Raw genomic sequence first — 72,089 nt, forward strand, 5'->3', positions numbered from 1 at the left:
CGAATTCCCCTCCCCGTGGCCCAACTACCGCACTTCTAGTCAGCCTCGCATCACTCTTACGCGCGCGGGTTTCGTCTCGCCGACACCTTGGGCCTAGCTGTCAGTCCGTGGCGTGCGTGGGACCGTCACTGGCGGATGGCTCCACTACATCAGCTGGTCGTTCACGCGTTGATTCTTCCAGTCGCCGCCATGTGGGCCCCTCGAGCTGGCATTGTGCGTCTTCTCCGCGTAACAAACCAAGCGCATGGTCCCCCCGGCATCTCGCCAAAATCGCCCCAATCGGACTTCTTCGCATAATATAAAAGTGACGCCGAGGCACCCCTTCCCTTCAACCAGTCGTCGCAAGCTGCGCTACGAGTCTAGATCGGGGTGGTTCATCACCAGTGTCGCTCCGTTCGATATGGAGCAGAGACAAGCCGCTGCCCGGATTTTTCCCCAGTGTCACGGTCCCGGGCTTAGCATGTGGCCGAGACATGTCACTAGGACCGCCTGCGATGGATCATGGCCATCCCGTGCGGAGTCATCGACCATGGCATGGCGAACGGCTCGACGGAGCAAGAATACACCGCCGCGCCACGGATCGCGTGGGCGGGGTACGTAGCCGTCCTATATCCAGGTAAAAAGGCCCCTAACACCTCTGATTCATCCTCCGTGCGATGTAGTAGCATTCGGTTTTGAGCTCGGGAAGCTTGGGCTCGGATCCGCCTTTGTCAGACATGGCGCCGTCGGGGGAAGGCCCTGTGTCACTGTGTCGGCCGCCTGGGGAGGGAGATGATACATAAGTCGTGGAGTGGTAAATGGACGGCTGGGATTCGGTCGAGGATGTAGTTCGGCCGGCTCCGATATCCGTCGTTGGATCGGCAATGGATGGGTGAGGGGTCGCGGACCGGTGATCCATCCGTGAACGGTCGTGATTAAAACGTCGACACCGTTTTGGGTAGATCGCTTCCACACCGTTGATCTTCACGTCTAGGGTCGAGATCGAGTCCATGTTACTTTGAATCGCCACCCTCGGTTCTGGATCTATGGGTTCATATAAGTATACTACGGTGATCTAATCGGGGTCGTTCAATTCTGATCTGGCGGCTGAGATTGAAGCATACCCCTTCGGCCCGTACGTTTTACAAAAGAGACCCCCTGCTTTAACCAAATCAACCCGCCGTCCGTAGGGTTGTTCGCCTGAGTCTAGGAAAGTTATAGTTTGACCCCTGTACTTTACAGAATTTGATGCGCGGTCCAGAGAGATAGAAAAATCAGAAAAATAAATTTAAAAATGATTTTAATGTGAAAATAAATGCTAGAAACTTGTAAAATTAATAGTTAATTCATTTTAACTCCAAATTGAGTCATTCCAGTTGCAATAATTTTGTATTAATATTGTTTATCACCTAGTACCTTTGTTTAGCCACGAAACTTGAATTAAAATTGTTCATTTGGATTAAACTATTCTAAGCACTAAATAATTTCGGAAATTCATAACTTAATAATCGTAGTTCCGAATTTAGTGGTTCTTGTTTCTACGATCTCGTAGCAACGTGTAGATTACTACTATGCAATTGTTCTTATGTTTGGTGTAATGTTAATTTTGTCTATACCATATTTGTTTGTATTGCTACGACTAGCGTGAGGTCACGAGTCACCTGAAGATCATCATGGTACCTGGAATCTCAAGTCCCAGGCAAGTTGTGCCCTTGATCACTTCTTTTTACCCACTCATGTTCTAATTAATCATAATGATCTGCATAGGTTAATTTTGACGGGATCCAATAGGTTACCCTAGTTTGACTATCTTTATACCTTGTTCACCACTGAATTTCTGGGTAGTACCTGCTATTGCTTTATGTGTTTTGGGTATATAGATACATATTATTCATGATTATACTTTTATTATCAGTTGTTATTTACTGTTCATGATAAGATCATTATGTTAATTGGAACATGGAGAACCACCCGAGAAAACAGTGCTACCACAAGGGTTTAATGGGACGCCCTTGGCTGATTAATTAGGAAAGCTAGTGGATGACTACCTTACCCGAAAGGGGCAAGGGCAGTAGGGGAGTGGTCAGTGTAGGGAGGCCCTTGGGATTATTTTGCTGCGATGGCGGTCATGCGAGGGATTCCTGCATTGGAGCTTCCTATAAATTGTAGCAGGTTTTCTGAAGCTAGTGGAACTTTGTAAAGGCCTCATAGTGTTACCCTGCCTCGCCTCCTCGGTAGAGGTGTATGGGATTGGCCGTCTCTTGGCAGATGGGTAACATGACTTGTGGGTAAAGATGTGCAACCTCTGCAGAGTGTAAAACTGGTATACTAGCCGTGCTCACGGTCATGAGCAGCTCGGACACTCACATGATTAAATTATGGAACTTAAACTCAATTGTCATATGCATTGCATCGCAGGTGAGGTTGTTATTTTTGTTCTTATACTTAATTGGTTGGTATTCACTTATACTTAGTAACTGCTAATAAAATTTTGACCAACTTTAAAAGCAATGCTCAGCTCTAACCATCCTCTTTGGTAAGCCTTACACTTCACGTGAGCTCACACCTTTGGCGAGTTCATACACATTATTCCCCACAACTTGTTGAGCGATGAACGTATGTGAGCTCACTCTTGCTATCTCACACCCCCCACAGGTCAAGAACAGGTACCACAGGATGAGGCGCATGGAGGATGCTGTGATGAGTTCGTGAGTGGTCTAGGCCGTCGTCTCCCAGTCAACTTTGGGTTGCTGGACCGTTGTCTCCTTATAATGTAATTATTTATTTATTTTGTATAAAACTCATGTTATGTAGTAAAGATGTGACATTCGATCCTATGCCATGATTCATCATATGTGTGAGACTTGGTCCCAGCACACCTGGTGATCATGTTCGCGCCCGGGTCTTGGTGCCCCAAAATCTGGGTGTGACAGAAGTGGTATCAGAGGAATATTGACTGTAGGACGAAACCTAGATAGAACTGGACGACCCTTATTTACTTACCTTTACTACTCTGATTCTTTCTAAGCTTATCTTAATCTTTTCTAATCTATTTCCGCTTTACTCTGATTAGTCTTACCTTTTCCTTCTAAAGACAAATGTGGATTTCACACTTTGAAATCCTGTGCCTAAAGTGAACTTTAGGAATAGGAGACCTAATCTTAGGAACAAAATCAAAACTATTTTTTTATCTATATGCTTGAATGCTTGTTCTTATGATACTTGTCTGATTTGGATCTTTGATTGAGTGTGATGAGTTGTGGAGTAATCTGCATAAAGGATAATATTTATAAAATAACCAGACAAACTAGATTATCACTCTTTAAAGTATCTAGCCTAACAATATCCATCTTAAAAGATTCTATCATATACTCATAGATCTATCTTGTCTCAAAAGATCCTAACTTATCCTAATTAAAGTATACATAGCTTAATAGATCCATCTTATCTTAAAAGATACTCATCTTATCTTAAAAAGATCTTATGTCACCCTAATAGATCTAATTGACCTCAAAAAGATTCTACCTTATCCATATGGACTCATCTTGCCCTAATAAGCATATTTATCCCACACTCGTGTAACCACCATGATCTAATCCAAAGTAATTAGATATTGTTTAGTCTAATCTAGTTATATCCAATCTAATCTAGATCACCATCTAATCCAATATGATCAAATCAAAAGTAAGTTATTAACAGGTTAGTTAATCTGGTGATATGGGTTAGACACTGCTTCAACAAACATAACCTAAACTAAATTAATGTCTTATACCAACTCGTCCGTAAACAGCAATATAACCTGCATCACAGGCTGCCTAGTCCATTTGTTCCGAAAGCAAAATACAACTCTGTTCAAACCTACCTACCTCGTGTACCCCGGCTATCCTAACTATATGTCCTTAATTCAGATGGCAACTCGAATGAAGGCCAAAGAAGACCAACCATGTCAAAGGAGGATAAGCATCAACTCAAGTCTTCAAAGATCAAGTTGGATCGCCAGAAGAATCAAGATCTAGAGTTCAGGATGAAGTCTTTCCTTAATATACCCTTGCCACAACCTCTACTTGCCATAACCGTACCTCATCTGACCTAATAAATGGCTAGACATATAATATTCATATTTTCCAAATCATCTACTAACTGTTATGTAAAAAAACTTGAACGAAACTTTGATTCCCAAAACCAAATGAGAAACTAAAATTCTAGACCAAACCTATTGTATCCCTTTTCTTACAAATCTCGAGGACGAGATTTCTGTTAAGGGGGGTAGGATTTGTAATACCCAAATATTGAAAGAAATAAAATGTATTGGAATTGGAGAACATAAAAAATAATAATTACCTACTTGTGATGATTTTCTCATCTTTGCATGAAATATATTAAATAAAGAAAATGGTGCATCATGTTGGAGTTAATTGTCTGTTTAAAAATAATAATAACATTAATAAGGATACTATAATAATGAGAATTAGGGTTAAACCTAAATTGGAATTCTAGAATTGGACAAAGAAAGCACTAGTTAGCACAAAATAAATATAAAAAAATATATAAATTCACCATGCCATGTTTAAGTTGGACATTTAATGAGAAAACAAAATTTACCACGAAGTTTGTATTTGAATGAGAATTTAAATTATGAAGTTAAAAAAATAAAAAAAAGAAAATACAAAAGAAAAAGGCAAAACTTGCATTGGGGCTAGTTCGGTTGAGTTGGCCCAGCCGAATTCCCCTCCCCGTGGCCCAACTACCGCACTTCTAGTCAGCCTCGCATCACTCTTACGCGCGCGGGTTTCGTCCCGCCGACACCTTGGGCCCAGCCGTCAATCCGTGGCGTGCGTGGGACCGTCACTGGCGGATGGCTCCACTACATTAGTTGGTCGCTCACGTGTTGATTCTTCCGGTCGCCGCCATGTGGCCCCCTCGAGCTGGCATTGTGCGTCTTCTCCGCGTAACAAACCAAGCGCATGGTCCGCCCGGCATCTCGCCAAAATAGCCCCAATCGGACTTCTTTGCAGAATATAAAAGTGACGCTGAGGCACCCCTTCCCTTCAACCAGTCGTCGCAAGCTGCGCTACGAGTCTAGATCGGGGTGGTTCATCACCAGTGTCGCTCCGTTCGATATGGAGCAGAGAGAAGCCGCTGCCCGGATTTTTCCCCAGCGTCACGGTCCCGGGCTTAGCATGTGGCCGAGACATGTCACTAGGACCGCCTGCGATGGATCATGGCCATCCCGTGCGGAGTCATCGACCATGGCATGGCGAACGGCTCGACGGAGCAAGAATACACCGCCGCGCCACCGATCGCGTGGGCGGGGTACGCAGGCGTCCTATATCCAGGTAAAAAGGCCCCTAACACCTCTGCTTCGTCCTCCGTGCGATGTAGTAGCATTCGGTTTTGAGCTCGGGAAGCTTGGGCTCGGATCCGCCTTTGCCGGACATGGCGCCGTCGGGGGAAGGCCCTGTGTCGCTGTGCCGGCCGCCTGGGGAGGGAGATGATACGTAAGCCGTGGAGTGGTAAACGGACGGCTGGGATTCGGTCGAGGATGTAGTTCGGCCGGCTCCGATATCCGTCGTTGGATCGGCAATGGATGGGTGAGGGGTCGCGGACCGGTGATCCATCCGTGAACGGTCGTGATTAAAACGTCGACACCGTTTTGGGTAGATCACTTCCACATCGTTCATCTTCACGTCTAGGGTCGAGATCGGGTCCATGTTACTTTGAATCGCCACCCTCGGTTCCGGATCTATGGTTTCATATAAGTATACTACGGTGATCTAATCGGGGTCGTTCAATTCTGATCTGGCGGCTGAGATTGAAGCATACCCCTTCGGCCCGTACGTTTTACAAAAGAGACCCCCTGCTTTAACCAAATCAACCCGTCGTCCGTAGGTTGTTCGCCTGAGTCTAGGAAAGTTATAGTTTGACCCGTGTACTTTACAGAATTTGATGTGTGGTCCAGAGAGATAGAAAAATCAGAAAAATAAATTTAGAAAATGATTTTAATGTGAAAATAAATGCTAGAAACTTGTAAAATTAATAGTTAACTCATTTTAACTCCAAATTGAGTCATTCCAGTTGCAATAATTTTGTATTAATATTGTTTATCACCTAGTACCTTTGTTTAGCCACGAAACTTGAATTAAAATTGTTCATTTGGATTAAACTATTCTAAGCACTAAATAATTTCGGAAATTCATAACTTAACAACCGTAGTTCCGAATTTAGTGGTTCTTGTTTCTACGATCTCGTAGCAACGTGTAGATTACTACTATGCAATTGTTCTTATGTTTGGTGTAATGTTAATTTTGTCTATACTATATTTGTTTGTATTGCTACGACTAGCGTGAGGTCACGAGTCACCTGAAGATCATCCTGGTACCTGGAATCTCAAGTCCCAGACAAGTTGTGCCCTTGATCACTTCTTTTTACCCACTCATGTTTTAATTAATCATAATGATCTGCATAGGTTTATTTTGACGGGACCCAATAGGTTACCCTAGTTTGACTATCTTTATACCTTGTTCACCACTAAATTTATGGGTAGTACCTGCTATTGCTTTATGTGGTTTTGGGTATAGAGATACATATTATTCATGATTATACTTTTATTATCAGTTGTTATTTACTGTTCATGATAAGATTATTATGTTAATTGGAACATGGAGAACCACCCGGGAAAACAGTGCTACCACAAGGGTTTAATGGGACGCCCTTGGTTGATTAATTAGGAAAGCTAGTGGATGACTACCTTACCCAAAAGGGGCAAGGGCAGTAGGGGAGTGGTCAGTGTAGGGAGGCCCTTGGGATAATTTTGTTGCGATGGCGGTCATGCGAGAGATTCCTGGAGCTTCCTATAAACTGTAGCGGGTTTTCTGAAGCTAATGGAACTTTGTAAAGGTCTCGTAGTGTTACCCTGCCTCGCCTCCTCGGTAGAGGTGTATGGGATTGGCTGTCTCTTGACAGATGGGTAACATGACTTGTGGGTAAAGATGCGCAACCTCTGCAGAGTGTAAAACTTGTATACTAGCCGTGCTCACGGTCATGAGCAGCTCGGACACTCACATGATTAAATTATGGAACTTAAACTCAATTTGTCATATGCATTGCATCGCAGGTGAGGTTGTTATTTTTGTTCTTCTACTTAATTGGGTTGGTATTCACTTATACTTAGTAACCGCTAATAAAATTTTGACCAACTTTAAAAGCAATGCTCATCTCTAACCATCCTCTTTGGTAAGCCTTACACTTCACGTGAGCTCCCACCTTTGGCGAGTTCATGCACATTATTCCCCACAACTTGTTGAGCGATGAACGTATGTGAGCTCACTCTTGCTGTCTCACACCCCCACAGGTCAAGAACAGGTACCACAGGATGAGGCGCATGGAGGATGCTGTGATGAGTTCGTGAGTGGTCTAGGTCGTCGTCTCCCAGTCAATTTTGGGTTGCTGGACCGTTGTCTCCTTATAATGTAATTATTTATTTATTTTGTATAAAACTCCTGTTATGTAGTAAAGATGTGACATTCGATCCTGTGTCATGATTCATCATATGTGTGAGACTATAGGTGTACATTTGGGCCGCCCGGCCCGGCCCGGCCCAAGCCCGAAAAGGCCCGTATTGTTTGAATTTCGGGCCGGCCCGGCCCGTTTAAATTTCGGGCCGTGCCGGGCCGGCCCATGGGCCTAGCCCTCGGCCCACGGCCCGGCCCGTAATTGCTTAAACGTGCCGGGCTCATTTCGGGCGGCCCGAAATTATAAAAGCCCGAAATTCACATTAGGGCCCGAAATTCAATTTTTGGCCCGAAATGCTGTTTTTGGCCCGAAATTCACATCAGGGCCCGAAATTCAAAACAAATTTAGTAAGACAAATAAATTTGACTAAAAGCAAACTTAATAATTGTATTAAGTTACTGATGCTATGCAATGACTACCTCGTTTACAAATCATTTTGTTAGAAAGAAAAAGAGTATAATCAGCTCTAAATAAAGTTCGTAAGTTTAGTTTATTATCTAATGTTCATAACAAAAATAAAATTACATCACATACTCTAACTCAAAGCTACAAAAAACATCTAACTAACATTATCTATAGATTTGTGTTCTTTATCAAGTACATGAAAGTGTGGAATGAAGTGTGATTTTAATAAATATATGGGCCTTTTCGTGCCTCTATATGGGCCATTTCGTGCCTGCCTTAAACGGGCCGTGCTCGTGCCCGCCCATGGGCCCTGACCTCGGCCCAAACCCGGCCCGATATATCGGGCCGTGCCGGCCCGGCACTAAAATATTTCGTGCCGTGTCGTGCCTGGGCCGTGCTTTTTTTACCGTGCTTCGGGCCGGCCCATCAGGCCCGGCCCAAATGTACACCTATATGTGAGACTTGGTCCCAGCACACCTGGTGATCATGTTCGCGCCCGGGTCTTGGTGCCCCAAAATCCGGGTGTGACAAAGTAGGTCCTATGTTGAAAGAATACATACCTATAACAAGTTGAGGATTAGACCAGCATACATTAATTGTTGGTACCGCACCTTGGTGAACAATCATAAGGCATGTTGCAAATGCATTATTATGGTTTCTTGTACCTGCGAATCACTTCAAATGGGTATGTAGCAACATCTAAGCTTAACCTAGTTCGAGAGCTCAAGTCAAATAAAATATAGGTGATTTTAATTAACTCCAGGGTATAGATATCTAACACGTTAAGTTGGACTACTATTAATTTAACAAGATAAAAAGGCCAAGACTTTTTGGCCAGAGGAAAGGGGACCAAAAAAGTTTAGCATATTTTCAAAAATAATAATTGTAAGAATAAAAGAAAGTTCCCAAGAATTAGTATATCTTTACCCTCTCTTTGGTTGGGTCTTTGACAATATTTACAGTGATCTATTTTTGTCCTTGAATATGTCATTAATAAGTGGAAGTCCAAAATCAGCTATGTATCTCACAATGTAGATGGAATCATCCATGTCTTATGTGTGCAGTGTCACCTTATGAGTCTTTTCTGTGAGCTTGCACTGGATAGAAACAAAACTAATTCAGATGTACAAAGAAGAAAATATAATGAAATACAACGTCTTGATTTTCTGCACCAACTACCAAGAGCATACCACACCATCAGATGGTTCAGCAGATTACCAGTAGCAAGTGAAATATTACTTTGTTTGTTTCAGAAACTTGTATTTGACTAATTCAGATGATAGTACATTTTACACTAAGTGTGACGTCTCATGCTTGCAGAAATCTACCAGGAACATGGAGTATGTAGTTATTGCTATCTAGCCCCAAGGCTCTCCATGCTATAACGCAAGGAGGTACATAAAATAGTATGAAAAATATAAAAATATATAAATAATTATATGATGTAAATAACTTGTTCATGTAAAGTTTAAAGTTGACAACTAACAAAATGATAAATCATATGCCAGAACTCCAATATTCAGCCAGTTTTTGGCGTTCTAGCTTTACCATAAGGAAATTATACCTTGAGATTCTATTACACTTTTATTTCAGACAAACCTATTTAAAATGGGGTTGATAGAATACCATAGACTTTTTTTGACTAAGCATCAGTTCTAAAATCACATCCATTAAAATAAACATCCTTTAGACAGAGGAAATAACTAGCTTCATGTACATTGCAAATTTAACTCATTTAGATGCAGTTGCTAAACCCATAAAAGGGTCTCCTTTTCTACGTCAAAATATCACCAACAAATGGTTTTTATCATCAACCCAACAATTCAGGTAGTGAAAGTGACACCAAAAAGATTGTACCAGCTAGGAGTGCCAAGTAACATAGCAGCTCATTTCTAACATAGCAACTCATTTCTAAATCAGTAAACATCTATGGACTATTTCACTTCAACCAGGACATAGCAAAGCCACATCTATGTTTTAGTGACATAAGCTTTTCCCTCCAGCTCATTTCACTTTAAAATGGGGACTGAGACAATGAAAGTGTAAGAAATATCATCAAATACAATGACGTCACCACCCAATCTAGTGCTCGCCAGCCATGCTCTTCTATTTGCAGTTGTGCGACTGCTTCCTCCCATGACCAAATCCTACATGAACAACACAAGACTGAGCCTGCCTAGCTGAAAGCTTCCGCCCGCAGCCTGCCTTTGAAATCTAATTGTCGGTCTCGTGCTCCTCACCTCCCTGGTAGTAGAAGCAGCAATGGGTTGGTTCCTTGTCATTTCAGTCCTGACAAGCCATGGCGCTGCACCTAGCAGAGCAGGCCAGCATCAAGCGACACACAGGTGGCTGAAGAAGGTTGTGCATGGGTGGCCGGAGCGGCAGAGCCAGGGGCACACGAACGTCCGGAGGCCCGAAGCAAGCGAGCAGACTGCTGGACGCCTGGAGTTAGTGGCGGGGGCGTGGACCGAAGGCGAAGGTGACATCGAGTCGGTCGACGAGGTCTAGCGCCTGGATTGAGAGCGAGTGTGCGACACATCTAGGGTTGAGGGCGGAGCACGTCGCCAGTGTGGGCTGAAAAAAACCTTTTGGGATGCGCCCACGGCCCACCCCAGGGCAGCGCGATGGTGTGGCCAGCGACACCACTCGCAGGAGTGGGCGACATGGCCTTATGTTTGGCAGCCACCAGCCTGCTGGGCAGGCCCATTCTGTCAACTTCATAACCTCATAGCCCAACCCATATTCCTAAAGCAGGATAGAACGCAAGCCCAGAAGGTCATCCAGCACACAAACAACATGCTTGTTTGAGACTCATTGGCTCTAGAAAAACTGGTGGAATTGGTGAAGCAGGTTATTAGATACTCTAGTTAAAGTTATAAACCTTTAGAAGACATTTATACATGTCAATTTGTTTATTATTTAGATTAAAAATATTTTTTAAAACTATTTATATTTACATTATAAACTATAGCTCCACGCTGGAGCCAAAAGCTAGAGCAGTCCCAAACACCCCCTTAGTCTAACCAAATCACGCAAATCACTCGAACACATAATAATTCTCCACCTGTCAGCGCCTTTCTATAAAAGTAAGTCTTTTCAAAGTATCGTAGACGAATACACATTGCTATCTGATATCATCACAATCATGATGTACAACAAGTTATGACGAATTATTTTCAATGACAAATGCAAATTGTCACATAATACCGTCACAAACATGATTTTTGAATAATTTATGACGTTTTTAATGACAGATATTTTTTTGTCGCTAAACTTGGTTGGATGCTAGAAAACGTCATAATCGAATAGATTTAATGACGAATTTCTTTATTGTCATCGTACAATCGTCATAGAAGGTCATATATGTTGTAGTGTTGGGATGAAGAATCTTCACAAGCTTCTAAAGGGAGAACACATTTTGGGACTAACCAATGTTCATTTTGAGAAAGACAGGGTTTGTAGCGCATGTCAAGCAGGGAAGCAAGTTGGTACCCATCATCCACACAAGAACATCATGACGACCGACAGACCGCTTGAACTACTCCACATGGACTTGTTCGGCCCGATTGCTTACATAAGCATCGGCGGGAGTAAGTATTGTCTTGTAATTGTGGATGATTATTCTCGCTTCACTTAGGTGTTCTTTTTACAGGAAAAATCACAAACCCAAGAGACTTTAAAGGGATTCTTGAAACAAGATCAAAATGAGTTCAGATTAAGGATCAAGCAAATAAGAAACGACAATGGGACGGAGTTCAAGAACTCACAAGTAGAAGGCTTTCTTGAGGAGGAGGGCATCAAGCATGAGTTCTCTTCTCCCTACACACCTCAACAAAATGGTGTAGTAGAGAGAAATAATAGAACTCTACTGGACATGGCAAGGACCATGCTTGATGAGTGCAAGACTCCGGATCGGTTTTGGGCTGAGGCAATTAACACCGCCTCTTACTCCATCAACCGGCTCTATCTTCACCGAATCCTCAAAAGGACATCTTACGAACTCCTCACCGGTAAAAAAGCCAAATGTTTCATATTTTAGAGACTTTGGTAGCAAATGCTTTATTCTTATTAAAAGATGTAGAAAATCTAAATTTGCTCCTAAGGCTGTAGAAGGCTTTTTACTATGATATGACTCAAGCACAAGAGCATATAGAGTCTTCAACAAATCCACTGGATTAGTTGAGGTTTCTTGTGACATTGTGTTTGATGAGACTAATGGCTCCCAAGTGGAGCAAGTTGATCTTGATGAACTAGATGATGAAGAGGCTCCATGCGTCGCGCTAAGGAACATGTCCATTTGGGATGTGTGCCCTAAGGAATCCGAAGAGCCTATACAAGCACAAGATCAATCGTCATTTTCCATGCAAGCATCTCCGCCACTCAAGATGAGGATTAGGCTCAAGACAATGAAGATGAAGATCAAGAGGATGAGCCACCTCAAGAGGAGGACAATGATCAAGGGGGAGATGAAGTTGATGAAGACAAGGAAGATGATCAAAGTCAAAGACCGCCACACTCCAGAGTCCACCAAGCGATTCAAAGAGATCACCCCGTAAACTCAATTCTCGGTGACATTCATAAGGGGTAACAACTCGATCTCGGGTCGCTCATTTTTGTGAACATTACTCTTTTGTGTCCTCTATTGAGCCATACAGGGTGGAGGATGCACTAAGAGATTTGGATTGGGTGCTGACAATGCAAGAGGAGCTCAACAACTTCACAAGGAATAAGGTATGGCATTTAGTTCCACGTCCTAATCAAAATGTTGTAGGAACCAAGTGGGTATTCCGCAACAAGCAAGATGAGCATGGTGTGGTGACAAGGAACAAAGCCCGACTTGTAGCCAAAGGATATTCACAAGTCGAAGGTTTGGATTTCGGTGAAACCTATGCACCCGTAGCTAGGCTTGAGTCAATTCGTATATTACTTGCCTATGCTATTCACCATGGCTTTAAGCTTTACCAAATGGACGTGAAAAGTGCCTTCCTCAATGGACCAATCAAAGAAGAGGTCTATGTTGAGCAACCTCCCGGCTTTGAAGATACTGAGTGCACTAACCATGTTTACAAACTCTCTAAGGCGCTTTATGGGCTCAATGTCACACCCGGGTTTCGGGGCACCAAGACCCGGGCGCGAACATAATCACCAGGTGTGCTAGGACCAAGTCTCACACATATGATGAATCATGGCACAGGATCGAATGTCACATCTTTACTATATAACAGGAGTTCTATACAAAATAATTAAATAATTACATCATATGAGGAAACGATCCAGCAACCCAAAGTTGACTGGGAGACGACGGCCTAGACCACTCACGAACTCATCACAGCATCCTCCACGCGCCTCATCCTGTGGTACCTGCTCTTGATCTGTGGGGGTGTGAGATAGCAAGAGTGAGCTCACATACGTTCATCGCTCAACAAGTTGTGGGGAATAATGTGCATGAACTCGCCAAAGGTGGGAGCTCACGTGAAGTGTAAGGCTTACCAAAGAGGATGGTTGAAACTGAGCATTGCTTTTAAAGTTGGTCAAAATTTTATTAGCAATTACTAAGTATAAGTAAATACCAACCCAATTAAGTAGTAGAACAAAAGTAACAACCTCACCTGCGATGCAATGCATATGACAAATTGAGTTTAAGTTCCATAATTTAATCATGTGAGTGTCCGAGCCGCTCATGACCGTGAGCACGGCTAGTATACCAGTTTTACACTCTGCAGAGGTTGCGCATCTTTACCCACAAGTCGTGTTACCCATTTGCCACAGAGTTGATCAGACTCCATACACCTCTACCAAGGAAGCGAGGCAGGGTACCACTACGAGGCCTTTACAAAGTTCCACTAGCTTCAGAAAACCCGCTACAGTTTATAGGAAGCTCCAATGCAGGAATCCCTTGCAGGACCGCCATCGCAGCAAAATCCTCCCGAGGGCCTCCCTACACTGACCACTCCCCTACTGCCCTTGCCCCTTTCGGGTAAGGTAGTCCTCCACTAGCTTTCCTAATTAATCAGCCAAGGGCGTCCCATTAAACCCTTGTGGTAGCACTGTTTTCCCGGGTGGTTCTCCATGCTCCAATTAACATAATGATCTTATCATGAACAGTAAATAACAACTGATAACAAAGATATAATCATGAATAAAAGGTATCTCCATACCCAAAACCACATATAGCACTAGCAAGTACTACCCAGAAAGTTCAGTGGTAAACAAGGTATAAAGATAGACAAACTAGGGTATCCTATTGGGACCCATCAAAATTTAACCTATGCAGATCATTATGATTAATTAGAACATGAGTGGGTAAAAAGAAGTGATCAAGGGCACAACTTGCCTTCCACGAGCTCCTGCTCAACTACTTCAACTTGATGAACCTCAGATTCCACAGTGGTTTGCTCGTCTACTCGTATCAACACAATACATACATAGCATAGCATAAATTAACATCACATCAAACATAATAATACACTGCGTAAAAATAATCTATGCGTCGCTACGAGACTAACGGAACTTGAATGGATCAAATGGGAGTTAAAACGGAGGAGATACGAATTTCCTAGGGTTTATGTATTTGGTACGAGATTAATTAAGAGATAGATTTTTAATACCATTTTCATGTTAAAACAGAGACACAGGGTGATAAACAACATTATTACAAAATTATAGGAATTGCAATGGATCAATTTGGAATTCATATGAATTTTCTAGGGTTTAAACAAGTTTCTGCAATTATTTATATACTAAAAATCAATTTCCCTAATTATTCCTTTATTTTTATTTCACTCTGTACTGCGCACAGAATTTAATCAAAAGCCAGGGGGCTCGGCGCAATTAATCCTAAGACACAGACTACTACTACGTGGACTGCGGGTTGTTTCGGGGAAACATAAGGGCTCTTTAATAAAAATGCGTCGCGAAGGGGTATTCTTGGATCTGAGCCGTTGGATTCCGATTCTGTGGCCCAGATTAGATCCGAGCCCCGGTAGGCACCAGAGCCACAGGATCAGCGATCTACAGCCCTAATTCCGCTGGGTGAAGGGATACACTGGATCAGATCGGGACCGTAAGCCAGCGATCCTACGGCTACAGACGTCGCGCGGCAAAAACCAATCTAGTCCGTCCAAGACCCATCAGCCGGTCCGCACCCTTCTTCTCTCCCAATTCTAATCCGTCCGCCCACACATCATCCAACGGCGCACGCCCTTTCTCTTTCCCCCAGCCACACATCCCTATCCCAGTCAGGTGTACGGGTCCACCCGCGGCGGACGACATCGCCGGAGTTGATCCATCCGACGCCCCAATGCCCCCTCCCCGATTCGGCTAATCCTACACAACGCTACAAACCTAGCGAACATCAGGGTCACCGACATACCTTCAATCACGGTGCAGTGAGCTCAGCCACGGCAAACGACAAAATCCCAAGTCCGACGTGAAATTGCCGATGGCCCAGGCATCCCGGCAATGCCCAGAACCCCGTCGACGAGTGTGAAGAACGAGCGTGGCGAACTCTACACACACCGTAGCACCTCCCTGGAACTCACCCATCGCGGCTGGCAACTCTGCTCCTCATCTCTCTCTCTCTTTCTCTCCTATTTCCTTTGCTCGGCATTGCTTTCTCGAGATGGCGCCCTAGAGTCCACAATCAGGTGGGTGAGGAGGTTCACGATCACCAATTTATAGCGGCCAGCCACGGTCCCGCGGAAGAGGAACCCGACCAGCAGATCCCGAGTCCGCGCCCACTTCACGCATAATCCACTCACCAGAGAGGCAGAGACTACCCGCGCTACCTATCCTATCGCAGCGGGGAGAATGGATTTTGATGTGAAGAGGAGGATGAACCGTACCGTGGAGAAGCGCGTCGGGAGCACGGTTTGGCGAGTCGGCCGTGGTGGGTCTTTAGATTTTTCCACGGCGCCAACGATGAATTCCCTAGGGCGGCGGGCGCATGAGCGGACACCGGCAGCAACAACTTCTCTCCTCACGATTCTTATGGCGGCGCTGGTGGGCAACCAGCCGTGATATGGGCAAGGCAGCCGAGGAGCATAGGTTTTATACCCTGGGCGGAACTTGATGATCTCGCGACGAACAGGTCAGGCGCCCGCGGTATTCACGGAGAAATCACGGCTGTTGCGAGCGATTTGGGGAAGAAATCGGTTGGAGGAGCGTGACGTACGCGCGTGTCTGTTGCAATCCGCCCGCGGAGAAGGAGCTGACCGAGGCGGGCCCGCTTGGCGGTGTGTGCGCGAGAGGGGGCTGGTGAGTGGAGCCCACATGTCGGCGCCGCAGGGTGGAGTTGGGCCGTGCGGGTGAGGAAAGCCTAGTGGGCCAAATTGCGTGGCCACGGCCCGTTTAGGTTCTAACTCCTTTTCTGTTTTATTTTCTTTTATTTCTCTCTTTTCTCTATTTCCAATTTTCATTTTCAATTCAGATCTAAATTCAAATATTGTGCCAAATTATCTTCAAATAATATTGGGATATTAGAGTATCAACTTTAGGAATATAATTATATATATATTATTTGCATTTTCATATCCTTTCTTTTCTTCTCCTTTTTCTTAAAATCCTCTTCTCGTTATTATTTTATTTTTTTATTCATATCATTATTGTTTTAAAATGCACAAACAAAATCCAATATGATGCAATAATTTATTTGTGTCTTGGTAATGAATGATTTACTCATTTTTAGACATGAATAGCCACATGTGATGATAAATAGAGATACACACACTTATATAAAAAAAATAATTTCTCCTTTTATTCTTCCTTACAAAGTGGGTATTACAAATCCTACCCCCCTTAAAAATAATCTCGTCCTCGAGATTTGTAAGAAAAGGGATATAATAGGTTTGGTCTAGAATTTTAGTTTCTCATTTGGTTTTGGGAATCAAAGTTTTGTTCAAGTTTTTTTTAACAGTTAGTAGATGATATGAATATTGTATGTCTAGATATTCATTAGGTCAGGTACGGCTATGGCAAGTAGAGGTTGTGGCAAGGGTATAATAAGGAAAGACTTCATCCTAAACTATGGATCTTGATTCCGCTGACGATTCAACTTGATCTTTGAAGTCTTGAGTTGATGCTTATCCTTTTTGACATGGTTGGTCTTCTTTGGCCTTGGTGTCTTGGTTAAAACAGCTGTGGGTAGGGCAGGCTATATGTGGGGTAGGTTGAAATTTGGTTTGATGTTGGGTTGGAATGGACGACCATCATGAACATGTTGGATAGGTTAGAATCTTGTTTTGAAATAGAAAGATTAAGCAACATATCAAGAATACTTAGGTTGTTTGTGTATGGCCAAGTTGGTCTAGGGCACCAATTTAGGGTAAATATGTGTTATAGGGGTAGGGTCTAATCTTTTTCACCACTATTAACTAACATGTTTAAGTAACCCACATTAGATTAAATATGATCTAGATTAGATTGGTATAACGAGATTAAACTAAATAAGATCTAGAATATATTGATATGACTAGTTTAGTTTAAATAAGATCTAATTAATTTAGATTAAATCATGGTTGTTACACTAGTGTGGGATAAATATGCTGATTAGGGCAAGATGAATCCATAAGGATAAGGTAGAATCTTTTGAGGTTAGTTAGATCTATTAGGATGAGATAAAATCTTTTCAAGATAAGATGAATCCATTAAAGTAGGAGAGTATCTTTTAAGATAAGATGGATATATTCTAGTGGGGGATTTTCGTAGATGATCTAGTTTATCTTATAAATATATCCATTTTTTAATAGGGAATATTATGCGTTGTCTATTTTGTAAATATTTTCTCTTGTGTCTAGGTGTATATGCAGATGCAATTGTGGACATTACTCCACAAACCATCACACTCAATCGAAGATCCAAATCAGACAAATATCATAAGAACAAACATTCAAGATTACAAATACCTATAAAAATAGTTTTGTTTTTGTTTCTAAGAGTAGGTCTCCTATTCCTAAAGTCACTTTAGGCACAGGATTTCAAAGTGTGAAATCCACATTTGTCGTTAGGATGAAAAGGTAAGAATAATCAGAGTAAAGCGGAAATAGATGAGAAAAGATTAAGAAAAGTTTAGAAAAGAATCAGAGTAGCAAGGGTAAGTAAATAATGGTTGTCCAGTGCTATCTAGGTTTCGTCCTACAGTCAACATTCCTCTGATACCACTTCTGTCACACCCGGGTTTCGGGGCACCAAGACCCGGGCGCGAACATAATCACCAGGTGTGCTAGGACCAAGTCTCACACATATGATGAATCATGGCACAGGATCGAATGTCACATCTTTACTATATAACAGGAGTTCTATACAAAATAATTAAATAATTACATCATATGAGGAAACGATCCAGCAACCCAAAGTTGACTGGGAGACGATGGCCTAGACCACTCATGAACTCATCACAGCATCCTCCACACGCCTCATCCTGTGGTACCTGCTCTTGACCTGTGGGGGTGTGAGATAGCAAGAGTGAGCTCACATACGTTCATCGCTCAACAAGTTGTGGGGAATAATGTGCATGAACTCGCCAAAGGTGGGAGCTCACGTGAAGTGTAAGGCTTACCAAAGAGGATGGTTGAAGCTGAGCATTGCTTTTAAAGTTGGTCAAAATTTTATTAGCAATTACTAAGTATAAGTAAATACCAACCCAATTAAGTAGTAGAACAAAAGTAACAACCTCACCTGCGATGCAATGCATATGACAAATTGAGTTTAAGTTCCATAATTTAATCATGTGAGTGTCCGAGCCGCTCATGACCGTGAGCACGGCTAGTATACCAGTTTTACACTCTGCAGAGGTTGCGCATCTTTACCCACAAGTCGTGTTACCCATTTGCCACAGAGTTGATCAGACTCCATACACCTCTACCAAGGAAGCGAGGCAGGGTACCACTACGAGGCCTTTACAAAGTTCCACTAGCTTCAGAAAACCCGCTACAGTTTATAGGAAGCTCCAATGCAGGAATCCCTTGCAGGACCGCCATCGCAGCAAAATCCTCCCGAGGGCCTCCCTACACTGACCACTCCCCTACTGCCCTTGCCCCTTTCGGGTAAGGTAGTCCTCCACTAGCTTTCCTAATTAATCAGCCAAGGGCGTCCCATTAAACCCTTGTGGTAGCACTGTTTTCCCGGGTGGTTCTCCATGCTCCAATTAACATAATGATCTTATCATGAACAGTAAATAACAACTGATAACAAAGATATAATCATGAATAAAAGGTATCTCCATACCCAAAACCACATATAGCACTAGCAAGTACTACCCAGAAAGTTCAGTGGTAAACAAGGTATAAAGATAGACAAACTAGGGTATCCTATTGGGACCCATCAAAATTTAACCTATACAGATCATTATGATTAATTAGAACATGAGTGGGTAAAAAGAAGTGATCAAGGGCACAACTTGCCTTCCACGAGCTCCTGCTCAACTACTTCAACTTGATGAACCTCAGATTCCACAGTGGTTTGCTCGTCTACTCGTATCAACACAATACATACATAGCATAGCATAAATTAACATCACATCAAACATAATAATACACTGCGTAAAAATAATCTATGCGTCGCTACGAGACTAACGGAACTTGAATGGATCAAATGGGAGTTAAAACGGAGGAGATACGAATTTCCTAGGGTTTATATATTTGGTACGAGATTAATTAAGAGATAGATTTTTAATACCATTTTCATGTTAAAACAGAGACACAGGGTGATAAACATCATTATTACAAAATTATAGGAATTGGAATGGATCAATTTGGAGTTCATATGAATTTTCTAGGGTTTAAACAAGTTTCTGCAATTATTTATATACTAAAAATCAATTTCCCTAATTATTCCTTTATTTTTATTTCACTCTGTACTGCGCACAGAATTTAATCAAAAGCCAGGGGGCTCGGCGCAATTAATCCTAAGACACAGACTACTACTACGTGGACTGCGGGTTGTTTCGGGGAAACATAAGGGCTCTTTAATAAAAATGCGTCGCGAAGGGGTATTCTTGGATCTGAGCCGTTGGATTCCGGTTTTGTGGCCCAGATTAGATCCGACCCCGGTAGGCACCAGAGCCACAGGATCAGCGATCTACGGCCCTAATTCCGCTGGGTGAAGGGATACACTGGATCAGATCGGGACCGTAAGCCAGCGATCCTACGGCTACAGACGTCGCGCGGCAAAAACCAATCTAGGCCGTCCAAGACCCATCAGCCGGTCCACACCCTTCTTCTCTCCCAATTCTAATCCGTCCGCCCACACATCATCCAACGGCGCACGCCCTTTCTCTTTCCCCCAGCCACACATCCCTATCCCGGTCAGGTGTACGGGTCCACCCGCGGCGGACGACATCGCCGGAGTTGATCCATCCGACGCCCCAATGCCCCCTCCCCGATTCGGCTAATCCTACACAACGCTACAAACCTAGCGAACATCAGGGTCACCGACATACCTTCAATCACGGTGCAGTGAGCTCAGCCACGGCAAACGACAAAATCCCAAGTCCGACGTGAAATTGCCGATGGCCCAGGCATCCCGGCAATGCCCAGAACCCCGTCGACGAGTGTGAAGAACGAGCGTGGCGAACTCTACACACACCGTAGCACCTCCCTGGAACTCACCCATCGCGGCTGGCAACTCTGCTCCTCATCTCTCTCTCTTTCTCTCCTATTTCCTTTGCTCGGCATTGCTTTCTCGAGATGGCGCCCTAGAGTCCACAATCAGGTGGGTGAGGAGGTTCACGATCACCAATTTATAGCGGCCAGCCCACGGTCCCACGGAAGAGGAACCCGACCAGCAGATCCCGAGTCCGCGCCCACTTCACGCATAATCCACTCACCAGAGAGGCAGAGACTACCCGCGCTACCTATCCTATCGCAGCGGGGAGAATGGATTTTGATGTGAAGAGGAGGATGAACCGTACCGTGGAGAAGCGCGTCGGGGGCACGGTTTGGCGAGTCGGCCGTGGTGGGTCTTTAGATTTTTCCACGGCGCCAACGATGAATTCCCTAGGGCGGCGGGCGCATGAGCGGACACCGGCAGCAACAACTTCTCTCCTCACGATTCTTATGGCGGCGCTGGTGGGCAACCAGCCGTGATATGGGCAAGGCAGCCGAGGAGCATAGGTTTTATACCCTGGGCGGAACTTGATGATCTCGCGACGAACAGGTCAGGCGCCCGCGGTATTCACGGAGAAATCACGGCTGTTGCGAGCGATTTGGGGAAGAAATCGGTTGGAGGAGCGTGACGTACGCGCGTGTCTGTTGCAATCCGCCCGCGGAGAAGGAGCTGACCGAGGCGGGCCCGCTTGGCGGTGTGTGCGCGAGAGGGGGCTGGCGAGTGGAGCCCACATGTCGGCGCCGCAGGGTGGAGTTGGGTCGTGCGGGTGAGGAAAGCCTAGTGGGCCAAATTGCGTGGCCACAGCCCGTTTAGGTTCTAACTCCTTTTCTGTTTTATTTTCTTTTATTTCTCTCTTTTCTCTATTTCCAATTTTCATTTTCAATTCAGATCTAAATTCAAATATTGTGCCAAATTATCTTCAAATAATATTGGGATATTAGAGTATCAACTTTAGGAATATAATTATATATATATATTATTTGCATTTTCATATCCTTTCTTTTCTTCTCCTTTTTCTTCAAATCCTCTTCTCGTTATTATTTTATTTTTTTTATTCATATCATTATTGTTTTAAAATGCACAAACAAAATCCAATATGATGCAATAATTTATTTGTGTCTTGGTAATGAATGATTTACTCATTTTTAGACATGAATAGCCACATGTGATGATAAATAGAGATACACACACTTATATAAAAAAAATAATTTCTCCTTTTATTCTTCCTTACAAAGTGGGTATTACACTCAAGCAAGCCCCAAGAGTATGGTATGAATGCCTAAGAGATTTCCTTATCACTAATGGCTTCAAAGTCCGTAAAGCCGATCCTACTATCTTTACTAAAACTATTGCAAAATATTGTTTGCATGCCAAATTTATGTTGATGATATCATATTTGGGTCTACTAACAAATCTACATGTGAAGAGTTTATTAGGATCATGATTCAAAATTTGAGATGTCTATGATGGGGGAGTTGAAGTATTTCCTAGGATTTCAAATCAAGCAACTCCAAGAGGGCACCTTCATCAGCCAGACAAAGTACATTCAAGACATACTTACTAAGTTTGGAATGAAGGATGCCAAGCCCACCAAGACACCCATGGGAACCAATGGGCTTCTCGACCTCGACACGGGAGGTAAGTCCGTAGATCAAAAGGTATATCGGTTGATGATAAGATCTTTACTCTATTTATGTGCATCTCGACCGGATATTATGCTTTCTGTATGCATGTGTGCAAGGCTCCAAGCCGATCATAAGGAAGTTCACCTTAGGGCCGCGAAAAGAATCATGAGATATTTAGTTTATACACCTAAGTTTATCTTTGGTACCCCAAGGGATCCACTTTTGATTTAATAGGATATTCCGATGCCGATTGGGCAGGGTGTAAAATTGATAGAAAGAGCACAACAGGGACTTGTCAGTTTTTGGGGAGATCCTTGGTGTCTTGGGCTTCAAAGAAACAAAACTCAGTAGCTCTTTCCACCGCTGAAGCCGAGTATATTGCCGCAGGCCATTGTTGTGTGCAATTACTTTGGATGAGGCAAACCCTCAGGGACTATGGCTACAAATTGAGCAAAGTCCCTCTCCTATGTGATAATGAGAGTGCAATCCGCATGAAGGATAATCGAGTTGAACACAACCGCACTAAGGGTCTGTTTGGTTGGGCTGTGGCTGTGAAAAAAGCTGTTGTGGGCTGTGAGCTGTGAAAAAGCTACTTTGGGCTGTGAACTGCTAAAAAGCTAAAAACCGTTTGGTGGAAACCATTAAAAGTCGCTAAAAATTCTTCCATATATATTTTCACAGTTCCACCTGAAAGCTGCTAAAAGCAGGTCTAGAGTTGCTTTCAATTTTGCACTACAAGAAAGTCGGCTTTTAGAAAAAGCTGCTTTTCAGATTTAGCCCTTTGGTTTGACTTTTGGCTTTTAGGAGGCAAAAGCCAAAGCCAAAAGTCAAACCAAACACACCCTAAGCACATAGACATTTGGTATCACTTTTTGAGGGATCACCAACAAAGGGGGATATTGAGATAGCTTATGTCAGCACCAAAGAACAATTAGTCGATATCTTCACCAAACCATTAGATGAGAAAACTTTTACCAAACTTAGGAATGAGCTAAACATTCTTTATTCTTGGAACTTTGATTAACACTTCACACACATAGCTCATTTATATACCTTTGATCATATCTCTTTTATGTCTACGACTAATATGTTTTTGAGTGATTTCTATGCTAAGTCGTAGATTGAAAGGGAAATGGAGTATTCGGCGAAGACAAGGCTTCCACTCCACTCTATAGGTATCATTTACCCTTCGCCATCACTCCACATCACTCTCACTTTGGTATAATATTTCACTCATATTTACTTATACCAATGGGAGAGAAAGTAAAAAGGGCTCTCAAAAGACTTCGGTTTTGGTGATTCATGCCAAAGGGGGAGAAATATTAAGCCCAAAGCAAAAGGACCGCACCACCACCAATTTTGAGGACCGCACCACCACCAATTTTGAAATTCTCAAAATAAAAGTTTTAATTGGTATTGCTCTAGAAATTATATCTCAATTGGTATCTATATTTCAAATTGATATATCTCAAAACCCTCTTGAAAGCTAAGAGGAGAATTTCATTCACGGGGAGTTTTGTTTAAGTCAAAGGAAAAGCATTTGAAACAGGGGGAGAAAATTTCAATCTTGAAAAATGCTTCTCGAAATCTTATTCATATACCTTTGACTATTTGCAAAAAGACTTTGAAAAGATTTTCCAAAAAAGAATTTGCAAAAACAAAACAAGTGGTGCAAGCGTGGTCCAAAATGTTAAATAAAAGAAACCAACCATGCATATCTAGTAAAAGTATATATTGGTTTAATTCCAATCAACCTTTGCACTGACCTCATGCAAACTAGTTCAATTCCGCACTTATATATTTGCTTTGGTTTGTGTTGGCATCAATCACCAAAAAGGGGGAGATTGAAAGGGAAATAGGGTTTAACCTTTTCCCATAAATAATTTTGGTGGTTGAATGCCCAACACAAATAATCAGACTAACTAGTTTGCTCTAGATTAAATATTCTATAGGTGCTAAAGGTTCAACACAAACCAATAAAAGATCAAGTTAGGGTTCAAAAGAAAGGAGCAAGAGAAACCAAAGAGAACCCTGGTCTAGCGCACCGGACTGTCCGGTGCACCAGGGGTCGTACAGTCTGAACTCTTTACCTTCGGGTTTCTCAGGCGCCGCTCCGCTATAATTCACTGGACCGTCCGGTGTACCAGCGGAGCAACGGCTATCCAGCGCAACAGTCGTCTGCAAAAGAGTGAACAGTGCGTGAACAGTGCACGCAAAAGTCAGAGCAGGCGTCACAGGCACACCAAACAGTGAACAACACATGTCCAGTGTCGCACCGGACTATCCGGTGCGACATGAAGTCAGCGCTCCAACGGTCAGAATCTTCGGAACCCTAATGATTGGGTGACGTGGCTGGCGCACCGGACTATCCGGTGCGGCCATCGATAGACAGCCTCTCCAACGGTAATGTTGTGGTTGAGGGCTATAAATACCCCCAACCACCACCACTCGAAGCATCCAAGTTTTTCAGACATCTCATTCAATACAAGAGCTAGTGCAATCAATACAAGACACAATTCAAAATAATCAAAGCCTCTCCAAGTCCAAAATCCACAACTAGTGACTAGAGAGAGAGTTTTTGCTCGTGTTCTTTGAGCTCTTGTTCTTGGATCACTTTATTCTTCCTCATTCTTGTTCTCAAGACACTTGTAATCAAAGCAAGAGACACTAAGTTTGTAGTGGTCCTTGTGGGGTATAAGTGACTCGTTTGATTAAGGAGAAAGCTCACTCGGTCTAGGTGACCGTTTGAGAGAGGGAAATGGTTGAAAGAGACCCGATCTTTGTGACCACCTCAACGGAGACTAGGTTATTTGGAACCGAACCTCGGTAAAACAAATCACCGTGTCATCTGCTTTATTTTCTTGGTTGATTTATTTTCCCCTCTCTCCTGGACTTAACATTTTATTAACGTTAACCCCGGCTTGTAGTGTGTTTAAAGTTGTAAATTTCAGTTTCCGCCTATCCACCTCCTCTCTAGGTGACTTTCAGCCATAACCCAATTTGGATCCCGAAAGGCTTCTTGTACCCTGAAAGGCTCAATAGAAGAAACAAATGAGTAGTGCTCACAAAAATTAGCAATACATGAACGAGTAGTTACTCTCTTGTTGATGTCACCTATGATTTGGTCCACCAAATGATTGGAAGGGAAATGGCTTCAAACATTTTTCTATAATTAATTTTGGTGTTTAACGACCATCACAAATCTTATGGACTAACTAGTTTTCCTAGTTGATCATTTCTCAGGTGCATAAAGTTCATATACATCAATTATAAGTCAACTAATCGGAATACCGTAAATTATTCCGGACAGGAGAAGTGTTTTAGAAATTCTCCTATGCGCGGACCGTCCGGTCTCAGGCATGGACCGTACAGTCGTTGAAAAACCAGAAAACCCCCGAAGGTGGCGGGTTTGGTAAAATGCATTTTTGTATCCTCGTGGACCGTCCGGGGTGCACGACCGGACCGTCCGTGACTGTTTTATCTGACATCTGACGAAGCATTAAATACACTATAGCCGTTGATATAGCCGTTATTGCAAGGCACTAATGTGTTATTTGGTTCACGAAATGTAATGTAAACAACAACCATAATGTTTCACATTCGAGTAACAACAAAAGGTATTGTTTGGTTCGTATTTTTTCTGACCAACTTTTCTGAGAATCTGGATGTGGAGAGAATCTGACTGTAGAGAGAATCTAATTATCAAGAAGATTACATGCAAAGGAAGATAAAAGTAACAAAAATGTTTAATATCTAGAAAGCGACGAATTTCTATCGTGATGACTTGATCGATTCTGTGTTAATGTTGATTTTTGGATGGTTTTTACCAAAATGATTTTCTTGTCGAAGCGGACTGAAAAATTGAGACGTTTGTGTTGAGAACTACGTTACCACGGATCACCAGATCTGCTCCCTTCCCTCCCGTCAGCAGTAGAGGCACAAGAAGATGTAGAGAACCCGTCTCCCTTTCCATAAGCACGACAGAGGAAACACACGAGACACTGGTATAGGGTTGGGCCTCTGGCCTCTTTCTGATCTATATTCCATATGAGGGGTGAAAGGGAAATGTGGCCTTGGGCCATTTCTAAGTATTTTGGTAATTAAGTGCCAACACAAGTGCTTAAATGTGAATCTATACCCTTGGATGGACAAAGTGCAAATCAAGAGTAAAGGTATGTTTCTAAGCCTTAGTACATTGTTTTGAAGACTAATGTATTGTGTCTAAGTGCTTGAAACAGGAGAAATCGAGTCAAAGAAAAGTTGGCTGTGTACAGCCAAGTGGCTGTTCGGTATGGAGCACCGGACTGTCCGGTGGTGCACCGGACAGTGTCCGGTGCGCCAGGCTGCCTCGGCCGAAGAGGCCGTTCTCGGGAATTTGCTGACGGCGTACGGCTAAAATTCACCGGACTGTCCGGTGTGCACCGGACTGTCCGGTGAGCCAACGGTCGGCCGAGCCAACGGTCCGCCGCGGATTCTGCGCGCGACACGTGGCCAAGCCAACGGTCGGAAGGGGGCACCGGACTGTCCGGTGTGCACCGGACATGTCCGGTGCGCCAACGGCTCCCAGATCTGCAACGGTCGGCTTCGCCATTTAAGGAAAGGAATCGGGCACCGGACACTGTCCGGTGTGCACCGGACTGTCCGGTGCGCCCGATGACAGAAGGCAAGGATGGCCTTCCAGATTTGTTCTCAACGGCTCCTAGCTGCCTTGGGGCTATAAAAGGGACCCCTAGGCGCATGGAGGAGTACACCAAGCATTCCTACAACATTCTTAAGCACCAAAACATCGATCTCACGCATTCGTTTCATTGTGATAGCATCTAGAGCTCTTGTTGAGTTGCGAACTCTTTGAGTTGTGTTGCGAGCTCTTGTTGCGACTTGTGTGCGTGTTGTTGCTCTGATCTTTTGAAGTCTTGTGTGCGTTGCTCATTCCCCTTTTGCTCTGTGTTCTTTGTGAACTTCAATTGTAAGGGCGAGAGGCTCCAAGTTGTGGAGATTCCTCGCAAACGGGATTGAGAAAAAGCAAGCAAAACACCGTGGTATTCAAGTGGGTCTTTGGACCGCTTGAGAGGGGTTGATTGCAACCCTCGTCCGTTGGGACGCCACAACGTGGAGTAGGCAAGCGTTGGTCTTGGCCGAACCACGGGATAAACCACTGTGTCGTCTTTGTGATTGATCTCTTGTGGTATTGTGTTTTGTTGAGACTCCTTTCTAGCCACTTGGCATTTATTGTGCTAACACTTAACAAGTTTTTGTGGCTATAAGTTTAAGTTTTACAGGATCACCTATTCACCCCCCCCTCTAGGTGCTCTCAATTGGTATCAAAGGCGTTCTCTTCAAGAAAGGGACTAACCGCCCGAAGAGATGGATCCTAAGGGGAAGGGAATCGTGATCAACGACAAGGAAAAGGAGTCCTTCGTCAACGAGCCAAAAGATGACAAATCCAACGACTCTGGCTCGGGCCACAGACGTAAAGATGGGAAGAAGAAGAAGACAAGACGTATCAAGGAGATCGTCTACTACGACAGCGACGAGTCTACTTCTTCCCACAAGGACGACGACTACGACAAACAAAAGACAGTTAACTCAAACTTTTCTTTTGATTATTCGCGCATTCCGCACAGCTCAAATGCTCATTTGCTCCCCATTCCACTTGGCAAGCCTCCTCACTTTGATGGAGAGGACTACGGATTTTGGAGTCACAAAATGCGTACACACCTATTTTCTCTCCATCCAAGCATTTGGGAGATTGTGGAAAGTGGAATGAAATTTGATAGCTCGGATAGTCCTTCGTTTATTAATGAACAGATCCATAAAAATGCACAAGCTACTACTGTGTTGCTAGCCTCTTTGTGCAGGGACAAGTATCACAAGGTGAGCGGCTTGGACAATGCCAAGCAAATTTGGGACACCCTCAAGATCTCTCATGAGGGGAATGATGTCACCTTACTCACCAAGATGGAGTTGGTGGAGGGCGAGCTCGGACGATTCGCGATGATAAGGGGCGAGGAGCCGACGCAAACATACAACCGGCTCAAGATCCTTATCAACAAAATAAGGAGCTACGGAAGCACGCGATGGACGGATCACGACGTCGTCCGCCTAATGCTAAGGTCATTTACCGTTCTTGATCCTCATCTCGTGAACAATATTCGTGAGAATCCCAGGTACACGAAGATGACGCCCGAGGAGGTACTCGGAAAATTCGTAAGCGGGCGGATGATGATCAAGGAGGCAAGATACGTGGACGACGCCTTGAATGGACCGATCAACGAGCCTCAACCCCTTGCTCTCAAGGCAACAAGAAGCAAGGAGGCGCTACCTAGCAGGGTGGCACAAATTGAGGCGGCCGGACTTAATGATGAAGAGATGGCCCTCATCATCAAAAGATTCAAGACGGCGCTTAAAGGTCGCAAGGGACAGCCAAGCAAGACCAAAGCCAAGGGGAAGCGTTCGTGCTTCAAATGTGGTAAGCTTGGTCATTTTATTGCTAACTGTCCCGACAATGATAGTGATCAGGACCAAGGGAACAAGAGGGAGAAGAAGAAGAATTATAAGAAGGCAAAGGGCGAGGCTCATCTTGGCAAGGAGTGGGATTCAGACTGCTCCTCGTCTGACTCCGACAATGAGGGACTCGCCGCCACTGCATTCAACAAGTCATCCCTCTTCCCCAACGAGCGTCACACTTGCCTCATGGCAAGAGAGAAGAAGGTAATCACTCGTAATGATATCACTTATGATTCTTCTAGTGACGATGAGTCTAGTGATGATGAAATAGATTACTCTAGTTTGTTCAAGGGATTGGATAGAAATAAAATTGATAAAATCAATGAATTGATTGATGCCTTGAATGAAAAGGATAGGCTTTTAGAAAAGCAAGAGGATTTGTTGTATGATGAACATGATAAGTTTATAGAGGCACAAAAATCCTATGCTTTAGAAGTTAAAAGAAATGAAGTGCTTTCTAGTGAATTATCTTCTTGTCATGAAAACATTGCTACTTTAAAGAGTGTTAATGATGACTTAAATGCTAAACTAGAAGTAGCTAGTAAATCAACATCTTGTGTAGAAATTGTTGAAACGTGCACTAGGTGTAAAGATCTTAATGTTGATGCTTGTAGTAAACATCTAGTTTCAATTTCTAAATTGAATGATGAAGTGGCTAGTCTTAATGCTCAACTTAAGGCTAGCAAAAGCGAATTTGATAAGCTAAAATTTGCAAGGGATGCCTATACGATTGGTAGACATCCCTCAATTAAGGATGGACTTGGCTACAAAAGGGAAGCCAAGAACTTGACAAGCCATAAGGCTCCCATCTCAGCCAAAGAGAAAGGGAAGGCCCCTATGGCTAGTAGTGTGCAAAAGAACCATGCCTTTATGTACTATGATAGAAGACAACCTAGAAATGCTTATAGTAGTTGTAATGCATATAATGCCTTTGATTCTCATGCCATGTTTGCTTCTAACTCTTCTTATGTGCATGATAGAAATGTTGGTAGGAGAAATGCTGTTCATAATATGCCTAGAAGAAATGTTGTTAATGTTCCTAGGAAAGTAAATGAACCTTCTACAATATATCATGCTTTGAATGCTTCCTTTGCAATTTGTAGAAAGAATAGAAAGGTGATTGCTAGGAAATTAGGGGCAAAATGCAAGGATGATAAAACTTGCATTTGGGTCCCTAAGACAATTGTGACTAACCTTGTAGGACCCAACAAGAGTTGGGTACCTAAGTCCCAAGCCTAAATTTGCCTTGCAGGTTTATGCATCCGAGGGTTCAAGCTGGATTATCGACAGCGGATGCACAAACCATATGACAGGGGAGAAGAAGATGTTCACCTCCTACGTCAAGAATAAGGATTCCCAAGATTCAATTATATTCGGTGATGGGAATCAAGGCAAGGTAAAAGGGTTAGGTAAAATTGCAATTTCTAATGAGCATTCTATCTCTAATGTGTTTTTAGTGGAGAGTCTTGGATATAATTTGCTATCTGTTAGTCAATTATGTCATATGGGATATAACTGTCTATTTACAAATGTAGACGTGTCTGTCTTTAGAAGAAGTGATGGTTCACTAGCTTTTAAGGGTGTATTAGACGGCAAACTTTATTTAGTTGATTTTGCAAAAGAAGAGGCCGGTCTAGATGCATGCTTAATAGCTAAGACTAGCATGGGCTGGTTGTGGCATCGCCGCTTAGCACATGTGGGGATGAAGAACCTTCACAAGCTTCTAAAGGGAGAACACGTGATAGGTTTGACTAACGTGCAATTCGAAAAAGATAGACCTTGTGCAGCTTGTCAAGCAGGTAAACAAGTGGGAGGAGCGCATCACAACAAGAATGTGATGACCACTTCAAGACCCCTGGAGCTACTGCATATGGACCTCTTCGGACCCGTCGCCTATCTGAGCATAGGAGGGAGTAAGTATGGTCTAGTTATTGTTGATGACTTTTCCCGCTTCACTTGGGTGTTCTTTTTGCAGGATAAGTCTGAAACCCAAGGGACCCTCAAGCGCTTCCTCAGGAGAGCTCAAAATGAGTTTGAGCTCAAGGTGAAGAAGATAAGGAGCGACAACGGGTCCGAGTTCAAGAACCTTCAAGTGGAGGAGTTCCTTGAGGAGGAAGGGATCAAGCACGAGTTCTCCGCTCCCTACACACCACAGCAAAATGGTGTGGTAGAGAGGAAGAACAGGACGCTAATCGATATGGCAAGGACGATGCTTGGAGAATTCAAGACCCCCGAGTGTTTCTGGTCGGAAGCCGTGAACACAGCCTGCCACGCCATCAACAGGGTCTACCTTCATCGCCTCCTCAAGAAGACTTCGTATGAGCTACTAACCGGTAACAAACCCAATGTATCTTACTTTCGTGTATTTGGGAGCAAGTGCTACATTCTAGTAAAGAAGGGTAGAAATTCTAAGTTTGCTCCCAAAGCTGTAGAAGGGTTTTTGTTAGGTTATGACTCAAATACAAAGGCGTATAGAGTCTTCAACAAATCATCGGGTTTGGTTGAAGTCTCTAGCGACGTTGTATTTGATGAGACTAATGGCTCTCCAAGACAGCAAGTTGATTGTGATGATGTAGATGAAGAAGATGTTCCAACGGCCGCTATACGAACCATGGCGATTGGAGAAGTGCGGCCACAGGAACAAGATGAACGAGATCAACCTTCTTCCTCAACAACGGTGCATCCCCCAACTCAAGACGATGAACAGGTTCATCAACAGGAGGCGTGTGATCAAGGGGAAGCACAAGATGATCACGTGATGGAGGAAGAAGCGCAACCGGCACCTCCAACCCAAGTTCGAGCGATGATTCAAAGGGATCATCCCGTCGACCAAATTCTGGGTGATATCAGCAAGGGAGTAACTACTCGATCTCGATTAGTTAATTTTTGTGAGCATTACTCTTTTGTCTCTTCTATTGAGCCTTTCAGGGTAGAAGAGGCCTTGCTAGATCCGGACTGGGTGTTGGCCATGTAGGAGGAACTCAACAATTTCAAGCGCAATGAAGTTTGGACATTGGTGCCTCGTCCTAAGCAAAATGTTGTGGGAACCAAGTGGGTGTTCCGCAACAAACAGGACGAGCACGGGGTGGTGACGAGGAACAAGGCTCGACTTGTGGCAAAAGGTTATGCCCAAGTCGCAGGTTTGGACTTTGAGGAGACTTTTGCTCCTGTGGCTAGGCTAGAATCAATTCGTATCTTGCTAGCATATGCCGCTCACCATTCTTTCAGGTTGTACCAAATGGATGTGAAGAGCGCGTTCCTCAACGGGCCGATCAAGGAGGAGGTGTACGTAGAGCAACCCCCTGGCTTCGAGGATGAACGGTACCCCGACCACGTGTGTAAGCTCTCTAAGGCGCTCTATGGACTTAAGCAAGCCCCAAGAGCATGGTATGAATGCCTTAGAGACTTTCTAATTGTTAATTCTTTCAAGGTTGGGAAAGCCGATCCAACTCTTTTTACTAAGACATGTGATGGTGATTTGTTTGTGTGCCAAATTTATGTCGATGACATAATATTTGGTTCTACTAACCAAAAGTCTTGTGAAGAGTTTAGCAGGGTGATGACGCAGAAATTCGAGATGTCGATGATGGGCGAGTTGAACTATTTCCTTGGGTTCCAAGTGAAGCAACTCAAGGACGGCACCTTCATCTTCCAAACGAAGTACACGCAAGATCTGCTAAAGCGGTTTGGGATGAAGGACGCCAAGCCCGCAAAGACGCCGATGGGGACCGACGGACACACTGACCTCAACAAAGGAGGTAAGTCCGTTGATCAAAAAGCATACCGGTCAATGATAGGGTCTTTACTTTATTTATGTGCTAGTAGACCGGATATTATGCTTAGCGTATGCATGTGTGCTAGATTTCAATCCGATCCTAAGGAGTGTCACTTAGTAGCGGTGAAGCGAATTCTAAGATATTTGGTTGCTACGCCTTGCTTCGGGCTCTGGTATCCAAAAGGGTCTACCTTTGACTTGGTTGGATACTCAGATTCCGACTATGCTGGATGTAAGGTCGATAGGAAGAGTACATCGGGGACGTGCCAATTCTTAGGAAGGTCCCTGGTGTCGTGGAACTCTAAGAAACAAACTTCCGTTGCCCTATCCACCGCTGAGGCCGAGTATGTTGCCGCAGGACAGTGTTGCGCGCAACTACTTTGGATGAGGCAAACCCTCCGGGACTTTGGCTACAATCTGAGCAAAGTCTCACTCCTATGTGATAATGAGAGTGCTATCCGCATGGCGGAAAATCCTGTTGAACACAGCCGCACAAAGCACATAGACATCCGACATCACTTTTTGAGAGACCACCAGCAAAAGGGAGATATCGAAGTGTTTCATGTTAGCACCGAGAACCAGCTAGCCGATATCTTTACCAAGCCTCTAGATGAGAAGACCTTTTGCAGGTTGCGTAGTGAGCTAAATGTCTTAGATTCGCGGAACTTGGATTGAATTGTAGCATACATGTGTTTATGCCTTTGATCATATTTCTTATGCATTTTGTTGCTTAATATTGGTGCTCAAGTTGTACAAACACTCCCTGGACCTCACAAGTCCGTTGCAAAGTGATGCACATGTTTAGGGGGAGATGTGTTACAACTTGACCCTTTGAGACTAACCCTGTGCTTGAGTTTGATGCTTTAGTCTTAAAGAAGGATTGAAAGGGAAAAGGTGGACTTGGACCATGCAAGACTTCCACTGCACTCCGATGAAAAGAGTAACTTTTCCAAGTTCATCTTTAAATTCTTATTGCCTATTTTGCTCTTAATTGAAGAATTTGGTGAGGCAATGAGGTTAAAGGGCCAAGATTGATCCCGTTTTGGTGCTTGATGCCAAAGGGGGACAAAATAAAGGCCAAAGTGATAAATGGATCAGCTACCACTTGAGAGATTTTGAAAACAGTAGAATAGAGTTTTGGTTTGTCAAATCTCTTTTGTTGTCTCTGTTGTCAAAAGTTGGCCTCTTGTGGGGAGAAGTATTGATTATGGGAAATAGGGGGAGTTTTTGGAATCTTGAATCAATTTTCTTTGGAAAACCTCTCTTGATGTCTATACAAGTGGATTTGACTTAGAGATATGATTTTGAGGTTGATTTGAAAAACAAACCAAGTGGTGGCAAAGGATGATCCATATATGCCAAAATTGAATCAAAATAAATTTGAGTTTTTATTTGAAGTGATATTGCACTTGTTCTAGTTGCTTTATGTTGGCATAAATCACCAAAAAGGGGGAGATTGAAAGGGAAATGTGGCCTTGGGCCATTTCTAAGTATTTTGGTAATTAAGTGCCAACACAAGTGCTTAAATGTGAATCTATACTCTTGGATGGACAAAGTGCAAATCAAGAGTAAAGGTATGTTTCTAAGCCTTAATACATTGTTTTGAAGACTAATGTATTGTGTCTAAGTGCTTGAAACAGGAGAAATCGAGTCAAAGAAAAGTTGGCTGTGTACAGCCAAGTGGCTGTTCGGTATGGAGCACCGGACTGTCCGGTGGTGCACCGGACAGTGTCCGGTGCGCCAGGCTGCCTCGGCTGAAGAGGCCGCTCTCGGGAATTTGCTGACGGCGTACGGCTAAAATTCACCGGACTGTCCGGTGTGCACCGGACTATCCGGTGAGCCAACGGTCGGCCGAGCCAACGGTCCGCCGCGGATTCTGCGCGCGACACGTGGCCAAGCCAACGGTCGGAAGGGGGCACCGGACTGTCCGGTGTGCACTGGACATGTCCGGTGCGCCAACGGCTCCCAGATCTGCAACGGTCGGCTTCGCCATTTAAGGAAAGGAATCGGGCACCGGACACTGTCCGGTGTGCACCGGACTGTCCGGTGCGCCCAATGACAGAAGGCAAGGATGGCCTTCCAGATTTGTTCTCAACGGCTCCTAGCTGCCTTGGGGCTATAAAAGGGACCCCTAGGCGCATGGAGGAGTACACCAAGCATTCCTACAACATTCTTAAGCACCAAGACATCGATCTCACGCATTCGTTTCATTGTGATAGCATCTAGAGCTCTTGCTGAGTTGCGAACTCTTTGAGTTGTGTTGCGAGCTCTTGTTGCGACTTGTGTGCGTGTTGTTGCTCTGATCTTTTGAAGTCTTGTGTGCGTTGCTCATTCCCCCTTTGCTCTGTGTTCTTTGTGAACTTCAATTGTAAGGGCGAGAGGCTCCAAGTTGTGGAGATTCCTCGCAAACGGGATTGAGAAAAAGCAAGCAAAACACCGTGGTATTCAAGTGGGTCTTTGGACCGCTTGAGAGGGGTTGATTGCAACCCTCGTCCGTTGGGACGCCACAACGTGGAGTAGGCAAGTGTTGGTCTTGGCCGAACCACGGGATAAACCACTGTGTCGTCTCTGTGATTGATCTCTTGTGGTATTGTGTTTTGTTGAGACTCCTTTCTAGCCACTTGGCATTTATTGTGCTAACACTTAACAAGTTTTTGTGGCTATAAGTTTAAGTTTTACAGGATCACCTATTCACCCCCCCTCTAGGTGCTCTCAAGGGGTACAAGTTCTATATATAGAGACGCGATAGCCCTCAGGGCTATATTCGATATTTGCCCACATAACCCTAACTAGGGTTACTTAACACTCCCCCTTGGGCGAATACCACGACCAACACATGCCTCGTTAAAACTCCAAAAACCCAGTGGGAAAAATGTGGAGAAAGAGTGCATGGTGATACAAATTGCATTTGCACTTTGTTGCCTCGTTAAAAACCTCATGTGAGAAACTTCAAGAAAACTCACCAAGGAAAAAAGAGTACAACAGCTGTCATCGGGACAGATTTCGATCCTCTGGGATCTAGATTCTACCGAAACTTCTACAAAGGCTAACTTTAGAAATGTGCTCCCCCTGATCCTTGCAAAACCGTATCAATATGGCAAAATATTTTCTTCTGGAAGTATATGCACATATAGATTTAGCAAACAGATTGCATATCCTTGCAAAGATTATTTCAGGAACTTCACCTCAACTCACTTCTAGGATACACGAGGTAAGTGCACGTATCAACATAAATAAGCCACTTCGACTAGTGGTGTTCGATCGACTAGATCTACATATTTGATAGAAACTTCCATAAAGGTTCACATATTGATCATCAAGCTGACGCCTTCAGGGCATAGAATATGACATTTATTGTCACACGATTGTGATCAATATAAGCATTCGCTCCCCCTGACGATGACATATGTCAAAGTCGTTATCCCTCATAACTTAAGCATATTCTTCAAGATATATATCTCATTGTTCATCTGGAATAACGAGAATAGACGAGGTTGGGGTGCTATCATTTTCTATCTTACACCACAATTTATACATAGTTGTGCAAAGCAAGTAACATGTCCTTCAATAGGACTTAGGGGATAATATAGTTGCAATAGTACATATTCTAAATATGACACATCGCTCCAGGCGTTCATCCATTGCAACATCTATGATGGTGTAATAAAAGTCCATCAAAGATCGTAATCCATCAGGGATTTTTCATCGACAAGATATATCGTTATAGTCTGCCATTCTGGCATAATGGGGATATTTTGCCAGTAACACCTAAACCTTATAGGTTTCTGCCATCAGGGCTTTAGAGGATACCGTAATTCCACATATAGTGGAAAATATCATGAGTAAAACTCGTGGAATGCACATGTGCTTATTTGGTGAACTTCAAGTCCTTTGGTACCTCATCATATTCTTTTTCGGGTATGTATGGGTCTTTATCCCTTAATAGGGGTTATCAAACTTTGGTGTTCAACACAGACTTTGTTTCTTCTGAAAAGGTTCCATCTGGGAACTATAATCTCAGCTAGGAGATATTCTCCCTACACAGGAGAGTGTTCATTCGTCAGGAATGTATTATTCGGTACGAGATTTATATGTTGCATATTTATAATTCAAAAATATGAGTCCTCCTAGGATCTCATAATGGATCTTCAGAATCTTATTAACTGCATATTTTAGTTCATGCCATTTGCCAGATATATTACATAGCGAAACATTGTTTATTCAACACATATGTGGGATGGGTCTCTCACAAGACCACTTGAACCATCACATTCACCACACATTATTTCAATAGTGCCCATAAATGTCCGAACTTCAAGCTCGCGACTTTCATTTTGCGATTATTGGTTCAGCCTCGATTGCTTTTATCAATGACCCGATAAGAGAGCTTAAAGCACTCATGCCTAAGACTTTGTTTTGGATCCTTTTGCAATCTAGAGAGGCAAGATAGGTGTCGACATATTTGTCTCCCACATTTAATAATGATCTCCGTCATTTCCCAAAACGAAAGATTCATTGTTCCGTATTCCTAGCACAATGATATTGCGCGCTTCGCTAGGAATTTCATCATCAAGATGAACCTCTTCGTGAGGCAAATCACCATCAGGGTGAATTAATCGGAGGAGAGTTATCACAGACCACGTGAATCTGCAATCAGAGCATATGCTTTGACTAAGGCCAATGGATCATATTCACAGGCGTCCCCGAGAATAGATCAAATTCCAATAAGTCAAATGTGGATATGATATTAATCCCGGGTATATCCACATCTACATCAGGTAGAAGCATTCAAACTAATATGGTTACTCCTCAACGATTTCTGGCAAACTCCATATACACAGGAGTACACTCCGAACGACGGGTTCAGTTTGGCTTTTGTGTGTTTAATAGAATATTGAGGCATTACACTATATGGGCATTCCTCCCCCTAATGTCGAGATGTTCTAAAAGCATACAGATAAAATCCCCAACCACAATCATCCAGTTGTGGGCAATGTATGCTATTGTGGTGATTTATTTGGGAAATCTTACGCACATTACAGATAGGGGTTTGATGCAGTGAGCTTTGGACTTAGATTAATGTAGTGACATGAATACTACATATTTGTCCTTCAACATGAAGGGTTAGTCTCAACATCCAGCGAGACACGCAACAACAAGTTGCTTCGTGGTTACAATTCTGCAAACTTATTGTTAATATTACCCAATGCACAGTCAATCATTAAGATTTAGACTGAGATGCACAACACTATTTTATCCATAAGGCTTCTTCAGGGGCTCATGAATAACATTCGTCATTTGGAGCCATTAGTTGACTTCAGATCAACAAGTAAAATGACCATCAGGGTCTAACGCTCACAAAGACATTCACTGGTTGCATTGTGCTTTGAGCACATAAGAAAATGTGTGCACATATAATGGTAGTAAAGTGCATGGCATCAGGCCAATGCTGCCAAGCACAAATGTTTATATGCAGAGATGTATAGTCCAACTCGTTTTACCATTGCCCATGGTTTACCCAATTACTCATACCGGTCTGAAATTGGGTTTCAAGTTATGCAACATTTTTAGGTATTATAATTTTGAGAGAGAACTTATAACAACAATTAATTATTTGTTGTGTAGGCTGCCAATAGGGCAAACTTTTCTCCTCATATTATACACCAATTTGTTCTATAAAGCATTATTTCGATCTCTTCATTGTTCAGCAAAAAGAGAAGCTTTGGAATAGAACAGACAAGGCCAAGAATTCATTCTATCTGGGAAAATCACCATATAACTAGCTTTTGATGAAGCAAATGATGATAACTGCTTGGCAAGAACGAAACAAGACTGGTATCCGCCTAGGATCCATCTTCAACAACAGATAGTACTGCTCTCATACGAAGAAATCATCAGGAGTAGAGAGGATACAACATGTCTCTACAAGATCTTCATATTTCTATCACAAATTATCATCACTAGTAGTCTAGTGGTCAAGACATATGGCTCTTCTGGCTCCGAGGACCAAGGACATGTTAATGTCTAATTTAGCTTCAAGCTCTGTGGTGATGTGGGATTTCATAGTTATTTGTCTACTCTTCTCACTTCTGGTAGATCGGAGGTAGATAATGGTAAGCATACCAAAGGGTGGAATTCAGTGTAGTTCGGCTACATAAACCCCAGGTATGTGTCCATTCAGGACCGACCTTTACCATTTAGCTTATAGTGTATACCATACCAGTCAAAGGACTATCCCAAGTCAATTCAATGACTATAAGTATTTACAATTCTAAGAGATGTATGCAACACAAGCATAGAGGTCCTAGATAGGATGAGTAAAGTGGTTCGACGGGAACACACAATGTTTTTTCACACAAACATTGTGAAAAAAATCTCAGAATTACCTTTCGATGTACTCACAACTTCGTGTTGCTAAGGTACTAGTCATTTATCTCAAAGTTCGCTTCATGCCGTTCAGCGACAAATAACAATGTGCCAACATCTGGTTGAGTAATGTATGACTGAGATTCTAGCATTTATTCATCTGACAAGGTCTTATTGTTTACTAATAAAATCCCAATTTGTGATGTTTTCTGTGCCAAAAAGGCTTTCATGCATTAATATTGAATTTCTTCAGGTTACTTCGGGTAAAACTGTATGCACGAGGAGAGAGCAGAGATTTAACTTATCTGTGTTTCATTGTATTTCGATTTAATTTCCCAGATTTAATATAGTTGTTATGACCACTTGGCGATATATATAAATATACGATGTCACACAACACAATCAAACAAAATATAGAGTGAAAACAAAATTGTTTACGAAGGTTGCACATAATGTGACTTCAGGACCTTGAACAACCCACCATAATCCACGCGAGTACAAGCTCTAGCGTATCTGGCGTCAACGCGTGTGCGGCTATCAGGGCTACGATAGTATAGTAAGCCTCCGTAATAAGCGCAACAGGCACAATTATGGCTCGGTAATTGGGGTACACGATAAATCCACGCAACATGCGCAACAGACACAATTGTGGCTCGCGACAGACAGACATTGCCTACAGGGCATGCAAAAAATACGCGGCTCGACAATGATGGTCTGACTCAACTGGAGTGGTCCGATTAAGCGAGAGTGCGACATAGCAATCACATGACGCAACCAAGTTCGAACGACACAAATATTGCGTCGTGTTGCCAAGGCGCAGTCAATATTCAGCTAATGCCATAACTCAGCCGATAATAACATAGTTTGATCAGTGTGTCTGAGTACCAACTATACAATTTAATCGCTCCATGTGAGTCCGAAGGCTCAACACATAACAAATATTTAGAGCGATATGAAAAAAAGTAGCATGGCCTTCACATGCATTTTAATAATTATCTACTAAATATTTGCTACGAGAAATAAAAGTAGAAAAATAAACACCAAAATTATTGCATGAGCATAATACGTCAGGTGTAAAAAGTATTTCCATATTTAAACATGTACTTTTCTACTAATTATTTACTGCTGGAAATAATTAATTAAAGTGGAATCTGAAACATAAAATGTTTTATTCTTTCCGTTTATTTTCAGATAGCTTAGTCGTGTGTGCTTAGAAAAATACACCAAAACGCGTTTGGTGAACGCATGCAATCACATAGGCCATCCAATTGCAAAACGCTTCTGAACGCATGCTCGCACGACCCTTTCTTTTTTTTTGTTTGACTCGGCAAAGCCATGCACAACTCTCTCCTATTTTTATGTGCTGCTTTGACCAGAAGCTCAACAGCCTCTCCTATTGCAACGGATGGAAGGACCAGTACGGAGCGCGAAGCGGATCTGGTACGCGATGGTGGGAAACGCATCGGCCAGACAGAACGGTTCCTCTCGCAGACGTGCGCAACTTCTGGCACGTGGGCACGAACGACCACGACGCAGGCACATCGTCCGACGTGGGCTAGCTAGCACGTGTGCGTAGAAGCACATCGACGATGGTAGTTTATCGCGCATGAATCACAGTCCGTATCAAGAACATTAAACATGCCGATCTATTCCGTAGAGGAAAAATCGAAGTCTCTCGCGTAGGAGAGTTCGGCTAGGCCAGAGACCTGCCGGCTTGACGGAGAGTTGATGCAGATCTGATCTCGCCGCAGCAACGTCGAGGTAGAGCGTGCTGATAACGTGTTGAGAACTACGTTACCACGGATCACCAGATCCGCTCCCTTCCCTCCCGTCAGCAGTAGAGGCACAAGAAGATGTAGAGAACCCGTCTCCCTTTCCATAAGCACGACAGAGGAAACACACGAGACACTGGTATAGGGTTGGGCCTCTGGCCTCTTTCTGATCTATATTCCATATGAGGGGTACAAGTTCTATATATAGAGACGCGATAGCCCTCAGGGCTATATTCGATATTTGCCCACATAACCCTAACTAGGGTTACTTAACAGTTTGATAATACGTAACAGCTCTTAGAGCAACTCCAACAGTCTATATATAAATTTTAGCTAAATTTAGAATTTAGAGAACTGTAAAAAAGATAGACAGGATCCTAACGGATGGTATATCCAACAAACTCTTCAAATATCAGTGGCGAAGCCAGGCTGACCGTCGTCGCACCTTGACAATGTGCTCCCCATATTGGCATCCTCCATAGCCGTCTAGCTACCAACGCCGCTCGCCCACCACCCACACATGAGAGGCTGAAACTCGAACTCACACCATGGTCCATGGCAAACAGGCTGACCCGTGGAGCTGCTAGATGCCTAGAGGCTACACCGCTACAGCCTACTTTGTAAATGGATGATGCAGAATTGAATATCATATCGAGTACATAGCGGCAGCGGGTTTGACCTCAGTGCCAGAAGATCCATCGCAATGGTGCCGCCTCGATGGACGGTTGGACGCCGTACCTCCTCCAGCCAGAGCCCGAGCACGTCTCCAGTCTAGCCCCGGCTCCGCGTCGCCTTCGACAATCATGCCTAACTCGAGCGGGAAGGCACGGAGCGAGAACCAGAGCAGGGGCGCGGGAACCTGAGCGGGGCGAGTAGGAGGGCGAGCATGAGGTTGGGAGAACGCGTCGGCTGGCAGATGGCGAGTCCCGAGCGCTAGCCAAAGATACCGAGCGACGGGAAGCTGATGGCGAGTGAGATACGATGGCGAGGTCGAAGGCGATGCTGTTGGAAGCCGTTTGCATAGTGATTTTCTTTTTTTTACCGAGCACATGTTGTTTAACCAGCCTGTTGGAGTTGCTCTTAGTGGTCAGAAGTAAAAAAGCACAACCAAACAAGGCCGGACGAAAAAAAGCTCTGAATTGCAGTACGCAGACATCATAATTACGTAAACTCAGCCCATCCTGGGCGGCCCACCTCGAACCGGTCCAGATTACTCTGACCGGACCGACCTTTCTTCGTCTTCCCCGTTCGGTATTTCCGCCCTCGGCGCCGGGAAACCCTAGCCCGCGTCCATGGACGATCCCTCCTCCGCCTCCAACAAGCGCAAGCGCGGGCGCAAGCCCAAGGTGTCGCCGCCCTCCCCCGACCGCTCATCCCCCTCTGCGGTGGCCGCCCCCGCTCCCGTTCCGGTTGCGCGCCGTGGCCGCAAGCCGCGACGTCATGAGGACCCCGCCGACGCGGACGCCGCGCGTCCGCCGTCCCCGCTCCGCCGCAGGGTGCTTAATACGGTGGCAAATGGAGGCGATGCGGTGGCGGAGGCAGGCCCCGCGAGCTGGGACGAGGTGGTGAGGGTGGTGCCGTGCATGGACGCCGTGGTCAAGGTGTTCTGCGTGCACACGGAGCCCAACTTCTCGCTGCCGTGGCAGCGGAAGCGGCAGTACAGCTCTAGCAGTAGCGGGTTTATCATCAGCGGCCGCCGTGTCCTCACCAATGCCCACTCCGTGGAGCACTATACCCAGGTTAAGCTTAAGAAGCGCGGCTCTGACACCAAGTACCTTGCCACCGTCCTGGCCATCGGCACAGAGTGCGATATTGGTGCGCCCGCTCTTCCCATCCCTGCCCTGCCTCCATTGTTTATTTCTTACTATCGTTAATTTTCTTATTGTTATGTAACCATGAAAATCAGATGCATAATAATGTCTGTATTGTTTTCTTGGAATCTATGAAACTTCTGACGTTATAGAATCATTTATGAGTTATGGAATGATACTTAAGATTTTTCCCTGTTGCTTATGCAATCTAATTTGATATTTTTCATTTGTTCTATCTGTCTCAGCGCTCTTAACTGTCAATGACGATGAATTCTGGGAAGGAGTTTCACCTGTCGAGTTCGGAACATTACCGGCCCTTCAGGACGCAGTTACTGTTGTTGGTTATCCAATTGGAGGAGATACTATATCCGTGACAAGTGGAGTTGTCTCTAGGATAGAAATACTTTCATACGTTCATGGTTCTACAGAACTTCTAGGATTGCAGGTACCTTTCCCCCCTGAAATTATAATAACTTCAAATAAACCTTTATATAAAGATGGATGTTGCAAGTGAAGTAAATCTATTGAGAAATAATAACTTATCTGCTTACCGGCATGTCTAATACGGGCCTTGTCTTGTTGATAGATAGATGCAGCTATTAATTCAGGAAATTCAGGTGGTCCAGCTTTTAATGATAGAGGCAAATGTGTCGGTATAGCATTTCAATCTCTTAAACATGAAGATGCCGAGAATATAGGCTATGTGATACCGACTCCAGTTATTACACATTTCATCGAGGACTACAAAAATTCTGGAGGATACACAGGTATTATGCCCTTTTCAGTTTTATTAGCATAATCATGCATCTGGGTCTACAGTCTACTATTGTTATTAGAGCAATGAACATTGTTTTTTATTCTTATTTTGAACCACTTAGCTAGTTTAACAAAATTAGTCGGATGATATTAACATATTTAGTGAAGGGCAGGCCTGCTGCAGTGGTGACTGGTGAGAGCTGTCTCACTGAGTCACCAGGTCATGGGTTCAAAGCAGCCTCTCTGTATTTGTGGGGGAAGACTTGCTTCGGTTTATCCCTTTCCTAGACCCGACTCATGGGAGCTTCTGACACTAGGTTTGCCCTTTTATATTAACATTTATTTAGTCTATAGTCGTTCCAGTTTATGGACCTGTTCTTCCAGTTACATGGTGCATGATGATTGTTTTTCCTTCTAATGATTATTATGCCCTGCAGTATGATGATTGATATTGCTTTAATGTATAGCCCTTATTGCAAATGTAATCGAGTCTTTAGTCAAATAGAGAGCCGCCTAGTTATTTCATTCCTGTAACTGTTTAAGTAGCAATATGTTGGTATAAAGCCTATGTGTCCTATCACTCTTCTACATGAGTTATTGGTTGTCCTTGGTGATCTTTATATGCAAGTAACATCTGTATTTATTCTGATGACAATCTTCTAGTCATTAGTAATTCCATGTAATACTTAGTACTGTGATGTTGATGCCTATCCCTTAGATCTTTCTTATTTTCCAATGACAGCCTAACCATATTCTTTTTGTTTATTATTTCAGGGTTTCCTATACTAGGAGTTGAATGGCAGAAAATGGAGAATCCTGATCTCCGTAAAGCAATGGGAATGAAACCAGATCAAAAGGGTGTTCGTGTTAGGAGGGTGGAGCCCACGGCTCCAGAATCTGGATGCCTACAACCGTCTGATATTATTCTTAGCTTTGATGGTGTTGACATTGCTAATGATGGAACAGGTTAGTTGTAGTTCTGTAGTTTATGAATATTGTTGTTTTTCAGCTCAACTGTTTGCAGTGCTCGACAAGGCGCCGTTCCGTATCCGCATAGGCATGCTTATGCGCTAGATGACGGGGTACTGTGGAGCCTAGGGGGTAGGCGATATATAGTCGGTTCCTGTCGGCCGCGGCAGCCAGACAAGCTGTCCCGGTTCCCTACACATTGATCCTCGATGTCAGGATGCTGAGTGGTGGGGGAGGAGGTGGGAATGGCAGCAGCGGCGGCGGGGGAGAAGGCATGGACGGCGGGCAGCGTGGAGATGGCAGATGCGATCGCGCGTCGTGCAGCAGCGGAGATGACAGACATGGTCGCATGGCAGAGGAAAGATGGCAGACCTGGTCGCACGGCAGCAGAGGGACAGCAGATGTGGTCGCGTGGCAGCGGAGATGTCGGGCGCAGCCAGGAGGAGGCAGACGTCAGCAGAAACGAAGGGTGGAGGCTGATGGCGACAATGACAGAAGGGAGGAAGAGAGAAAGCAGAGTTGGGACTCGTGTGTGCATCTGGGAGATGGTGGAGGGATAAGGTGGGGGTGAGTAAGATGGGCTGGGCTCTTTAATGGGCCTTTTTGTCTAACTATAGATCCACAAGTCTCATACTTATTTTATTTAATGTGATACATGTATACATATAAAATACATAGGAACCGCCTTGAAAACACCTAGGTGCGCCTAGGCTCGCCTAAGCTCAAGGCGAATGATCAGTGCCTAGACTGCCTTATGCAATCTTGACTGTTAGCATGCAGTGCACTATTTTTCTGTATATAAGTGCTACTAATGTGTCAAGGGTCACATGCATCTTACTTTTATGTCTTGTAGTGCTAGCTCTAGTTGCTATATGTGTCCCACTCATTTATAGTTTGGGCATGGAAGTTTTAGGGTGTGATTGGTTGCCGGATGAGCCCAACCTGGCTCGGCCCCCAGATCCAGGCTCATGGGAGCCTGGTTCCAGTGGTGCAAGGGGGTCGTGATTGGTTGCCGGATGAGCAGAACCATGCCCAACCCAGCAGTTGATTGGTTGCACAGTTGCATTAGCAAATTCAAACACACAGATGCAAGTAGAGTGATTGGTTGCAGCTGCATACAAGTGGTATGGTCACCACTGCATACAAGTGGTGAGGTTACCCAAACCAAATGATCAACAAGAGCACAACTATCAGTACAAACTGAGAGAGAATCAAGCCATCTTTCCAACTGAAACCAACACGATCAGTCTTAATGACTGATTGTTTAAAAGCAGCAACAACTTCATCTTTTGAGCAGTAGCTTTTGTAGCATGCTCCTTTGAAACCATGAACTTGAGCATGACAAGCATCCCAGGAATCAAACACACCAACTTTTCTTCCATGGTGAACAACATACCACTTCATGTTGGCTATATAGGAAGAAAAAAACATCATTGACATTGCACATTTGCTCAGATCATAAGTAGTATAATGCAGCAAGTCATTGGCATATGGGCATTTGCTCAGATTAAAGAAGCAAGAAAAGCATTCATAATAGTTCATCATCAAGACAGCAAGCCAAATGGTTCATACAGGCACAAGCAAAATATAAGGTAAGTGCAAGTCAGCAGGATCAGGTTATCAACAAGCAAAATATAAGGTAAGTGCAAGTCATCCCTTAATTCACCAATGGCATACAAAACTTCTTTAAAATACCTGCTAACTGTCTCCACAGACCTCCTCCAACTTTGGTGTATGACCCTAAAACACTGGTTGTGGCCAACTACATGAAGGAACATGGCTACTTGTTCCTCCACACTGCTGTGGATACTATCTCTAAGCAGGTTCCTACTCTTAAGCAACTCACAGAGCTGAAAAAAGGGGGTTCTTCTCATGCGCAACATGTTAACACACTCCACATCATTGAAGTTGTAAATTCTATTCAAGTTTCTGTGCCTCTCTTCATCCATTGCACTCATTGGGGCATAAGTGATCCTAGGTCGTGCCACTTGACACTGGACAAGTCTAGAAACAAAAAATGCATACACAACAGCAACAAGTCCAGCTGCCCTCACTATTAACATGCGCCTCTCATCATCATGATCCATCTAGATGCAAAGGAACAGAGCCAAGTATCACATAAAAGCTCACCAGCAGTAACATGATGCAGTACTAGATCATAGGCATGGCAACAAAATAAGCTCAGATCTAGGGACCAAATCATAGGCATGGCAACAATAAGCTCAGATTAAATGCTATAAAATCATAGGCATGGCAACTTAAGCTCAGATCTAGTGCTAATCAATCATAGACATGGCAACATATAAGCTCAGATCATTCAAGAAATGAAGGGGGAAAGGGGAGGGGAAGGAATGGCGTCTGTTATACCGAACAGCAACAGGAAGAAGGACGAAGCGCCGAGAGGAAGCAGCTACAAGGCGTGAGGAAGCAGCAATCCGGATGCCCTGTCAAGAAATCAAAAGGGGATTAGAAACCCTAGGTCGCGAAATAGAACCAAAAACGAAGCTCCAAACCTACAAAGCACGAATCCACCACGGATCTGAAAAGAGAAGAAGAAATAGGGGGAGGATGGGAGGAACTCGACACCAATCACCGACGGCGATAGCAGAGCAGTGCGGCGGAGAAAGGGGAAGGAGGTGAAGCAGCGGTATATAACAGCGGTCACGGCGGGAAGGAGGGCGGTAACCACAGCGTTCGCGCCATCTCACGCGCGCGCTCGCCCCCGCGCCCCCGCGCTGCACGCCGCCAGCCTGCATCCGGAGAAACGCCCGATTCGGCCGCATCGGGGGAGCCAGGTTCGAGGGTAGGGTTTGCATCTCGGGGGCCTGGCCGGGAGGGAGGAGAAGGCAACCGAACAAGCCCACTTGCATCTCGGGGGCCTGGCCCAGGGTGGAGTCGGGCAACCAATCACGCCCTTATTGAAAGCTTGCTAAATGAACGGCAAGCATCTCACACTAATTTGTTTCTTACCATCTTTTTGTTGGTCAACAGTTCCTTTCAGGCATGGCGAGCGCATTGGCTTCAGTTATCTGGTTTCTCAGAAATATACTGGCGAGAAAGCTCTTGTTAAAGTTCTGCGTGATTCAAAAGTTCATGAATTTAAAATAAGGCTAGCAACTCACAAACGACTCGTTGCGGCTCATGTGAAGGGCAGGCCGCCGTCATATTACATAGTTGCTGGTTTTGTTTTTGCAGCTGTTTCTGTTCCATATCTTCGATCCGAGGTTTGTATATAGCTTTTTTCTTCATTTTCCTTGCAATGAATTAAATATTCAAATGATATAATAGCACACCATTGGTTGTTATGTTAGTATGATTTGCTGCATTCCTGGAAAGTGGAAAGCCTTATGCTCTTACTCTAGGGAGCCAGTACTTGTGTCTTCAACACAACATTTTTAAAGTTTTTCACTGAACTTTATTTGTTACCATGAAACAATTTTAAATAGTTTTTGGTCACACGCTTAAACAATGATCAGTCTGCAGTGCATGTACTCCTTGATTTATTAGGGCATGTACAACCTAGACACTGCTGCACGGTACTCTAAGTATAAGACACAACTAAAACACAACATAATACAGTGGTCATATCTAAAACATGTGTCTTACCATATTCATTGTACCAATCAGATCATTCAATAAATTAAAGTGACCAATCAGCTAGTCTCCTGTCTCGAACATAGAGCTAAGACACTGTGTCTTCGTCAAGATACATGTCTTGAGTTTTTTTACATTCACCCCCATAGACACACTCTAAGACACAACTTAAGACACCCATTGTACATGCCCGCCAGCAGCCAGTTGGAACTTCTTTGATCTTGAAAGTTCATTTGAGCTGTAGATTTTCTTTAACTTATCCTGTATATATCTTCATTGAAGTGGTAAACTGTTATTTTAAGGGCGTGGAATGCAATAATTACATATACCCTTTCCGTTCAAAATTATAAGTCATTCTAGCTTTTTTAGATACATAACTTTTACTATGTATCCAGACGTAATGTATGTCTAGATGCGTAGCAAAAGTTAGATAACTAGAAAAGCCAGAACGACTTACAATTTGGAACGCAGGGAGTACTAGTTAGATCCGTGCACATATGCATAGGCTGTGTGGATTTGCATGTAGCCAGGCAGCCAGCCAATTTCAAAAATAGTGATGTGAACACCGAAGCAAGCCGCTTGAGTCATATTTTAATCATGAAGAAATTAGTGTTAGTGATATATTACTTGACAAGCAGTTTTGGAACAAGCTCTCCTAGCTTCCTCTTTTGGGTGATCCCAAGAAGATTTTGAAATCACACATGACTTCTTTTTTAAATCTACTTCTGCAGAAATTAACATCACTTTGAACATATATAATTATTAAATATGGAAATGTTAAATGATAACTTTGTATTTCATCCTTTAAGTTAATTGATGTTTGTTGTTTATCAGTATGGAAAAGATTATGAATATGATGCACCTGTCAAGTTGTTGGTGAAGCATTTACATGCGATGGCAGAATCACCTGATGAACAGCTTGTGGTGGTATCACAGGTTTGAAGTTCTTCACATATTAACTTTTAAAAGGAATAACTCTGTAATATGATTTACTTAGTTTTTTTCATAATTAGTTAGTCTTTAAATTTCTAACTTGAGTGTACACGTTGCATTGAACCTGTGCAGGTGCTTGTATCAGATATCAATATAGGTTATGAAGAAATAGTTAATACTCAGGTAATAAAAGCTTCTAGTATCTAGTTCTGTGATCACTAGCATGTCTTTTAAGCCACTTCTTGCAGTATATTATTGCTGGAGACTCGAATGGCAATGTCTGTTCTGCACTACTGTGGTGACTGAAACTTTTCATTTTTGTATTGTTCACAGGTTCTTGCTTTCAATGGCCAGCCTGTAAAAAATTTAAAGAACTTAGCGACCATGGTGGAAAATTGCAAGGATGAATTTTTGAAGTTTGATCTGGAGTATGACCAGGTATCTTCTTGGTCCTTCTTTATTTGACTTTTCCAGCTAATAAAAGCATTTCGCATGGACTTAAATACCTGGAAATAGCTGATATTAGGTAGGCAGTTTTCTCTCCTCAAGTTACACTTGCACTCTTATAAGACGTCTCATGATTTCTCAGGTCTAGCAAATACTTTTTCTTGCCAAATTGGTCATGGACAGCTATAGCCTCTTGCCTCATTATATACTATAAGATAGGATTATTTAAATGCACTTATCGCATCACATATTGAAAACTGCTCCAAAGTAACTGTCAGGATTCTTTTTTAATTAGTTTCTTTATTACTTGAAGTTAGTAACTAGCATAATATATGATTTGATAGATTGTTGTCCTCGAGACGAAAACTGCAAAGTCTGCTACCCAGGACATTCTGACGACGCACTGTATACCGTCTGCAATGTCGGATGACCTTAAGGCCTAGACGCCTAGTAGTGAGAGGTGGGAGCATGATGCAGCCCTGGGCCATCAGGTGGGCCAACAGCTTGGGCCACATTTTCGGTTGAATTGATTAGCGCAGCATACTACCTGGTCCGGGAGCAAAAGAAACCCCAATGTTTCTGTGTTACATGAATTAAATGTTTTTTGAGGGGTTTATCAAAGAGCAGACTGTCTAAGCTTCCCCATTATAGAAGGTTTGAGGGAGTACCACTGTCAGATAACGATAAACTGGAGATGTTACAGCAGAGGTGTGAAAGCGATAGTAGCTAGTAAGAATCCGATTTTTTTCTATTCACATGATTACATTACAACTACTACATCAAATTATTAACGGTAAAGGAATCATTGGTAAGTGATTACAATGCAACTTCATCCTTGTCTTCTCACTGAAGCTAGTTCCGAATTGTACCTGTTGTTTATCTACGATACTTTCGCTTCTGCAGGTAAAATATTTGCATCTTGTTTCTGGACAAATAAGATCGCAAATATTTAAGGGTTGTGTACCAAAGTTATCCCCTCATCGCTTGGTTGTCCTCATCATGCCGTAGGTGTTCTCTCGATTAGTATGGAAGAGTGTAGCTGGCTTCCAGCTCAAGCGATGAGGGAATTTGGATTCTGGCCTTAGACCATGGCACCTTCCACTCCTGCTTTGGAAGCGTCTGTATCCGTTAGCGCTGAGAGGCACACCTTGCCTTCACTCCTCTTTGCTTCCCTCTCGCGATATGCTTGCAGGTTGGTAGTGGTAGCTCGTCCGGTTCCAATGTCTTTTATTTCGTTCAACAACTATCTAGATGTACAAGTGCCATTGACCTTGGCGACTTCGCTTCCGCATGGTTTGTTTTTGTCGTCCGTTGTGCAAGATTACTACTCGAGTACTAAACTTGATAGAATAGAATCAATCGAGTCTCTGGTCTCTATTTTATGTCACACAACAATACATGTCATTGGTATTTATAAAGGTCGTCGTCTTCATCATTTCATTATTTTCTAGTGTAAAATAGCACTAAACTGTTTGCTTACAAGTATTTTTGAAGCTCTTCTCAACGAAAGGAGGTGTTTATACCATGTCCTTGGAGTTTTCTTGAACTCACACAACACATTGAATAACCTATAAACATGATCAAGACATTTAAGGTTACTCAATATAGATTAGTTCATTTATAAAGTTATTTAAAAAGTACTTCTAATGTTTATGTTAAGTCTCTTATTTTTGTCTTTAAGCATCTTATTGTCAAGAGCTATAGCATGATCACCGTTTTACTTCTCTGTAACTATGCCACCTTTGGTTGATTGATTCAAGTTCTTTAGTTTCTCATTCTCGTTTTTTATTCTAACATAATCTTTATGGGACTTAGTCATAACCACTTTCTTGCGTTTGCTACAAGAACTTTATTTAATACTCTATACAATTAAGTCATCACGTGATGTAGCTATATCAATCTCAACAACATGCTTAGTAGCAATCATGTATTTCATTAGACATAAGATCATATGAAATAGCTAGATTGTCATGGTTGACCTTGAGGCTAATATACTCTTCTTTTAGTGAGCTATATCTAGTGTTGAGATTTTTGTGTATTCCCTCAAATTTACCCCCCCATTCTTTGAGGCTAATATACCCATGCGTTGTCATGAGAGTAAAAAATTAGTATGAAACATATATACAAAACAATAAACATCATTATGATATGCAAAATCAGCGTGACAAACTATCACCATAACGTTAATATTGATGATATTAATATTAATATGAGGAATAGATATTGAAACATGTTTCAAACCATTACAATACATTTAGTTTTTATTTGCATTGAGAACAAGGTCAATAAGCATAGGGCTTTCCAAATAACGAACTTACAATGGTTGCACAACACATGTGTAACAGAACGGTATACCATATTGATGACTGAGCCTGTGACTAAAATGTTTCATAACCTTTGAACTGGTTTTTGCTCTAAAAATTTGATCTGGTGTCTCATAACAATGTTGCACGTGAACCCATCTGGGCACAAGCCTAAGCGAGTCATCTCCTGATAAAGTGTCAATGCTTCTTGTGCATTTCCAGACCTAAAAGCTCCATCCATCGAACTGTTGTGTACATGGACGGTAGGAGCAACCCCAAACCTGGGCATCTCAAAAAACATATCTTTTGCTTCAATGAACCTCTTCGCTTTACAGAAACCATCAATCATGGTTGTAAAGATAACAATATTTGGAATCAAGCAAGTCCTCTTTCAAACTATATACACGAATAACAGTGTATACATGAATGCATAGGTTGTATTAGTTGAATGTTGAATGCCATGACATGCAAAGAAATGGGGACAAGACAGTAGAGAGTTTAGTGGATGAGCAAACAACAATGCCACCTTCCTAATGACCATCAAATTCTGAAGCAACTGAGATCGTTCTGTCCTTGGACTCCACAACTACAAGATAGGATACATGACCCATATAAATTAACTAAGACCTAGCAAGTCCAAATCCAAAAGGAAGAAAGATATAACCCCTTGGCTAGATTCATCTATACTATTCAATTCATGCAAACACTCTATTCACGAATGATAGAAAAATAGCAACCATATTATCATATATAAGTAGGCAAGATGCTTTTGTAGGTAAGAAGATCAAGGCCATGAAGTATGGTGTACACAAATTATTTTAGCACATCATCGAACTATTCGACGCCATGAAAACAAATTAGCAGAAAAACCAGATTGCCAGCAGGTGGACATTGTACAACTGCCACGTAGATGGTGTAACTGATTGATTTTGTAGGCTTGTAGCAGGGAGGGAGCTGCCAAGGCACTCCCTGCCTAGCTTTAGCTGCTTTATGGTGCCATACAAGTTTCCATATAGAATTACAGAATCCCGTGCAAACAAAAAAAGGACAACACAACGTTACTGCACCAGTTTAGCTCATATCCTCTAGCGGCTGTTGTGACTCGATTTCCATTCTTCCCACCTGACTGAGCTTTCTTTGATTCTGATTTTGATAAGAACACTGATGTTAAGAGATGATCCGAGACTACATGTTTGTGCTAATAAAAAAGCAAGAGTAGTGAGAAAGAAAGATGCTAGGATAAGACGGGTACCTGATGATATGCATTCTGAACTCCTTCAAGCATCTGGACAACATGACTCATCTTTGGGCTCTTGTCAACATCAGGATCGACACACTTGAAGCCAACCAAGATTTCCTGCTTAAGGGCACATTTTGGTGGCTTAACCTCGAGGTTTGGATGCACTACCTCATCTGCCCTCTTATTGGTAACCATCATTTTAAGCCACTCTAAGAGATTCACCTGAAACAAACAATAGAAGAAGTTTAAGAAGTAAATGGAAACGCGATCGCACCAATGCTTTGAAATTGAGAGAACTCGTACATCATCTGCAGGATTAGCGTAATCAACTGGATCCCTAGCTATCACACATTCTAACAACACCACTCCAAAACTGTAAATATCACTTCTTTCATTTAGTATCCCACTATTTGCATATTCAGATGCTACATACCTGTCACCGGATTAAGATGTGTTGACCCTGAATATAAACAAAGAAAATAAAATAAAAATTAGACGACATAGTTGTAGTTATGTTTACTATCAGATCATAATGAAGGTGTATCCAGATAGCATTGGGTGTTTCAACCAAACATCTGCAAGGAACAAACTATAATGCATGTAAACCTTGTTATGTACACTGGTAACACAAATTTTCATCCATATGTACTCTAGTCCTTCTTAGCTGTTGAGAGGACATCAGAACAATCGAATCATGAACAGTTTTTCCCAAGGGAAACGAATTCTGGAATAAAGGGGTTTGTAAGCCAGCATGGCACTTGAAATAAAAGTTTGATTGTATTTATCTGATCATGAAACCAATTTATACCATCTTTTAATCGGAATCCTCAAACTGAAAAAATAGAGGAACAAGAAGCCTAATATTAGAAACAAGCAGGACAACTCCGGGTTTATAAGTAGTGACTCATAGCTTGGATTCTAAAGTTGTCTACTCCCTTTATAATCCCATATTAAGCCGTAACATACAAAAGAAATGTTTCGCTCTCCACCTTTACCATACAAACATGGGAGTGCAGAGAAAGTGGAGGGGATGGTCAGCGGGGTTGGCGGCGTACGAAAATCAGACGACGCGGGCGGATGGCTGGGCACGTGCACAGTTGCGGGGAAAGACTGAGTCGCCGTGGTCTACACTATTGACTTAATAGATAGTAGAGATATGAATGAGTCGAGCTACCTACTGCTAAGTTTAACAAGTATACATTGTGTCCAACACATTAGACTCCTTAAAGAGGAGCGTGGCGTAGGCTGTACCAAGCCGTTTGAAAACCCAACGGCGACGAGGCCGTGAATTATTTATTATTGATCACGGCCACACGGCGTGTGATTGCGCGTGAATGTGTATCGCCACGACCTCCTTATGAACCGGCCGCGCCATAACTATACATCTCGCGGTACTACAGTGCTAGGGGCATGAGCTCGCCGAGGGGACAAAGACGAGGAAGGAAACAGATGTCACATGGGCAGGCAAACCTGCCACCGTGCGCCTGGCCGAAGTGTCCCCTCGGCGCACGGGAGGAGGGGTCGAGTTGGAGTCGCGACGCGTGGGCGTCTTCCGCGTGTCCTCGGGTACTCTCGTTTAATTGGGCCCACGCCGCACGGACACGGCACGGGCACGCGCGCGGCCGGCCACGTGACGCGGTCACGTACTCCCTCCTCTCCATCTCCACCCCCACCCCGGTACTCGCAGGCGCAGGGAGCACTTGTCGACGCCACTAGGCGAAGGGCTTTTCTACGTGGCTACGCTTGCCTTGCAAAGCAAGCCTCGATCACCGCACGACTGTACCTACCTACCCACTAGGCCACTCCAGCGAGAAGATACGCGCAACACAAGTATGCTACCTACCACCCACTGGCCACTGGTCGGCGGCCAACTTTACGAAGAGCGATGATCAGATATGTGAGCTGTTCCAATGATGCTAACTAGCCGGCAAATCTTCCATTACCAGGACTGGACAGCCAGCTTTCGGCATTCAGGACTCCTACCCAGAAGCAATACATGTTCACTGCTCCTTTGTAAAGCAAACACCTGCAGCGCCTACAACCTTGACGCGTGCACCGTGACTGACAGGGCACACCACGTACGCATTGAGGAAATCGAGCGCCCACGTTGCCATCATTTGAGGCACTGTTTGCTGCCTTGTCTCCGTGCATCGGCAACATGCGCGAGGAGATTTTAAAAAAAATTGCTCAGGAAATGTGCTGCGAGTTCAATGTACACGTACTCGTAAGGGCTACTACACAGAGCACTACAGGTACAGAGTACAGACAACCAGACAGGGTACCGGACCAGTCTGGCATTTGTTTTTTTTTTTACAATTATTCTCAGCGACGTGGTTGCGCTGATTATTCTTAACGCTACTACTGCCAAAGCCAAACCTGTGCTCCTCGTAAGGGACACGCAGTCACCTCGCGCCAAAGCCAGCAACTTGATCGTCCTCTTGTGCCATTACTTGACCCCTCCCCTAGGTAGTAAAAATGGCGAGCGCATGCTTTTGTCATGGCTTGACTTGTTATTAATATATCGTGCGAATAGATCTGGTTTTTGCCATACGACACGGACTTTTCAAGGTTGCTGCTAGTTTTGCGAAAGGAATGTGCCACATTGTTGTCGCTCCTTTTGTGTCTCTGATTAGGTGAGTCGGCAAATGAAGGCAACGACAGAACGAAACGTCATGGTTTATTGACGCCTTTTTTTTTCTGTACCACGATCGCAACTTTCGTAAAAAATGAAGGTCTCGTTTGCAAATGATTTGATCACCAGAAGGATAATGACCATGGCGTGTACATAGGACATGGGAGCCTACTGTGGACTTGAATGTAATGAGTATAGGGTTAGTCGAAATAAGGACGATCCTGCCGTGTCGTGGTGGCTGTTGCGGTAGTGGAGATTGGGTATGGAGCGGTCAGATTTGGTACTCCAATTTTCTTCCCATGGACTCATCCTAGATACAGGAGTGGCTGCTTGACTGTACCAATAGCACGAAGAGACCACGCCTAAACAAGACACCAACGGGACAGGGCGATAAAAATGAAGAGGGACTGAGGGAGGGAGGGAGGGCGCTTCTCTAGGCAGTAGTGAGGTGAGTGAGAGAGACTGAGGAGGCATGTGACCCTCTTCACTCGCTTCACCCTGTTCATCACTCGCTTGTACAAGAAGTCACGCACCAAACGGGCAAGGGCAAACACCACCAAAGAAGGCGAGAACGCACTCCGTCCCTCTCCTCCAGGACCGCCCGCTCTTATCCCGTTTCTCCCTTCTCTGGGCTCGGAGAATCGGAGATGGCGTCCAGCGCCTCTCGGTTCATCAAGTGCGTCACGGTCGGCGACGGTGCCGTGGGCAAGACATGTATGCTCATCTGCTACACCAGCAACAAGTTCCCCACTGTGAGCTCTTCATTTCTCTACCTTATCCCAGTTCCTATTGGCAAAAAGGTTGCTGTGCGATTTCCCGTCAACTTAGGGGATTTCATTACAAGCAATGGTTTTTTCCCTGTTTCTGTTTTCTTGAGGACGGTGTGCTGTGCAAAAGCCCGCACTTCCTCAGTTTAGTTTACTTTGGGTGTGTTTGGGTTGAGGAACAAGATGGTCCATCTTGTTATCACTTCTTACTTTTTTTTTTATTTGGTTTGTGTAATAAAATGAGTTAATTATCACTGACTCATTTCTTATAAGCTAATAATTAGTACGAGAAATGAGTTGATTACGCTAAAATATATGGGATGAACTCATGATGCATCAACTTATAAATCATAAATCATAAGTTGACTCCACAAACCAAACACGCCGTTTGTGTTGTTTTATTGACTCATGCAACGGATCATTTTGTTGGCCTCTAACAGCAATTTTCGATTACTCGTTGCTGATTCATCGAATTTGCGTTCCGCAGGATTACATACCCACGGTGTTCGACAATTTCAGTGCAAATGTCGTTGTGGATGGCACCACGGTGAATTTGGGCCTGTGGGATACCGCAGGTAACTTTTGAGTCTAGTTTGCGAAATCTATTTTTCCAAAAGATTTCTATTTTACCAAAGGAAAATAAACTATTTTATCTTGTTAAAATAAAAATCCCTCAGGAAAATAGTGTTTCCAAACTAGCCATTAGTGTTTTTATTTGTCCTATTAGTGTACCTTTGCGGCCTATGTTTTGTTCAGCTCAACAGAAAATCGAGTCGAAAAGTCTGCTTTTAGAGGATTCTTGGGGTAATTTAAAGTTCACATGACCATATCCTTTGCAGGGCAGGAAGATTACAACCGACTGAGGCCTCTAAGCTACCGTGGTGCAGATGTTTTCGTGCTTGCATTCTCACTTGTGAGTCGAGCTAGCTATGAGAATATCATGAAGAAGGTGGTGAAATGTGCTACCTTGTTTTTTATTTTTTACTTTCTTAAAGTTTGTTTTCATGCTTTTGGAATTTCCTAGAGGCTTGAATGTTTATCCTTTGTTCTTTATTACTCTTCAGTGGATACCGGAGCTTCAGCATTATGCACGTGGGGTGCCTGTTGTGTTGGTAGGCACAAAATTTGGTGAGTTCTGTTCATAACAAGAGCATGCAGATTTCACTTGGTATATATTTGGGTGGCTTTAGTTTATTATAGTCTGATTAGTCATCCTATCCTCTTAAATCTGTTTTTTCTGTGCACTGTTGGAAATACTTTGGTTTTGGCTCCACTAATAGTGATCCTTGCAATTTTGTTATAAAAGTGATGTTATGATTTGTGTAGTTACCGACCAAAACGGACAACAAGGAGCTGACCACCTCTCCCCATGGATTCCCTCCATTTCTCTATCCACCAAACCAGCCCTTATAGTAAACATGGAAAACTTTATGGTATTTTTGGTAGTGCGTGAACTGTTGTGTTTGTATGTGATTAATCGACACTTTGGTACCATTAAACACGAACTTTTCACACCGTGAACGAAAAACACTTTGATATAGTCCGTGAACTAGCTTCTTTGCACAATTTTGTTCCTGTCAAGGTGTCAATACTCATCCATTTACTCCTGGGATGAGGAACGTAACCCTTATATTTTTACGGGATACATTATTACTCTTGCAAAGACACTCCTTTGTTATAGAGTGAACTTATGTATTTGGAAACCTCATGTTACTTGCAGATCTTCGTGAAGACAAGCACTACTTGATGGACCATCCTGGGTTGGTGCCTGTTACCACAGCACAAGTATGTCTCCAGTATCTGTTAAATAAGAGGTTAATGCCTTTTGTCATAAAGAATTTGGGTAACCTTGCTATTTGCATCTTACAGGGGGAGGAACTTCGTAGACAAATTGGTGCTATGTATTACATCGAATGCAGTTCGAAGACACAGCAGGTAAAGTTGTTGCCAGGGAATTGTGTGCTCTTGCTCTAGTATTTTACCCATTTGTTGCATTATGAAATCTTGTAACTCAGTTGCATCCTGGACAGTTGGCTTACTTTGTCGGTAACATGTAGAATGTCAAAGCTGTGTTCGATGCTGCCATCAAGGTTGTAATCCAGCCTCCAACTAAACTAAGAGAAAAGAAGAAAAAGAAATCACGCAAGGGATGTTCGATGGTGTAAGTAAACAAGCCTTTCAGTATTGTTCCTTTTCTCTTTTCTGCTTCCAAACAATATGCCTACCGAAATATATAAATTTATTGTTTATCAGACATTCGTTTTATTAACTGTCCTTGCTCTAATTGTCCACATGAGTAGTGTCCGGGGAAGAGATAAACCGAGGCAAACCTTCAACCCGCAAATGCGTAGAGGATAGGGACGGAGGCAGCGGTGGGGGGCAGGCTGGCTCGAGCCCCCTCTACCGCTCTCGAGACCATGGAGCCCCTCTGAAGCCTCCCCTAAAATTTAAAATGTACCCAGTATAACATAGAAGGGGCTCTTATATTGTAGTGGTTTAGTTCAGTCCCTTCTTAAACTATTTCTGGCTCCGTCCCTGGTAGAGGCTGCTAGCTTGCTTCGAACCCGCGACCTAGTGACTCAATGAGACAGCTCTCACCAGTACAGCCCTTCCAATGTTTTCTTTCTTGAGATGAAATATATTTGTGCCTTCATACAAATGATCACTGGATGCTCATTTTATTTCGTTGAATATGAAAATGAATGTTCTTTTGATCCATTGTGAGTTTGTGACCACGTTAGTATACCAGGACTACCAATCAAATCGATTTGAGTGGTCTGCTTGGTGTTCTATAGTTTGGTGCCTCTTCAGTCTTTCAATGCTTGATGTTGCTACTAAGAAACACCGTGGTTAACTAAGTTTAGTTGCTCTTAAGTGAAAGAGGCATGCTGGATTCCTAGCTGTTGTGGTCTGTTACTTTTTAACACTATTTTTTGTCTGCAACTGCAGGAACATCTTATCTGGAAGAAAAATGCTATGCTTCAAGTCCTGAATGATCGAAGGGGGTCTTACCTGAACTAATACCATGAGTGTGACCCCAAGTTCGCGAAGCTTGAAATCTTGATGCGCTCGTTGCGCATGTATATTTGCACCTTTGGTTATTAATCACTAGAGGTAGATGATTGAAACTAATCTGCTTAACCAATGTGCACTGCTGGGCGCTGGCGTGGTTAGCTATATCAGTTAGGCAGTTCGACAGAGGTCAAAGAGATTGAGATTTTGTTCTTTCTTGGCAATGTCACAGCTTTTGTGAATCTGGTCTCATCATACTGTCCGCTAGTTTATCCAATGATTCCATGGTGGAATCAATCCATAGCAACATTGTGTTGAATGATCCTTTGCTTTTGCGCTAAGCATATAACATTCCAGTTTTGGTGAAAGCTGGAAGTGAAACTCTCTTCTTTCAAGCTGATAGTTCGCTTGTTACGTTGTAGTGAGTATGCTCACTCCGAGGCGGATCCAAAGGGGCAAAGTGGGCCATAGACCCTCTCAATTTTATACACCCTTTTTATGTATAATAATTATTTAGTATTAAATATAGAAAAAAAATTAAAGTTTTAGATAGTATAAAGTCTTCTTCTAAACATCTAAAACTAATACCTAGTTGCTAAAATTAACCGAGAAATTTAGAATGGATCAACTAATTGTTAGTCATACCCCTCAAATGAGTATTAGTTGTTAGATGCCCCAACCCAGGATCCAGCTAAAACTAGTTAACAGTTAGCTCTAGGGGTTTAGAACATGGCCTAAAATAACCATATTATGAGCCTGCTCGTCGGACCCTCTCGGTCCAGTCTTATCTATCAGTTTGATCCTAATCTTCCCGACACCACCTAAACTAGTCTGCTCGTTGCTCCGTTTCTGCCGCCGACCCATTCCCGATGCGACGCCACCCGCCTTCGTCCCTTCCTGGCGTCTTCGTCCCGTGTCCTATTTTTATTGTTACGTCGATCCACTCGACAAGCTAGATCTCCCCTGTCACAACGATATGACTTGTCCCCTGCGGTTGGTAGGCTTGGCGAACTAGAAAACCATGGCTCTTAGAGTATCTCCAAAAGACTCTTTATTTTTGACTCTCTATTTGACTTTTTATTTATTTCTCCATAAAGATTAAACTGTATATATAACATTTCATTCCAAAAGATTCTTCAATATACAAGTTAACTTGGCTAGCGAGAGTTACTAGCCAAATTTGGCTAGTGAAGGAGTCAATTTAGAGAGCCGGATAGCTTGACAAGTTAAATAGCTAGTCTGTTGGAGAACTATTTTACTATTAAGTAGCTAAAATTTACTTTGACAAGCTATTTAGCTAGTCTCTTGGAGATGCTCTTATGTGGTCTTTTTGGCCCTCCATAAATTTTCGTCCCGCATCCGCCACTGTGCTTACTTGTTCATGTGTTTTGTGCAAACAACTTAGAAAGTCTGGCTAGCCAGCCTAATGGCGAAACAGTGAATGACTGACAACGAATTACTCCCCTACTTCATCCATCCTCTAGGACTCGGCCAGACGTGCCTGTGTTTGGTTCTCTGTATTGGCTGTATTTTGAGCAGTAGCCTCGGTGTTTGGTTACACGTCTTGGGTCTTAGAATATTCAGAGTACGATTGGGAAATTGAGGCTTCGATAGGAGCGAAAAATAAAGTGTCCCACTCCAAGCGACTCTTTATTTTAACTCTCTATTTGACTCTCTATTTACCATTTTATAAAGATTAAACTTTATATGTAACACACTAACAGACTATTTATCTAGTTTGGCTAGCCAAGTTTGGCTAGTGAGGGAGTCAATTTGCAGAGTCTAATAGTTTAACGAGTTAGATAACAAATCTGTTGGAGAGTTAACTTGCTATTGAGTAGTCAAAATTTAGTTTTACAAGTCATTTAACTAGTCTTTTGAGGATGCTCTCAGCACCACTATATTTTCCTAATAGATGAGACATTTTTATTACTACATAGACAAAACTAATCAGTGATGCTACACTAGAGACATTTAAAAATCCTAAAAATAAAGCACCAAATTTGCTAGTAGAAACGGATGTCGAGTTGAAGAAAAAGATGTCATCCCACGTGCCTATGCCAGGATCTTAGGCTACCTCTAATAGTTTATTCATTCTCATTCGACCATATACAAGATCTATTGGTTATAACCTTAGAGCCTATTTTGATCTAAAAAATAAAACAAAAAGACTAAAGTTTAGTTATTTAAGAGCTAAAGATCTAAATAGAAAGAGTTAACTATTAGCTCCTTAAATGGAGCAGGTGACAGGCCCTTAGGCTGTCACTGTCGATCGATCTACTGTTTGAATTCTATGAGGTAATAGCCAGTTACTCGTGCTTTGCTACGATTATTATATAATCAAATATAATTATTGTTTATTTCTGAAGCAGGAGGGCGTGGGTTCGAGTGTTCGTTATGCACTATTTTTTGTACGGTGTGGTGGGTGGGCCCAGAGTGTCAGCGCGAGGGTGAAACCGTGGTATCACCAGGTGCCCACATTAGGTTCTTAATATAGTAATATATAGATATAGATATAAAAGTGATTAAAGTTTAGTCACTTTAAAAGCTAAAGATCTAATCATGAAAAGATCAAAGTGACTAGAAGTCTAATTGGTTTTCACGTCCAAAACTTTAGTGACTACAGTTGTTGACACCTTTTTCGGGCGCCATTCACTCAACACGAACCGTGGCGGTGCTCTCTGCACAGGGGCGGACGGTCCGCGGCTAGAGGCCGGATGGTCCGCGATTTGGCGCAGGGCTAAGGTTTCCTGCCTGACGGCCGGACGGTCCGCGCCCTGGGGCCGGACGGTCCGCGCGTGCGCAGGGGCGACGAAGGTCGCCGGCGGCGCCTGGATCTCGCTCCCGGGAGGGACCCCGTCGGGGAGGAGAGATCCTAGGTGATGTCTAGGCTCGGGCAGACCGACCTAGACTCCTCTAATCGACATAGAGTCAAAGAGAAAAGGAGAATTTGGGGATTGAGAGGCTAAACCAGAACTAGACTAGAACTACTCCTAATTGTACATGAAATAAATGCGAGATAGAAGTGTTATTGATTCGATTGATGATTCCAAATCGGTCGTATACCTCTGTATTTATAGAGGAGGGGGTTGGACCCTTTACAAACTAATCTCCCGAGCTAATTCCGCGAATTTAGCTAACAACCGTAGCACAAAACTCGGAACCCTAATCTACTCTACGCATGCGCGGACCGTCCAGCCCCAGGACCGGACCGTCCGGCGGTCTCAATTTGGTGCCCAACATATGCCCCCTGCCTTTTGGTGGAGCTGAGCAAAACAAAAGCAACTTAACTCGATGTGATTACATCGGTTTTCTTAAGCATCTTGCCACATACTAGGATGGTATTGCTTGATGAAACACCCATTCAAAGCTTTGGGTAAAACTTTGCCTTGTAATGTTTGCAATAAATAGGCGTTACCAGATATTACCTGTTTTACTCTATATGGACCTTCCCAGCTTGGCGACCATTTTCCAAACTTTCGGTCTTTGTTTCTTAGAGGCGGGATGGTCTTCCACACCAGGTCCCCTATTTGAAATGACTTTGCTTTGACCTTCTTGTTGTAGGCCCTGGCTACCATGATCTTGTCTTTTTCTATTGTTCCCAAAGCTATCACCCTCTTGTCGGTCACCTCATCAATATTAACCATCATTGAATTATAATAATCAATGACAGTTAGGTCATTTTGTCTGGCGAACCTGACAACATTTAAACTTATTTCCATAGGCAACACTGCTTCCTACCCATATACAAGCTCAAAAGGAGATACTTTAGTAGCACTGTGTTTAGATATTCTGTGAGCATATAAAGCTTCGGACAAAATCTTATGCCAATGCTTAGGATTGCCGGATATCTTCTTTTTTATCAAGTTAATCAATGTTCTATTACTAGACTCGGCCTGTCCATTGGCCTGAGCATAATATGGAGATGAATTGAGCAACTTAATTCTATATAATTCAGCAAACTCACATACCTCCTTCGACATAAAAGAAGTCCCTTGATCCGTAGTCAAGGTCTGGGGAATGCTGAATCTATGAATAATATGTTTAGTTATGAACTCAATTACCTCCTTGTGTGTCATGTTCTTCAGAGCAACGGCTTCAGTCCACTTGGTAAAGTAGTCAGTGGCAACTAACACGAACTGATGCCCCTTTGATGATGAAGGATGAATTTCTCCTATAAAGTCTAATCGCCATCCTCTGAAAGGCCAAAGCTTGATGATAGGATATAATTCGGCTGAAGGGACCAACTGTAAGTCGCCAAATTTTTGACATACTTGGCATCCTTTGTAGTACTTAAAACAATCAGCTATCATGATAGGCCAATAGAAGCCAGACCTTCGCAACAACCACTTCATCTTTGGAGCCGATTGATGGGTACCACAAATCCCTTCATGTACTTCGACTATGGCTAATATAGCATCATCTGGGCCCAAGCACTTAAGCAAGACGTCGTTGACTGTTCGGCAGTAGAGTTCATCACTCATTAAAACATACTTGAAAGTTGTACGCTGAATGTTTTTATCTGTCCTAATATTGGGATTTCATAAATAATCAGTTATGGGCATTCTCCAATCACTTGCATCGGCTTCATTATCAACCAAGTCAATTAGGAGAACTTTCTTGGCGACCCCGGACAGTCCGGAGTCTTCACTCGGACGGTCCGCGACCTGGGGAATTGGCCCTGTACCGGTTATCAAATTTTCAGTGTTGTGAAATCTCCCTCGCTTTATCCGATAACCTGATGCATCTTGTGCCCAATTGTTAGCTCTATGATTCTCAACTCTAGAGATATGTCGAATACTGAATTCGTCAAAAGAATGAATTATGCCCCAACACTTTTCGAGGTAACTATTTAGAGTACCATCAAAACATTGATATTCTTCTAATACCTGTTGGACAACCAGCTCATAATCACCTTGGGTGCCGTTTGGTTCACATATTTGTAACACAATGGGTAACTGATAACGTTAAATCATGTTTGTTTTAGTCCAACCGTAATCAGATACCACACTAAAAATTGATACCAGCCTATTCAAATTTGTTACCGCCAGTAATCGAGCGTAAACCATTACCATTACCATTTGCGTTACATTTCTTGAACCAAACAGCATACAAATGCCTTCACATGCTTTACTCCCATATAATTTAAAAGCTCCAAGCTGAACAAAAGGGTCTCATATTCGCGCTTGATTGTTAGTGCAATAAGTTTTCAACCGGCTAGAGAAGTCGAAGGAGACATTACTTGGTGAAACAAGCACGATGCCAATTCCTTGCCCTTCATTGCAAACCGATCCATCAAAATATAAAGTCCACAGAGTAACAGTGAAGTATGATATGTCTAGTTTATGAGCATCATTAATCCGATGTTCCACAATAAAATCCGCTACGACCTGGCCTCTCATAGATTTCAATGGTTCATAGGCCAAGTCATATTCTATGAGTGCATAATCCCACTTATCAATTCTACCACTCATAATTGGGTTATGCAACATGTATTTGATCACATCGGCTTGACCAGAAACAGTGCAACGACTAGACAGTAAATGACATCTACACTTGGTGCATGCATAAAACAAGCATAAGCATAATTTCTCAATGAAAGTGTACCTCGTTTCAGCATCCACCAACCTCCGACTTAGATAGGTCACCACATGCTCCTTTCCTCCGGTCTCTTGTGTCAGAACAGCCCCAATAACCTAGTCCTCAGCTACAATGTATAATCTTAATGGTACTCCTACTTTTGTGCTTTTAATACGGGAGCCAAAGACAAATATTTTCTAATGAGATTAAATGCTTCCTGTTGTTCTGCCCCCAAGTGGATTCGGCATCATTCTTAAGTCAAAGGATATGAGTGAAGGCATCAATCTTCCCAGCCAGGTTAGAAATAAACCTCCGCAAATAATTTACCTTGCCAACTGAAAGGGAAATAGGGTTAAACCGTTTCCTATATGATTTTGGTGGTTGAATTGCCCAACACAAATTATTGGACTAACTAGTTTGCTCTAGAATATAAGTTCTACAGGTGCCAAAGGTTCAACACAAACCAATAAAAAGTCCAAGAAAGGGTTCAAATAAAAAGAGCAAAAGACAACCGAAGGCAGCCCTGGTCTGGCGCACCGGACTGTCCGGTGTGCCACCGGACAGTGTCCGGTGCACCAGGGTAGATCAACTCAAACTTGCTAGCTTCGGGTTTTCTAGGAGCCACTCCGCTATAATTCACCGGACTGTCCGATGTAGCACCAGACTGTCCGGTGTGCCATGCGGAGCAACGGCTAACAGCGCCAACGGTCGTCTGCAAAAGTGAACAGTGCGTGAACAGTGCGCAGACAATGTGCGCAGAGTCAGAGCAGGCGCCAGAAGGCGCACCGGACAATGAACAGTGACTGTCCGGTGCACCACCGGACTGTCTGGTGGCCCAGTTGTCAGAAGCTCCAACGGTCGAACCCCAACGGTTGGGTGACGTGGCCGGCGCACCGGACAGTGTCCGGTGCGCCCTTCGATAGCAGCCTTCCCCAACGGCCACTTTGGTGGTTGGGGCTATAAATACCCCCAACCACCAACACTTCAAGGCATCCAAGTTTTCAGCCAACACAATCAATACAAGAGCTAGTGCATTCAATACAAGCCACAAATAGAGTGAATCAAAATCTCTCCTAGTCCCAACTCCACTCAAAGCAATAGTGACTAGAAGAGAGAGTTTTGCCGTGTTCTTTTGATCTCTTGCGCTTGGATCGCTTTTCTTCTTCCTCTATTCTTGCTTTCAAGTTCTTTGTAATCAAAACAAGAGACACCAATTGTGTGGTGGTCCTTGTGGGGACTAAGTGTCCCAATTGATTGAGAAGAGAAGCTCACTCGTTCTAGGTGACCGTTTGAGAGAGGGAAAGGGTTGAAAGAGACCCGGTCTTTGTGACCACCTCAACGGGGAGTAAGTTTGCAAGAACCGAACCTCAGTAAAACAAATCACCGTGTCATTCGCCTTATTTGCTTGTGATTTGTTTTCGCCCTGTCTTTCGGACTCAACTTTATTTCTAATGCTAACCCCGGCTTGTAGTTGTGCTTAAACTTCATAAATTTCAGATTCGCCTATTCACCCCCCTCTAGGCGACTTTCAATTGGTATCGGAGCCCGGTACTTCATTAGAGCCTAACCGCTCGAAGTGATGTCGGGAGCTCGCGCACGAAGGAGATGAGGTGACCAAGGTCACCAAGCGGGTGACGATCGAGGGGGAACTCGGTCGATTCATGCTTCACCAAGGGGAGGAGCCACAAGCCATGTACAACCGGCTCAAGACCTTGGTGAACCAAGTGCGCAACCTCGGGAGCACCAAATGGGATGACCATGAAATGGTCAAGGTTATTCTTAGATCACTCGTTTTTATTAATCCTACTCAAGTTCAATTAATTCATGGTGATCCAAGATATAAACTAATGTCTCCCGAGGAAGTGATAGGAAAGTTTGTGAGCTTTGAACTCATGATCAAAGGCTCCAAACAAATAATCAAGCGAGGCGCCACCTCTACACCTGAGGTGCAACCCGTCGCATTCAAAGCAACGGAAGAGAAGAAAGAAGAGTCTACATCAAGTAGGCTCCCCATCGATGCCTCCAAGCTCGACAATGAGGAGATGGCGCTCATCATCAAGAGTTTCCGCCAAATCCTCAAGCAAAGGAGGGGGAAGGATTACAAACCCCGCTCCAAGAAAGTTTGCTACAAATGTGGTAAGCCCGGTCATTTCATTGCTAAATGTCCATTATCAAGTGATAGTGACAGGGGCGATGATAAGAAGGGAAGAAGGAAGGAGAATAAGAAGTATTACAAGAAGAAGGGCGGTGATGCCCATGTTTACCGGGAGTGGGACTCCGATGAGAGCTCCACCGACTCCTCCTCCGACGAGGACGCCGCAAACATCGCCGTCAACAAGGGTCTCCTCTTCCCCAACGTCGTCCACAAGTGCCTCATGGCAAGGGACGGCAAAAAGAAGGTAAAATCTAGAGCCTCCACTAAGTATGCAACATCTAGTGATGAGGATAACTCTAGTGATGATGAGGCTAATTTGCTTGTTCTTTTTGCCAACCTCAACATGCAACAAAAGTAAAAATGAAATGAATTAATATGAGCTATTCATGAGAAGGATGAACTCTTGGATAGCCAAGAGGACTTCCTAATTAAAGAAAATAAGAAGCATGTTAAGGTCAAAAATGCTTATGCTCAGGAAGTTGAAAAATGTAAGAAATTAACTAGTGAGCTAAGTACTTGCCATGATATTGTCTCAAACCTTAGAAATGAAAATGCAAAATTAATTGCTAAGGTTGAGAAGTTAGATATTTGTGATGATTCAATTGTTAGTCTTAGAAATGATAATGCTAGTTTGATTACTAAGATTGACAAGTTGAATGCATCACTCTCTAGCCTTAAAATTGAGAATGAAAAATTAATTGCTAAGGCTAAAGATTTAAATGTTTGCAATGATGAAAATGCTATTTTACATGCTAAGATTGACGAATTAAATGCATGCAAACCCTCTACATCTAGTGTTGATCATGTTATTATTTGTACTAGATGTAGAGACATTAATGTTGATGCTATTCATGATCACCTAGCCTTAATTAAACAACAAAATGATCACATAGCTCAACTTAGTGCTAAAATTAATGAGCATGACTTAGAAAATGAAAAATTTAAATTTGCTAGAAGCATGCTCTATAGTGGGAGACGTCCTGTCATTAAGGATGGCATTGGCTTCCAAAAGGGAGACAATGTCAAGCTTAACACCCCTAAAAGATTGTCTAATTTTGTTAAGGGTAAGGCTCCCATGGCTCAGGATAACGAGGGTTGCATTTTATATCCTGCTGGTTATCCCGAGCACAAAATTAGGAGAATTCATTCTAGGAAGTCTCACTCTGGCTCTCATCATGCTTTTATGTATAAGAGTGAGGCATCTAGCTCTAGGCAATCAACCCATGTTAAATTGCCTAAAAAGAAATCTTCTATAGCATCAAATGAACCCAATGTTTCATTTAAGACTTTTGATGCATCATATGTTTTAACTAACAAATCAGGCAAAGTAGTTGCCAAATATGTTGGGGGCAAACACAAGGGGTCAAAGACTTGTGTTTGGGTACCCAAGGTGCTTGTTTCTAATGTGAAAGGACCCAAGACCGTTTGGGTACCTAAGAACAAGGCCTAAACTTGTTTTGTAGGTTTATGCATCCGGCGGCTCAAGTTGGATCATTGATAGCGGGTGCACAAACCACATGACTGGGGAGAAAAGGATGTTCTCCTCCTACGAGAAAAACCATGATCCCAAAGAGCTATCACATTCGGGGATGGAAATCAAGGTTTGGTCAAAGAACTTGGTAAAATTGCTATATCACCTGACCATTCTATTTCCAATGTTTTTCTTGTAGATTCTTTAGATTATAACTTGCTTTCAGTTTCTCAATTATGCAAAATAGGCTACAATTGTCTTTTTACGGGTATAGGTGTTACTGTCTTTAGAAGAAGTGATGATTTAGTAGCATTTAAGGGAGTGTTAGAGGGTCAGCTATACTTAGTTGATTTTAATAGAGCTAAACTTGACACTTGCTTAATTGCTAAGGCTAACATGGGTTGGCTCTGACATCGCCGACTAGCCCACGTTGGGATGAAGAATCTTCATAAGCTTCTAAAGGGAGAGCACATTTTGGGACTAACCAATGTTCATTTTGAGAAAATAGGGTTTGTAGTGCATGCCAAGCAGGAAAGCAAGTTGGTGTTCATCATCCACACAAGAACATCATGACGACCGACAGGCCACTTGAGCTACTCCACATGGACCTATTCGGCGCGATAGCTTACATAAGCATCGGCGGGGGTAAGTACTGTCTTGTTATTGTGGATGATTATTCTCTCTTCACTTTGGTGTTCTTTTTGTAGGATAAAATCTCAAACCCAAGAGACCTTAAAGGGATTCTTGAGACGGGCTCAAAATGAGTTTGGCTTAAGGATCAAAAAGATTAGAAGCGACAACGGGACGGAGTTCAAAAACTCACAAATAGAAAGCTTCCTTGAGGATGAGGGCATCAAGCATGAGTTCTCTTCTCCCTACACGCCACAACAAAATGGTGTAGTGGAGAGGAAGAATAGAACTCTACTTGACATGGCAAGGACCATGCTTGATGAGTACAAGACTTCAGACCGGTTTTGGGCAGAAGCAGTCAACACCGCTTGCTACGCCATCAACCATCTCTACCTTCACCGAATCCTCAAGAAGACATCGTATGAACTCCTCACCGGTAAAAAGCCCAATGTTTCATATTTTAGAGTCTTTGGTAGCAAATGCTTTATTCTTGTTAAAAGAGGTAGAAAGTCTAAATTTGTTCCTAAGGCTGTAGAAGGCTTTTTACTTGGTTATGATTTAAACACAAGGGCATATAGTCTTTAACAAGTCCACTGGACTAGTTGAAGTTTCTTGTGACATTGTTTTTGATGAGACTAACGACTCTCAAGTAGAGCAAGTTGATCTTGATGAGCTAGATGATGAAGAGGCTCCATGCGTCACACTAAGGAACATGTCCATTAGGGATGTGTGTCCTAAGGAATCCGAAGAGCCTCCACATGCACAAGATCAACCATCATCTTCAAATCAAGCATCTCCACCAACCCAAGATGAGGATCAAGCTCAAGAGGATGAAAATGAAGATCAAGAAGATGAGCCACCTCAAGAGGAGGACAACGATCAAGGGGGAGATGCCAATGATCAAGACAAGGAAGATGATGAGGGTCCAAGACCGCCACACCGAAGAGTCCACCAAGCGATACAACGAGACCACCCTGTGAACTCCATCCTCGGCGATATTCATAAGGGGGTAACCACTCGATCTCGTGTCGCTCATTTTTGTGAACATTACTCCTTTGTGTCTTCTATTGAGCCATACAGGGTGAAAGACGCATTGAGGGATTTGGATTGGGTGTTGGCGATGCAAGAGGAACTCAACAATTTCACGAGGAATGAGGTATGGCATCTTGTTCCACGTCCTAATCAAAATGTTGTAGGAACCAAGTGGGTCTTCCGCAACAAGCAAGATGAGCATGGTGTGGTGACAAGGAACAAAGCTCGACTTGTGGCCAAGGGATACTCCCAAGTCGAAGGTTTGGATTTCGGTGAAACCTATGCACCCATAGCTAGGATTGAGTCAATTCGTATATTACTTGCCTATGCTACTTACCATGGCTTTAAGCTCTATCAAATGGACGTGAAAAGTGCCTTCCTCAATGGACCAATCAAGGAGGAGGTCTATGTTGAGCAACCTCCCGGCTTTGAAGATAGTGAGTACCCTAACCATGTCTATAAACTCTCTATGGCACTTTATGGGCCAAGCAAGCCCCAAGAGCATGGTATGAATGCCTAAGAGATTTTCTTATCGCTAATGGCTTTAAAGTCGGAAAAGCCGATCCTACTCTCTTTACTAAAACTATTGCAAATGATTTTTTGTATGCCAAATTTATGTTGATGATATCATATTTGGGTCTACTAACAAATCTACTTGTGAAGAGTTTAGTAGGATAATGGTTCAAAAATTCGAGATGTCAATGATGTGGGAGTTGAAGTATTTCTTAGGATTTCAAGTCAAGCAACTCCAAGAGGGCACCTTCATTAGCCAAACGAAGTACATTCAAGACATACTCACCAAGTTTGGGATGAAGGATGCCAAGCCCATCAAGACACCCATGGGAACCAATGGGCATCTCGACCTCGACACGGGAGGTAAATCCGTAGATCAAAAGGTATACTGGTCAATGATAGGATCTTTACTTTATTTATGTGCATCTCGACCGAATATTATACTTTCCGTATGCATGTGTGCAAGATTCCAAGTCGATCCTAAGGAAGTTCACCTTAGGGCCGTAAAACGAATCTTGAGATATTTAGTTTATACTCCTAAGTTTGGCCTTTGGTACCCCAGGGGATCCACTTTTGATTTAATTGGATATTCAGATGCTGATTGGGAAGGGTGTAAAATTGATAGAAAGAGCACATCAGGGACTTGTCAGTTCTTGGGAAGATCCCTGGTGTCTTGGGCTTCAAAGAAACAAAATTCTGTAGCTCTTTCTACCGCCGAAGCCGAGTACATTGCCGCAGGCCATTGTTGCACGCAATTGCTTTGGATGAGGCAAACCCTTAGGGACTATGGCTACAAATTAACCAAAGTCCCTCTCCTATGTGACAATAAGAGTGCCATCCGCATGGCGGATAATCCTGTTGAGCACAGCCGCACTAAGCACATAGCCATTCGGTATCACTTTTTGAGGGATCACCAACAAAGGGGGATATCGAGATTGCATATGTTAGCACCAAAGAATAATTAGCCGATATCTTTACCAAGCCATTAGATGAGAAAACATTTACCAAACTTAGGCATGCGCTAAACATTCTTGATTCTAGGAATTTTGATTGATACTTTGCACACATAGCTCATTTACATACCTTTGATCATCTCTTTCATTTGTTATGACTAATGTGGTTTTCAAGTGTATTTCATGCTAAGTCATAGATTGAAAGGGAAATGGAGTCTTCGGCGAAGACAAGGCTTCCACTCCACTCCATCGAATTATTCATCCTTCACCGACACTCCGCATCGCTCTTCACTTTGGTATAATCCTTCACTCGTATATTATTTGCCAAAGAGGGAGAGAGTTTGAAAAAGGGCTTATATTTCACTCACAAGTATCCGTTTTTGGCGATTCATGCCAAAGGGGGAGAAAGTATTAGCCCAAAGCAAAAGGACCGCACCACCACCAATTTCAAAAATGTAATCTTTCAATTTGTATTAAAGAAGTTTTTAAATTGATATCTTATTTTTGACATAATTTCAAATTGGTATGACCCCTTTCAAAACTAATATCTAAACCCTCTTGAATACTAAGAGGAGAATTTCATTAAGGGGGAGTTTTGTTTAGTCAAAGGAAAAGCATTTGAAACAGGGGGAGAAAATTACAAATCTTGAAAATGCTTCTCAAAATTATATTCATATACCTTTGACTATTTGCAAAAAGACTTTGAAAAGAATTTCTAAAAATATTTGCAAAAACAAAACAAGTGGT

The 72,089-nt window shown here is 43.1% G+C and overlaps 2 protein-coding genes across 5 annotated transcripts; both read left to right on the forward strand.

The window, feature by feature from the left end:
- The first annotated feature begins 41,653 nt into the window (after positions 1 to 41,653).
- Positions 41,654 to 50,497, forward strand: LOC103655753 (protease Do-like 9). Of its 3 annotated transcripts, XR_002269232.1 has the most exons (10): positions 41,654 to 42,359; positions 42,601 to 42,800; positions 42,942 to 43,122; positions 43,886 to 44,077; positions 47,072 to 47,304; positions 48,509 to 48,610; positions 48,740 to 48,790; positions 48,941 to 49,045; positions 49,399 to 49,862; positions 49,958 to 50,497. XR_002269232.1 is itself a non-coding variant. In XM_020552759.2 (9 exons), exons 1-9 carry the CDS (start codon positions 41,837 to 41,839, stop codon positions 49,495 to 49,497), a joined length of 1,686 nt encoding a protein of 561 aa, XP_020408348.1. In that variant the 5' UTR covers positions 41,654 to 41,836; the 3' UTR covers positions 49,498 to 49,900. The 3 variants fall into 3 exon arrangements, 2 of the variants coding, with proteins under 2 accessions (XP_020408348.1, XP_020408347.1); XM_020552759.2 differs by lacking the exon at positions 49,958 to 50,497 and having other exon boundaries at positions 49,399 to 49,900; XM_020552758.2 differs by lacking the exon at positions 49,399 to 49,862 and having other exon boundaries at positions 41,726 to 42,359.
- Positions 50,498 to 55,535: 5,038 nt separating this feature from the next.
- Positions 55,536 to 59,389, forward strand: LOC541930 (GTPase protein). 2 transcript variants are annotated; one of them, XR_004857630.1, is made up of 8 exons: positions 55,536 to 55,981; positions 56,484 to 56,571; positions 56,836 to 56,945; positions 57,061 to 57,124; positions 57,717 to 57,781; positions 57,866 to 57,931; positions 58,027 to 58,157; positions 58,946 to 59,389. XR_004857630.1 is itself a non-coding variant. In NM_001111593.1 (8 exons), exons 1-8 carry the CDS (start codon positions 55,877 to 55,879, stop codon positions 58,986 to 58,988), a joined length of 645 nt encoding a protein of 214 aa, NP_001105063.1. In that variant the 5' UTR covers positions 55,804 to 55,876; the 3' UTR covers positions 58,989 to 59,250. The 2 variants fall into 2 exon arrangements, 1 of the variants encoding a protein (NP_001105063.1); NM_001111593.1 differs by having other exon boundaries at positions 55,804 to 55,981; positions 58,054 to 58,157; positions 58,946 to 59,250.
- Positions 59,390 to 72,089: the final 12,700 nt, after the last annotated feature.

Source organism: Zea mays, chromosome 4 (genome assembly GCF_902167145.1).
Source record: "Zea mays cultivar B73 chromosome 4, Zm-B73-REFERENCE-NAM-5.0, whole genome shotgun sequence".
In the NCBI taxonomy this organism is placed as follows: Eukaryota; Viridiplantae; Streptophyta; class Magnoliopsida; order Poales; family Poaceae; genus Zea; species Zea mays.

Bases quoted from the DNA above. Each gene is read 5' to 3' on its own strand.
- LOC541930 (NM_001111593.1), top strand. From the start codon at position 55,877: ATGGCGTCCAGCGCCTCTCGGTTCATCAAGTGCGTCACGGTCGGCGAC. The intron at 56,946-57,060 runs GTGGTGAAATGT...ATTACTCTTCAG, and splicing joins ATGAGAATATCATGAAGAAG to TGGATACCGGAGCTTCAGCA. The intron at 58,158-58,945 runs GTAAGTAAACAA...CTGCAACTGCAG, and splicing joins CGCAAGGGATGTTCGATGGT to GAACATCTTATCTGGAAGAA.
- LOC103655753 (XM_020552758.2), top strand. From the start codon at position 41,837: ATGGACGATCCCTCCTCCGCCTCCAACAAGCGCAAGCGCGGGCGCAAG. The intron at 42,360-42,600 runs GTGCGCCCGCTC...TATCTGTCTCAG, and splicing joins CGGCACAGAGTGCGATATTG to CGCTCTTAACTGTCAATGAC. The intron at 49,046-49,957 runs GTATCTTCTTGG...TCGCTTCTGCAG, and splicing joins TTGATCTGGAGTATGACCAG to GTAAAATATTTGCATCTTGT.